The sequence below is a fragment of the Drosophila obscura genome, unplaced genomic scaffold (genome assembly GCF_018151105.1).
Source record: "Drosophila obscura isolate BZ-5 IFL unplaced genomic scaffold, ASM1815110v1 contig_39, whole genome shotgun sequence".
Classification (NCBI taxonomy): domain Eukaryota; kingdom Metazoa; phylum Arthropoda; class Insecta; order Diptera; family Drosophilidae; genus Drosophila; species Drosophila obscura.
Window position 1 is genome coordinate 60,801 of NW_024542827.1, and position 72,089 is coordinate 132,889.

Consider the following 72,089-nt stretch of genomic DNA (forward strand, 5'->3'; position numbering starts at 1 on the left):
AAATTAAAAAAATATATTTTGCTGTATGAGTTGGATAATTGGTGAAATCTATTGCATATATATTGATAACATTCATATCGTCATTAATCAGTTATTGGCAGTAAAAAACCTGCACAAGTTTTTGCGAACTAGTTAACTAAATATATCAACCTCATCTGAACCTCTTGATTTTCACCAATCGTTAATTTTTCAACAGTTACTAAAAAAAAAAAAAGTTCCTTATTATCAATATCAACTAGTTTCTATATATGTATAAAACAAAAGAATAACATTCCCAGACTTAAAGAATAATTACATTATTCTTCTTAAAATGGGAGGTGTAGTATAAGCAGTCACTCATAAGAACTACCAAATAGATCAACAAAACATTTTTATAAACATGAACGGCAAGCATAGACCGATCGTGCCAAAGTTAGCGTCGTCGCTTCGTCGGCGCTGCGCTGCCGCTATGTGTGCACATGCATACGTACATACGTATGCATATCTGTGCTTATCATAAGCCGAAGATGATGACTCGACGACGCTGATAGCAGATCGGCTCTGCTGCCGATATCATGTCAAACCTGAAGCACTGACCATTCCAATTAGCATAAAAAGGCCATGCCCTTCATGGACAAGAACAGAAGCTGCCTGGCCTTTCGGGCGGCCCTAGCCCTTAGTTACTAAGCTAAATATACTAATAAAAAATATTTCGAAGTTGCCTGGCCACACGGGCAACTCCGACTTAAACAACAAAATCACTTATATTACAATGGAGTCTTAGTGTGGTGGCAGGCTACAGAAAAGAAAACCTACAACAAGCTAATGGACAGTGCTGCCGATTCCGCTTTTTTCCCGTCAAATCTGGCTTTTTTTGATGAACAACTGCGGGAATAGTTTGGCAATTGCGGGAAGCGGGACTTCTGGATTTTTTAGAATATTATTTGGCTTTTTTCCGCTTTTTTTTTTGTTGCTATATGTTAGGTATTATGTTAAGAGCAATTTACGGTCACACCTAACATATAAGAGTAGAGTTTAAGGAGATGAGAAAGACATTCAATAAAAGAGACTTGAAATGAACGCATGTCTATTGAACTGCTAGTGTCAATACATTACACTATACTTGAATCAAAAAGTATGAGACTAGTCATATTTTTGTATCGATATTTGCAACTCCACCACTAGTTCTAAGAATATTATCATCTCTATACAATTCTACCATCCCTATGTGCGCGAAAGTGAATGTTAACGTATAACAATTTGTGAAATGCCTAAAGAATATAAGCAGAAGTGCCGCGATGCTTGGCTTAAAAGCGATGAATTTAAAGCTTGGGCAAGAAAGGACGATACTGATGAGCATAGGGTGTACTGCAGCTATTCCAAAATCACAATAATAGCCAAACTTAGTGATCTGCGGGCTCATGCGAAAACGAAGAAGCACACGAGTTCGACGACCGGCTTCACACAACAAAACAAAATAGATTTTGGAACTTTGCCTGTTAAAACTGTTGAGCAGGAAGTGTCTCTTTATTGCTCAACATGCATCCATGGCACAAGTTGATCATTTGGGCAACTTGTGCAACAAACATTTTGAAGTTGGAGCTGCAGGACGAGTTAAGCTGCATCGAACGAAATGCACCAGCATCATTAAGAATGTTCTGGCGCGTCATTTTTTCGAAGACTTGTGCAGCGATATTGGGGACTCCAAATTCAGTCTCTTACTCGACGAATCAACAGATATCAGCGTCACAAAACTACGAAGACTGGGAAAATGCTGTTTCGATTATGATGTGCCCAAAAATTATCTTCGCTTGATTGGTACGACCAAGTCGTACGATTGCGAGCCTGAAAACAATTACGCTGAGTTAGACGAATTAATGGCGGTCTTACAGTAAAAACCCTATAAAATACTACCGAAATAAAAAAATTGGTAACCCAAAAATTACGGTTTTTTTTTTGGCTTTTTTCTGTAATTTTTCAGCTTTTTTTGTGTCTTGTACAAGTCAGAAATGGCTTTTTTCCTGATGAAAAGTTGGCAGCACTGCTAATGGATAGAACTCAGCGGCAGGCACTGCTCTGCATTACTGGGGCGCTGAGGAAGTTGGGATCAGAATGAACACATAAACATATACACCGTGGCTCCAAGATGGAGGGAGGAGTAGGTGCGGGCATATACTATACAGACCCTTAAATAAGGCTGTCCTATAAGCTACCGGACCAATGCAGCATATTCCAGGCAGAAGTCTTTGCCATACGGAAAGCGGTGGAGGTTGCTCGATGTACGGAACGCCCACATAACGTGGTCAACCTGTTCGTGGACAGCCAGGCGGCGATAAGATCCATGCAGTCGTCAGCGGTCAGTTCCAAAAATGTCCTGGCAAGCAGGGAGGCATTAGAATTCCTAAGCACTACAAAATCAGTGCGGATATATTGGGTTCCCAGCCACCAGGGCATCGAAGGCAACGAGACAGCAGATGTGTTGGCTAAGGAAGGCGTCGGGCTGGTGAACGACAGGACTGAGAACGTGCCTGTCTCCCTCAGAACGCTTCAAAGCGATCTAGAGAGCCGAGCATACATACAGGCCAGTGGCAGGTGGAGGAGAACCACCAACTGCAAGATCGCGAAAACCATGTGCAAGGAGAGCAATGGTAAACTCAGCCACTACCTACTGCACCTACCACGGAAGGACTGTAGGATGCTAATGGGAATACTCACAGGTCATTGCCTGGCTGCAGCACATGCAGTCAAACTAGGCATCACCAACAGTGGCAAGTGCAGGAAATGTGATGAATCTGGGGCTATCGAAACCCTGGAACATCTAATCTGCCAATGCCCGGCCCTCTCAAGGGCCAGAAACAAATATCTTGGCAGCCCGGTACTGGCATCGCTAAAAGATGCATCCAAGAGGACGCCAGCGGAACTCCTTGCCAGCGGAACTCTCGGAATCCAAATCGATGATCTCTTCTTGCTCTGGATTTGGTGGCGTTTTTTTGTGAGCGGCGCTGCAGGATGCCCGCTAGGGGATTAGACTTCCGAATCCGAATTTTTCTTGTCGGAGCAAACCGGTACAGCATTATCAGTGAACGAGTGCACAGACAGTTTGGGTCCTGACATGCTGAACGACTGACGTGATTTCTCATCACTCTCGGAGTCCAAATCGATGATCTCTTCTTGGTCTGGATTTGGTGGCGTTGCCTGAGGCACCAAGAATGCTGTTCTATAGCGGGGGGTTTTCGTGATGACTCGTAGACAGAGCGGGGACGGATGCACATATGCTTCCTCTTTTATTGTGTATTTTGTTGTTAGATTCGGGGAACCAACTGAGGTTGAGCATATTTAGATAGTTACAGCTGCGGTCAAAATAATAGTAGTGCCAATATGACTTTTCATATATTCTCAATAAAAGGACTTACGAGCACATCCCAAAAAGTAGTTTAGTTTTTTGAGATACAACCTTAATTGCAAAACAAAAAGTCAGTGGCTCCTGCATTGGTAAACGTAAAACTTTTTCGTTTTTAAACGGCACGGCAACAATTTCCTCGCCGAAACAAAAAGTGATCGTTTTATACAACTAAACATATCTCAATTGCAAAAGGAAAAAAATATATGATTTATTGATGCATTGACATAAATCTTACACCATTATCTGGGATATTGAGCTTGTGACTTTTTATACCCGTACTCAAAAAAGAGTTAAGGGGTATATTAGATTTGTGGTAAAAGTGGATGTGTGTAACGCAGAGAAGGAAACTTTTCCGACCCCATAAAGTATATATATTCTTGATCAGCATCAATTGCCGAGTCGATAGAGCCATGTCTGTCTGTCCGTCTGTCCGTCTGTCTGTCTGTCCGTCTGTCCGTCTGTCCGTCTGTCTGTCTGTCCGTCTTGTTGAGCGCCGCCTCACAGAAGACTAGGAGCTAGGGCAACCAAATTTGGTTTCCACACTCATGTGATATCACACTGCTACAAGTGTATTTCAGAATTTCGCCCCGCCCCCTTCCGCCCCCACAAAGAACGAAAATCTGTGGCAGCCACAATTTTAAAGATACGATAAGACTAAAAACGCAGTATAGTAGAGAATGCCCATATCTACCAGATTGCCGAATCTGAATCAGATCGGATCATAATTATAGCCAGAATGAAGAAATTAATTTTCAGTTGCTTCCCCTCCCCCTCCTCCAACAAACGACAACGCAACTCATTTTCCTTCTCGCTCGCACACGCTGCCGCGTTCAGTGCGCGAGCAACCCCTAGCGGAGGAGATGTAGAATCTAAATGGTACATGTAGAATATACATGTTAGATGTATAATATAAATAGTATATGTAGATGTAGATAACAGATGTAGCAAAAAAATGTAAAATTTTTTTTTTTTTAAGTTCTAAATAATTATATGCTTAAAAATGTATATGCTGACTGAGTACGGGTATAAGTAGAGTCGCGTCCCCAGAAGCGACTCACACGTTCCTTCTCGTTTTCCTTCTCGCTCGCACACTCTGCCGCGTTCAGTGCGCGAGCAACCCCTAGCGGAGGAGATGTAGAATCTAAATGGAACATGTACATTGTACAATCTACATGTTAGATGTAGAATATACATTGTAGATGTAGATGTAGATATCAGATGTAGCAAAAAAATGTAAAAATGTAAAAATGTAAAATTTTTTTTTTTTTTCTAAAATTCTAAAAAATCATAAGATCAAAAATGTATATACTGACTGAGTACGGTTATAAGTAGAGTCGCGTCCCCAGAAGCGACTCGCACGTTCCTTCTCGTTTATAATTAAAAGTTAATTGTTTGGTTACGCAGCCAAATAGTGGACAAATGCATTGATTATAGCCAGTGGTGCAGCAGTAGAGTAAATCCTTATTATTGTTCGTGATTTGCACTGCCCACTGTACTAAATTGTCATTTACCTACAAACTCATGCACGCATTCATGCTCCCTCACGGCAGCAGCCTATGCAGCCGTTCTCTTTCGTTTCTTCATCCCGCGCCTTTCTTTCTTTCCTTTGCTTTGCTATCACTCTCTCGATCTGTTGCTCTCTCGCTCGCATTAGGGAACGGGCAATTCGGCCCGCCTGCCCTTTGAATTAGTCTTGATCTTGCAATCACTGCGCATCGTCTTGGAATCGAGCTATTCAATCCGACACCGTCTTGAACCGACCCCCGCGTCTTCAATCTGACCCCGTCTTGAATCCAGCTAACTATCCTTTCGACTCTGTATCGCTTATTTACTTCACCACAATAAACTGTGAATATATATATTGAACAATCATCGCCTTTTTAATAATATCGCAATACAACGCTACTGAAGAAGCTCAGTAGCTCAACAGTTAATTAAACCTCAAAAGTTGATCTGAAACAAAAAGAGAGAGACTTATCTCTACTGAAGGAGCTCAGTAGCTCAACAGTTAATTAAACCTCAAAAGTTGATCTGAAACAAAAAGAGAGAGATAAATCTCTCTTAAACATAACAGAGTCCTTTTTATATTAGCTGGCACTAGCGCGTGGGTATAGGTTAGGTTAGGTTGTCCCGGACGGCCCTCACGGGGCCACGCATAGGCCAATATGGCCCTTAGTTGTCCGGATTGGTGCGTATGAACCTTCTGAGTGTTTTACGCGGTTTCGAAATCCGTGAGGATGGAGGAGAATTTTGCAACGGCAAGGAGTTCCGCTGGAGTCCTATTGGATGCATCTTTCAGCGATGCCAGTACCGGGCTGCCAAGATATTTTTTTTTTTTGCCCTTGAGAGGGCCGGGCATTGGCAGATTAGATGTTCCAGGGTTTCGATAGAACCAGATTCATCACATTTCCTGCACTTGCCACTGTTGGTGATGCCTAGTTTGACTGCATGTGCTGCAGCCAGGCAATGACCTGTGAGTATTCCCATTAGCATCCTACAGTCCTTCCGTGGTAGGTGCAGTAGGTAGTGGCTGAGTTTACCATTGCTCTCCTTGCACATGGTTTTCGCGATCTTGCAGTTGGTGGTTCTCCTCCACCTGCCACTGGCCTGTATGTATGCTCGGCTCTCTAGATCGCTTTGAAGCGTTCTGAGGGAGACAGGCACGTTCTCAGTCCTGTCGTTCACCAGCCCGACGCCTTCCTTAGCCAACACATCTGCTGTCTCGTTGCCTTCGATGCCCTGGTGGCTGGGAACCCAATATATCCGCACTGATTTTGTAGTGCTTAGGAATTCTAATGCCTCCCTGCTTGCCAGGACATTTTTGGAACTGACCGCTGACGACTGCATGGATCTTATCGCCGCCTGGCTGTCCACGAACAGGTTGACCACGTTATGTGGGCGTTCCGTACATCGAGCAACCTCCACCGCTTTCCGTATGGCAAAGACTTCTGCCTGGAATATGCTGCATTGGTCCGGTAGCTTATAGGACAGCCTTATTTAAGGGTCTGTACAGTATATGCCCGCACCTACTCCTCCCTCCATCTTGGAGCCATCCGTGTATATGTTTATGTGTTCATTCCGATAGTCGGCGCCATCGATAGTCGACGATAGTACTTTCACAACCATCGATAGTGGACGATAGTGCCATCGATAGTCGACGATAGTGGAAGGGCCCACAATAATATACATATTTGGTTTGTAGTAGTAGTTCTTTCTTTCTTTCTTTTTTCTACATATTTGGAATGTATTTAAAGTTTTAAGTTTGTTTAAATTTTAAATATGAAAATCCATACATATTTGGTTAGTATTAAAGTTTGCTTAAATTATAAACAAGAAAATCCATATAATATATTAATTTTTTATTATCCAAAAGTTTTGGTTTAAGAATAAAAGTATGTTCACGTTTTCTTCTTTGAGCCTGGTTCGCCTCTCTGAAACAATTTGGCCCGCCTTGCTAAATACTCTTTCGGACTCAACGGATGTTGCGGGGATGCACAAGTATTTTAAGAATAGCCTTTTAAGCAAGGGAAAATCCGTTTGGTTGACCTGAAATATAATTTAATATAAATACATATATATTTTTTGAGTATTGATAATTCGTTATTTTAGTTTACCATAATCCATAAAAGAGGATGCATTTCTTGGGCGGCTATATCTCTTTTAAAATATTGTCTTTTAATAATAATTGCATCTGTTCGTGCGTTTGTTTGTTTTTTTATGGACTCTAATAAAGTATTTTGCATTTTTTTCCTTGCAAAGTTTGTAGTTGTGGTAGAAGATTTTCAAGTTTGCGGTAGAGTCCATATGCCATCGGTATTATAAGCGAAATCGTCACATATTTTCCACCAGAAATTGTTTCGCTTGCTTGTTGGAAAAAGGACAATATTTTTTCTAAATCTTTTAATATATTAATTTCTTCAGCAGTAAATGGTAGCGGTGCTTTTGTAGTTGATAATACAACTGTAGAAATGGCATCATTTATTGCTAATATACGCTGGATCATAAGGTAGAAACTGTTCCACCTTGTTGGTACTTCTTGTAACAAAGTATAAGAGAATTCAGCTTGAGCCATTTTAAATTTTTCACTCGATATGGTGCTGTGCTTAAAAAACCTTACTATGGTCTTGCACCTTGACAACAAAGCTTTTACTAAATCGTCGTTGTCGAATTATAAACCATCATGAACCACCAGATTCAGAGTATGAGCAAAGCATGCAAGATTTTGAATTTTTAATATTTCACATGCTTTCAGCATTGAGCTGGCATTATCCGTAACAATGTAAACTGTTTTTTCGAGGACATTCCAATGATTTAAAACATCTTGCAAAGTGTTTGCAATATTTTGCGCCGAATGGTTTGTTGTGTCTAATAATTTTCTTGTGGCCAATGATTCTGTTTTCAAATTATAATTATAAACAAAGTGACATGTGACGGTCAAAAAACTATCGTTGGCCCTCGATGTCCACAAGTCACATGTGACTGATATATCCGAAATATCTTCTAGTATCGTTATTGTTTCTTTGAACATATTAAGCATCAGCACATCTCTTAAATGTGTTTTGCTTGGGAGCTTATATCTGGGATCCAATACCTGACTGTAGTTAACAATGCCTTCATTTTCCACTATATTATAAGGCTGTACATCCTTTGCAATCATTTCCGTTAAAGCCCTGTCAATGTCGTTCTTTCGTTTTGAATTAGTGTCGTACAAAAAACAGCTCTTTTAAAGTAAGAAGCTACAGAATCCATATTTGATCTACAACTGCTGTCGGTATCCTTCGAAGTAGCTGCAGCTGGAGTGCTGGAGTCTGAGACATGAACCAAGCCAGGATGAAATCTTTTTAGATGATCGTTCAAATTGGACGTATTTCCGCTGGTTTTATACTCCTTTCCGCAGTTAATGCAATTTGCAAATTTTTTGTCTTCAGAAAAATATTTCCAGACTTGTAAGATTTTATTTTTCTTCTTATGTGTTTGCCTCTCGGTCGGCAAATCTTTCTCCGAGTCCGTGCTGCTGCTATCCCATGCCTGCATTTCAGCGCTGGACACACTGAGTGTGAGGGAGCTCCGACGTTTACCTTAAATTCGACACAAAGTCAAAACAACGTATAACTACTTTAAAAGTAAGCATTATACCTCTTTGAAGAAAGCGGTCCATTTCTCTGTATTGTATCACTGATTTTAATTATAAATGTTTTCACAGAGACAACGCGAATTTTTTTTTTTTTTGGTGATGTGAAATAAATACTATCGAAAGTGGTTGGCTACTGATTGAGCGTAGAAGCGTGCGAAGTTCCACAGATGATTTCCCAAAGAAATAAAGACGAGAAATCGAGTTCCAGTTTCTTCACAATATATAGGTTTATTCGTAGGGTTTAGGTAGTCGCGTGCAAAAAACCGGCCGTTTTGCTTAGGGTGGAAAAGCGAATTAATGTAGATCGGTGGCACCCAAGCTGCCGAGGGCTTTTGGCGGGGAGAGCGGGAGCGTGAGCGTGGGCGGGAGCGCAAGCGTGGTGAGTATGCTCTTAAGTACGAGGGCGAGAGCGAGGGCGACCGCTTGTGTAGCTGGAACGCTAACAGCGATGTGTGGCTGGAATGCCCACAGAGCGGTTGCCCCGCCAGCGCCGTCCTCACTCTGAACATTCTCCACCCCCTCGCAGGAGTGCAAAGATTTTACGTCTGCGTGCACGCACCAGACACGATCCATCCAAACACCGTGCTTTGAGCCACGGGAAGGCCGTCTGCGCGGGCGAGGAACCCAGGTTGGATGACCCTTGGATACAAATCTGCACCCAAGACGAGCGAGATGGTCGTCGGCTTGTGGAACTGCTCGTTGGCCAACTTCAAGTCGTCGAAGCGAGCACGGACGGTGTCGCTCAGTGGACGGATCGGCGTACGGACGCGCAGGCGGTGCTCGATTTTGAAGACGGCCTCCACTTTGAACTCTCCTGTCTTCGCCCGGATCATGGCGGTGCACACCTTCTCATCCCCGATGCAAGTAGTGGGCAATTTCAGCTCCCTAGCCACCTCGGCTTCGATGCAACTGACCGGCGTGCAGGGGTCGATCAGCGCACTCATCACCTTAGTGCCTGCGAGGACCACCATCGCCGTCGGGGAGGACGTTGATGCTCTGGTGCTGGAGCAAGGAGTTTGCTGTCAAGACTGGATTTCCGACGACAGGGCGGCTGACCGGAAGACGAGGGCGTGGTTCGGCGCGGGAAGACGGAGGTGACGCCGACGGTGCAGAAGAGGAGCCAGCAGGGCGCCGAGTCCCGGGCAGGTGGAGCAGCGTGTGGTGGTTGCGGGAGCACACCTTGCAGAGGTCTCCACTGAGGCAGCCCTTGCCCGAGTGCTCATGAGCCAGGCAGTTAGAGCAGTATTTATGCAGGAGGACGGCTCGGAGTCTCTTCTCGACGCTCAAACGGATGAATTTCCGGCAGTTCCTCAGTGGGTGTACTCCTGGACACACTCGACATTGGAAGGAGGTCTTCCCTCGTGCCCGTGTGCGATCCGACCTGCGGCTGGATCGGGACCGTGAGGACGTTTGAGGGGCCATATCTGCAGTCTGGAAAAACTAGGATGAAGGAAAGAAGTCAACGAAGCATTAGTAAGGAGCTGGCACGGGTTGGCAGACGGATACAGATACGGGTACGGATACGGATGATTGAGCTGGATTTAAGCATAACAAAAAGACGGAGGCTTATGAATCGGAGCCTACGCGAGAGTAGGTGGAAAGGACCTCCGATTCCATAGGCAGCAGAACCACCTTCGTGATCGGTCTCTTGATAAGGCCGCGGGCCGTGAGCAGGCTCACCACACGGACCTTATCATCGGCTCCAGGATACGCGTTCTGCACACGGCCGAGACGCCATTCCTGAGCGGGGATGTTCTCCTCCTTGATCACCACGAGGTCTCCAATCTCCAATTTGTTACGCTTGTGCAACTCTCGCAGGTACTCTGTCTTCCAGCGCGAACAGAATTGCTGGTTGAGAGCCTTGAGATGTTGCCAGTGGTTTAGGATGGAGGAGGCGCTCGCTTGTATTTCTGGCTCTGCCACGGATAATAGCGGACCACCAATCAGGAAATGGCCTGGACTCAAAGCCAACGGATCCGTTGGATCCTCAGACATAGGAGAGATTGGTCGCGAGTTAAGACATGCCTCAATTTTGAAAGTAAGTTCGCGAACTCCTCTAATGTGTATTTGGACGTACACATCGACCGTTGGAACAGATCCTTGAAGCTCTTCACACCTGCTTCCCACAAGCCCACCATATGTGGGGGCTCCGGGAGGGATAAACCGCCATGATAGCCCCTGCTGGCTGTACACCGCAGAAGTCCGAGTGCGAATGGCTTCGAGAAGATCCACAGCCAGAGAGCGGGACGCGCCGACAAAATTCCTGCCGTTGTCGGATTGAATTCATGAGGACAACCTCGTCTCGCGACGAAACGAGCGAAGGCGGCTGGGAAGGTGTCGGTGAATAAATCGGACGTGGCCTCTAAGTGGATGGCCTTCGTGGCAAAGCAGACGAACACGCACACATACTCCTCTGAGATGCGACACACGTGCCCTGTGAAACTTTTAACTTCGAAGGGGCCGGCGAAGTCGACTCCGGTGTATGTGAACGGCCTGGAGAATGTGACTCGTGAGGCAGGAAGGTCGCCCATTAGCTGGGTTTGAAGTCGCTTACGATGGAGGACGCAAACCTTACAAGAATGGATCACTGCCCTCACTACGCGACGTAGTCGAAGGATCCAGTATGTTGCCCGGATAAGGCGGATCGAACCAGCAGGCGAACCAGGAGACATGCGGGTGGCAACAGGATTGGATGCCGTTCGTTGTAGGACATGGACGCCGAGGCTTGGACTCGGCCACATGCCCGCATGACTCCGTTCTGGTCAAGGAACGGATTAAAATTTAGAAGAGAACTCGTAGTCGGGAGTGGCTGCTTGTTTACCAGGCACTGATGCTCCCCCGCATAATGGAAGCGTTGGGTTGTTAGGGTGACTGCTTGGAGAGCGGCAGCGACCTCCTTCAGCTCCTTGGAGACATGGGTCGTCTGCCCTTTAACTTGCTGGGTGAACCGCCGAACGTAGCGATCACGCGCAGAGCGCGCCCGAGTTCGCAGAAACGGCTGATGATATCGGAGGTGCTGCTGGTGGCATGGTGCCAGTGGCATAGCTAGGTAGGAAAGGGCCCCGGTGCAAAAAAAAAAAATTGGGGCCCAACCTAAAGTGAGATACTTTATCATTAAGAGGGTTTTGTGTGAGCTTTATTGATTAATAATTTTGGTATTAGGTCATGAGGTAAATCGAATTCTTTATTTGAAAATTTATGTGTTCAAAAAACTTTATTGTACATATAACAAAATTATAATCTTTATTTTGCCTTATTTCGGAAAATTACAATGCTCGACAAAATTTAACTTTTTATTTACGATTCGAACAAAAAGAGTAAAGGGGTATATTAGATTTGTGGTAAAAGTGGATGTGTGTAACGCAGAGATGGAAAACGTTTCCGACCCCATAAAGTATATATATTCTTCATCAGCATCAATAGCCGATTCTATGTCTGTCTGTCTCTTGATGAACGCCTAGATGAAATAAAAACTTCAGTAATTCTCTGCACGAAAAGGAGAGCAGTTGCTGAAACCCAGCCTATTGGACCCATGCTATTGGAACTGATAAATCATAAGCTCACAAATATATATACCGACTGAATACTGGTATAAAAGTAAAGTCGCGTCCAAAGAAGCGTTCCTTCTCGTTTTTTTAAATTTATTTTGTTTTGTTTATAGGTGCATATTGTTTAATGAAGAAAAGGCTCATCTGAAATTGGTTGACAAACCCTCCGAAAATTATATTTTACCATTTGGAACGTTGCTCCAGCCGTTTCTCCATAGAATTTTATGAAGAATACTTTAAACGACGCTTAATTATACAAGTCGAATTCATGCTTGCATTTCAAACAAAAGTGAGGAGTTAGAGATATTTTGGTGATTTTCTGGTCAGAGTATGGGTCCATAGCTTGGGGGCCCCTTAAGCTCAAGGGCCCCGGTGCGCCGGTCTTGCAAGTACGTAGCTAAGCCACTACATGGTGCACATTGACGACTCGCTTCTCCAGGTCAGTCTCAAGGACTGAGTCCCGCGGACAAGGCCACTCCGATTGTGGGCCACGCAACCAAGCAGGGCCATGCCACCACAAATCACTTCCGACCAGGTCAGTGGGTCCTTGCCCTCGACTGGCCAGGCCGGATTATCCTCGGATCGGACGTGGCTCCATCGCTCGCTGGGCCAACATCGAGTGATTTTGGCTATTAGATTTCCCACGAAAGTGGTCCAATCTCATGCAGGTCTGTTCAGCCAGGCCAATACAATCGTGGAATCGGTCCAGAAGGGCACAAGGCTGGTGTCTAGTGGCAGTTGAGGAAGGATGGCCTCGGAAAGCTCTGTCAGAAGGACGGCTCCGCACAGTTCGAGTCGAGTCAAGGAAACCGTGTTCACGGGGCCACGCGGGTTTTGGCTGTGAGAAGGGCACAGACAATGCCCTGCGGTCGCTCAACTCGGATGTAAATCGCTGCCCCATAGGCACGTTGAGACGCGTCGCAGAAGCCATGTATCTGCACCTTGGTCATCGGACAAACGTGCAACCACCGCGAAATGCGGATATCCTGGATGGCCGGAAAACTCTTCAGGAACGTCTCCCAGGTTTGCGATAGATCGCTAGGGAGGACGTCATCCCACCCTAACTCTCTTAGCCAAATTTCCTGCATGAAAATTTTGGCTTGGATGACAAAGGGGGCAAGCCATCCCGCTGGATCGAACAGCTGCGCAATCTGCGATAGCACTTTGCGCTTCGTACAGGACTCCCGTTGAAGTACTTCGGGAGGAGCAAAGAAGAATTCATCGGCACTGGCTTGCCATCGGATCCCCAATGTCTTAGCGATGCTACTTTCTTCAAGCTCTAGGAAGTCAGCTCGAAGTAGGTGGTCGACCGGAATATCGCGCAGTACGCCCTTGTCGTTCGCTGTCCACTTTCGGAGTGGAAACCCCGCGGAGTCGAGTGCTTTGCGTAACTCTGAAATGGCGGTGATTGCCTGCGACTGAGTGGAGCACCAGCCAGCACGTCGTCCACGTACATGTAGCTCTCCAGGATGTCGCTTGCCATTGGCAACTGTGGGCGCACCTCTTGTGCGAGTTGCTTAATGACGCGAAGGGCGAGGTACGGTGCGCAATTGACTCCGAAGGTGACAGTAGCAAGTTCGTAGTCACACACGTCCCCATTACGGTCGCGAAAGAGTATTCGCTGATATGGCGTGTGTTGGGAAGACACTTGGATCTGGCGGTACATCTTGCTGATGTCGGCATTGAAGACATAGCGGAAGACTCGCCACCTCAGGATTTGCATGGTCAAGTCAGACGGAAGGACTGGCCCCGAATGCAATGTGTCGTTGAGGCTTTTCCCGTTGGAAGACGGGCTGGAGGCGTTGAAGACCACACGCAGTTTGGTTGTGGTGCTGTCGGGTTTAAACACGGCGTGATGCGGAAGGTAGTAATGGCCGGAGTCATGACTGGGTGTAACCGCTTTCATGTGGCCTAGCTCTAAATATTCCTGGATAACGGCGTCGTACTGCTCTTTGAGCGGCAAATTCCGCTGCAGACGCTGCTCGTTTTTAAGGAACTGGGCCTGTGCCGCGCACCTGGAGTGTTCTAGATCGACATTTTCTGGACACTTGAAAGGGAGAGTAACAATATACCTCCCATCGGGGGCTCGTTTAGTGGTCTTGCGGAAGTTTTCCTCGCACACAGAATCTGACTCACTCGTCGGTTTCCCGGAAGGTCCTCCACCTCCCAGAATTTGGTGGGAAGCTTCTCGAGTCGGACGTCCGAATCTAACGAGAGCTTCGTGGTGAAGGCGGAAACCGTCCGAGTCGAGTCAGCTGATACCGGACCGGATAGGACCCATCCGAAGATGGTCTCTTGTCCCAGCAGCGAGCCACAAATGTCAGACCGGAAGCCGCTCAACAGGATAGAAGGAAGGATGTCAGCGCCTAAAAGCACATCAATCTGCGAGCTTCGGTGGAAGGAGGGGTCTGCCAGCGGGAGGTTTGGAAGCTCGTCCAAGAAGTGCTGCGGTATCGTATATGAGGGAAGGTTACCTGCTAGTTGAGGCAGAACATATGCCATGGTTTAAACCTGCGACTTGAGCCTGGATGGCTTCGAACGATGGCTTAATAATGTTAAAGAGACGTTCAGTGATGAACGCCGCCTCGGAGCCTGAGTCAATCAGAGCGTGGGCACGGAAATTGGTCCCCAGGTGACAAATATTAATGAGTGCCGTGCACAGAAGAACGGTACTTGTGCTGGAGGCGAAATAGCTCTGTACGTTGGGCTGAGGATCGGATGAGCTGGGGGCTTGGGCGGAAGTCGAAGCCGCTACGTTGGATGAAGGAGGGGCACGATGCAGAAGCGTGTGATGCCTGGCCCCACAAGTGGAACAATTGTGGCTGCTGGAGCAGTCGCGAAGCAGATGACCTCTTGCGAAGCAATTTAGGAACAGCTGCTTTTTCTTAATGCAGCTGGAACGTGCATCAGCGGACATGTTGAGAAAGCGGGGACAAACTCGGATCGGGTGATTCTCTTTGGAACAGAGGTCCCACGTTCGCTTCTTCGAACTCACTTGGGTATTGAAAGAGTGAACCTTGTTTGGCGTCGGACTGCCTTGCGAACGGAATGGATTGGAGTGGTTTCGAGAGGTGGGTGGATTTTGGACGCCTTTGGAGGGTGGCGGATTCGTAGCCCCTCGTGAGGTGGAAGGAAGACGCTCTCAATAGCCTCGAGCGTCAGATAGCGCTGAGTGAGGAAGGAGTCGATTTCCTTCCAGGGCGGCACCTCTTTTTTGTCCGTTACGGACGCTTTCCACAACGCCCGGCTCAACTTCGGCAATTTGGAAGCGCAAATGGTGACAAGCAGACTATCCCAGTTGTCCGTGCAGACGTTGGAGACCGCTAGCGCATTTAGAACTCCTTGCATCGTACTTTGAAGATCCTTCAAGGCTCGAATGCATTCGGATGTTACGCGGGCAAAAAAAGGAGGATGTTGATTTGGTTGGTCACCAGAAGCCGATTATTTTCGTATCGGCTGCGGAGAGCCAACCATGCGGATTCGAAACCGTCATTATCGGATCGCCCCCGGGTCTTCTCGGTGAGGTAATACAGCCTCTCTACCGGAGACAATCTAGGATTGTTGATCACGACCGCAGTGAACAGATCCCGGAATGTGGGCCAGCGGACGTAGTCCCTTTGAATGCCTCAATATTGACGGGAGGCAGTCGACAGCCGCCCTGTTGGACTGGCTGTGAAGGAGGAAGAACTGTGGATGTGGCCAGTTGGGCATTGAGGTCACTGAGGCACTGCTCGAAAATCCCCATAGCATTCGCCGTATGTGTCACGGATGTCCGCTTTGGATTTCTGGCTCCTCGTCAGTCATCACCGCGGAGCAGTCCTTATATTCGGCCTCGACGTCCGTCCACATGCTGAGGATTTGGCCTCGACGAACCTCGGAACAAAGAGGCGGATGGGGCGGCGGTGATGCGCTCTGCCAGGTGCGACAGTCGGCCAATAGCGGCGACCAATTTGGTCCGAGCGACTGAGGTGGCGGATTGAGCCATTGTGATGCAGTGGCGAGAGCTGACGGGGCTGCTGACGAAGGAGCCCTTCGGATCTTGTTTGGTCACAGCTGGAACCTTAAGAGTGACAGGAGACGGGAACAGAACCGATTTGGTCCTTGCCGCAGGGCTGCTACTGGCTGCTCTTGGAGTGAGGGGTGCCTTGATTCTCTGAGTCGGCGTAAGGTGGGCGAAAGAAGTCACCTTACAATGCTTGCTATCTGCTGTAAAATCTTCTATGCTGCGTTTTATCTATTTCTTTTTGGGCATAAATTCGTACAAAAAGCTCACCTTTATGGCAACATACAAAATAGAGTTAGGTTCCGTTATAATTTCAAAAAAGCTCATGCGCCTCTTAATGCAGAACGAAATAATTGAGCTTACATTAGTAGTCAATGACATCTTAAAAGTGCATCAGAGCTCCAAATTCATTGTTTATTTTTGCGTTTTAGCTTAAAACCAAATTTAAAGTGAGTTTATTGTTATAATGTGGTGTTTCATGTTCAAAACTAGTTTATTTTCAATAGAATGTCTCAAAGCCGATATCTTTCAAATGAAGAGCGTACAAAAATGTTATGCTATCGTGAAATTGGGATGCCACTACCATTACTTCAAGAGCGTGACAAAGAGCGCCGTATTAAAAGCATAGCGGTTAAAGAAAACCACAGCGCAGCCCAAATTTGCCACGAACTGGCTCTCCCAATATCAAAGCGTCGAGTGCAACAAAATTTGAGGGCAGATCTAAACGTTTCATACGAAAAAAAACTAGTCAAATGTCAGCTACTTCCTCGATATAAACTGCCCGCATTGAATTTGCACAAGATCACAAATTTTGGGACTTGGAGTGGCAAAATATTATATTCAGTGATGAAAAAAAATTCAATTTAGATGGTCCAGATGGATACCAATACTATTATAGGGATGTTAGGGCTCCAAAGCAGGTGAAAATTTCTAGAAATTTTCAAGGAGGGTCACTAAAGAGTCCAATATGTTTCGTTACCCACAAAATGAACTCGGAGAAATATGTTCAACTATTGGACGAAGTTCTTGTTGATTTTGAGGAAGCGCATTATGGAGATTTCAGGATTTTTCAACAGGATAATGCCGCGATCCACGTGTCAAAGTACACAAAAACATATTTTGAAGACCGAAAAATTCCGCTTTTTAAAAGGCCAGCAAAAAGCCTTGATCTCAACCCTATTGAAAACCTTTGGGGCATACTTTCTGCCAAAGTTTACATACACGGAAGACAATTTACCACAGTACGAGAGTTGAAAGAGGCAATAGTAAAAGAGTGGGCGAAATTGGATATACCTTACTCCAAAAATTGATCCTTTCAATGCCAGAAACCATTACAAAGGTTTTAAATAGCAAAGGAGGCCACATTTAGGCAATTGAATACCCTTTAAGAATTTTAAATATAAGTAAATTTAAGAAAATACCATTCTAATTAAATTATAAGTTCACTTATTTCGTTCCGGAAAATATTCACTTAATTAATTAAAAATATTTCAAATGTATACAAAACTTTCTTTGGCCTTTTTTGACTTGTTATTTTGTTGACTTTAGTATAAAATTAAAGAAATTTAAAAATTTGGAAATTTGAAAATTGTATAAGGGTTTTTATGTTTGTAAGGTGACTTCTTTTCGCGCACCTTAGTTCCGGAGGCGGACGAGGTACGTAGCCGGTTGGAAGAGGTCACAGGCAAAAGCTGGTTGCCGTCCTTGTGACCTGTTGGCATATTCCGAACTCACAAACGCACAGAAAATCGGATTTGGAAGTCTTGGAGGGACAGAAGACTGATCTGAGTGGAATTCCAACAGAAAGACGCCAGGAAACAAATATAACCCACTTATGGAAGGCTGTCAGGAAAAAGGCCTCGAGCTTGTTGGAAAACAATAGTCGGGTCGACTCGGATTGTTTGAGATCACGGTGAAGTGAAATTTCTCAAACAATGAGTGACTTATATTGCGCTGAGCCGAGGAGAGGACCGGTTACACTGATTTTGGCAATATTTTGCAAATATTGTTAGTGCGGGCTCCTCCGTTTACCTTCTTTGACGCAGTCGTGATCAGAACTGGGTTATTTGCGAATGGACGGCGGACGGAATGGCATTTATATCCTCGATAGTTGATTGGAATGGGCGATAGTTTGCTCTTTATGTCGTTTTGGATCGATAAAGTGCAGATAAGCCTAGTCGCCGTAAGCGTTACCGGAAGCTACAGTCAAGAATATGACTGCGGAGTGGGCGCTGGAGAACTATCGGGAGAAATACCGAAGAAAACAGAAAAAATGGAAAACGGATGACGAAACGGTTTAAATTAGAAATCGTGGATCGTTCAATTTATTTGTTGTAGTGTCGGTGTGTTTGTTTGGAAATTGTCTTTTTATTTTTTATTTTTGGTCGAACGCAAGACTCGGTTACGATACCGATATTTTTTGGATTGCGCCACCTCTAATGCACGGAACAAAAAACAACAACAAAAGACCGAAACACCAATTTGCCAATTGGCAGTGGAAATTGCCAAATAATTACTATAAGTGCGCCGTGCCTCGGTCGCGAGTAATTTATTCGGAAAGTGGACGATGTTGGAGTTGGGGTAGCGATCATGAAAAGTGGCTGGAGTGCACGAATTGTACAAAATCGCGAATTTTATATTAAAATTGGCACTTGCGCGGAGTATGTATGTAGTGTATGGAGTGTATGTAGTGTATGTGTATGTATACCACCACTAGGGCCCTATGCTTAACCTATGTAAAAAAAACTGCGTCTTCGCCAATACGCAAAGAAGCATGACGCAGTCCCAATGTCAACAGCCTATAAAACACTTAATTTTAATTGCAGTTGCACTCGGAATGTGCCAGTGTATATTTTTATTGAGGTGGGTCGTGCATGGAATGCAGTTGTAGAGACACGGATGGAGATGTGTGTGTATGTACGCAAGCCGCTCTCACGGGCTGGAATGTGCGTACATACATATGTTCGGAATGCACTTGGTTTGAATTAATTTTTATTTGGTTAATATGTCCGCAAATCATGGACAGACACAAGAAATCGAAAGAAATTACCGTAGCACTGGTAGTTGGAGGTGAATGACGGGAGAACGGCCGGAATCGCCGATAATATGGCGGTGTCCAAAAAGGAAGAGACACGGATAACGGATGGCACAGAATGAAGAAAAAAGTACATATATAAGAATATATATATATATGTACTTATATCGCGGAACTCGGACTTTTCGGAATTATGGAACACAAATCGCGAATGGAAGGGATTTGTGGCACACGAAAATCGTACTTATCTTGGGATCCTGGTGGTGAAGGCGATGCCGTGCTCGAAGGCTGGATGTGGTTGGGGAAGGCAACGTAAATCCGGCTCGAAGGACCAATGATTGAGCGTAGAGGCGTGCGAAGTTCCACAGATGATTTCCCAAAGAAATAAAGACGAGAAAGCGAGTTCCAGTTTCTTCACAATATATAGGTTTATTCGTAGGGTTTAGGTAGTCGCGTGCAAAAGCCGGCCGTTTTGCTTAGGGTGGAAAAGCGAATTAATGTAGATCGGTGGCACTCAAGCTGCCGAGGGCTGTCGGCGGGGAGAGCGGGAGCGTGGGCGGGAGCGCAAGCGCAAGCGTGGTGAGTATGCGCGCGAGAGCGCGTCGCCGGGGGGAAAAATGCTCTTAAGTACGAGGGCGAGAGCGAGGGCGACCGCTTGTGTAGCTGGAACGCTAACAGCGATGTGTGGCTGGAATGCCCACAGAGTGGTTGCCCCGCCAGCGCCATCCTCACTCTGAACAGCTACCATCGATGGCGCTTCGATAGTGACCTATCATCGATAATGCCGATAGTGCTATCGATAGTTCTCCACCTCTAATTCTGATCCCAACTTTCTTTCCAGTTGTCGGGTCCCATGTGTAATACATGGTCCCACAAGTTGGTAGTGTTTCCACCTGTCTTAAGCATTTTTCCGCAGTAAATGCATACTGCTTTATTATTATCGGCCGTTTTCTTGAAATGCTGCCACACGTCCGAAGTCTCGCGCTTCCTCTTCGTAGCAGGAGCCGGAGACTCGCAATTTTCCTTAGTTGTTCCTAACATTTGCAAAAGGTATGAGTGTCTCAAAGTTGTCATGTGTATTACTTCTATGAATACTTACGGTTTAGGAAGTTTTCCATTGCCACACATCCACCGACGTTGCCTACACCACCAATTGAATATCTGAAAACATCTAAATACAGTAAATAGTTCAATTTATAAATATATTTTACACATACCTTCTGCGTTTCCTTTACTTTAGTGATGCTGAAAAAACATCGATGGTTGCCACAAAACATCGATGTTTCCAAAAAATTTAAAAACATCGATGCATCGATGTTTCTCCACCTCTAATGTGTATCGCTGTTTTGACGTCCAGGCAAGTTCGGGGGATCATGTAGTCAGATATACTGATCATGTCTCGGCCTATTGAACTGTGCCCGAAACCTTGCAGCGACATATTGCCTGATGCGACTAGGCGTTGTGCTGCCTTACCTGCAGTCAGTTGAGCGTGGATGTCCAGGGGGTTGATTCCGAGTATTGTTTCGAATGCTTTTGTTGGGGTTGACCTCAGCGCCCCAGTGATGCAGAGCAGTGCCTGCCGCTGAGTTCTATCCATTAGCTTGTTGTAGGTTTTCTTTTCTGTAGCCTGCCACCACACTAAGACTCCATTGTAATATAAGTGATTTTGTTGTTTAAGTCGGAGTTGCCCGTGTGGCCAGGCAACTTCGAAATATTTTTTATTAGTATATTTAGCTTAGTAACTAAGGGCTAGGGCTGCCCGAAAGGCCAGGCAGCTTCTGTTCTTGTCCATGAAGGGCATGGCCTTTTTATGCTAATTGGAATGGTCAGTGCTTCAGGTTTGACATGATATCGGCAACAGAGCCGATCTGCTATCAGCGTCGTCGCGTCATCATCTTCGGCTTATGATAAGCACAGATATGCATACGTATTTTTATACCCGTACTCAAAAAAGAGTTAAGGGGTATATTAGATTTGTGGTAAAAGTGGATGTGTGTAACGCAGAGAAGGAAACGTTTCCGACCCCATAAAGTATATATATTCTTGATCAGCATCAATAGCCGAGTCGATATAGCTATGTCTGTCTGTCCGTCTGTCTGTCTGTCTGTCTGTCCTTCTGTCTGTCTGTCCGTCTTCTTGAGCGCCTAGATCTCAGAGACTATAAGAGCTAGGGCAACCAAATTTGGTTTCCAGACTCATGTGATATCACACTGCTACAAGTGTATTTCAAAATTTCGGCCCCGCCCCCTTCCGCCCACACAAAGGACGAAAATCTGTGGCAGGCACATTTTTAAAGATACGATAAAACTAAACGCAGTATCGTAGAGAATGACCATATCTACCAGACTGCCGAATCTGAATCAGATCGGATCATAATTATAGCCAGAATGAAGAAATTAATTTTCAGTTGCTTCCCCTGCCCCCTCCTTCCAACGACAACGCAACTCATTTTCCTTCTCGCTCGCACACTCTGCCGCGTTCAGTGCGCGAGCAACCCTAGGGAGGAGATGTAGAATATGAATGGAACACGTACAATCTATATGTTAGATGTAGAATAGACATTGTATATGTAGATGTAGATAACAGATGTAGCAAAAAAATGAAAAATGTAAAATTTTTTTTGTTTTTTTAGTTCTAAAACAACAAGATGCGTAACGACCATACTGCTGAAAAGCACACGAAATTTTTAGCGTGGATTTTCGATGTGGATTTTCGATTTGTCTATGTGTGCGTTGTCTTGTCCGTGTTTGAGCGCTTGGTTGTGTGAGTGCATTTTTTCGTATGTTCTGTCGCAACAAAGGAATCAACCTGACATATTGACGACTTTATTTCTCCTAAGCCCGTGGCGCAGCGTACTAAGTGGCTGACTGCAAAGCGAAATTAAACGAGTTTAAGCCTCACTCAGTGCAAGTTTATTTATTTTTATCTTTTTGTTTTGTTTTTTTTTTTCTTTAACCAACTCTATCTAAAAATTAACTAATTTTCCCAAAATATACAAAAATTAATATACGCTAAAATATGACGCTAAAAATCATTTCAACAATGCCTTCCAAATCTACTTTGTTGAATATCTTTTAAAACGGAGTAGGGCAGGGCTGGATCAAGCCTCAACGGGGCCCTAGGCAACCATCAATTTGGGGGCCCCTCCTTTTTTTCCCGCCCCTGCTTTTTATACCCGTACTCAAAAAGAGTTAAGGGGTATATTAGATTTGTGGTAAAAATGGATGTGTGTAACGCAGAGAAGGAAACGTTTCCGACCCCATAAACTATATATATTCTTGATCAGCATCAATAGCCGAGTCGATAGAGCCATGTCTGTCTGTCCGTCTGTCCGTCTGACCGTCTGTCCGTCTGTCTGTCTTGTTGAGCGCCTAGATCTCAGAGACTATAAGAGCTAGGGCAACCAAATTTGGTTTCCAGACTCATGTGATATCCCACTGCTACAAGTGTATTTCAAAATTTCGCCCCGCCCCCTTCCGCCCACACAAAGGACGAAAATATGTGGCAGGCACATTTTTAAAGATACTATAAAACTAAAAACGCATTATCGTAGAGAATGTCCATATCTACCAGACTGCCAAATTTGAATCAGATCGGATCATAATTATAGCCAGAATGAACAAATTTTCAGTGGCTTCCTCAGCCCCCTCCTGACAACGGCCAAGCAACTCATTTTCCTTCTCGCTCGCACACTCTGCCGCGTTCAGTGCGCGAGCAACCCCTAGCGGAGGAGATGTAGAATCCAAATGGAACATGTACAATCTACATGTTAGATGTAGAATATACATTGTATATGTAGATGTAGATATCAGATGTAGCAAAAAAATGTAAAATGTAAAATTTTTTTTTTTATTCTAAAATTCTTAAAAATTCTACTGACTGAGTACGGGTATAAGTAGAGCCGCGTCTTTAGAAGCGACTCACACGTTCCTTCTCGTTTTTTTTTTTTCCCATGGATACGCCATGGGGGATGGAAATCTTCCTGAAGATACCAATGGCCCGTGCCATTGGCATGCACGATTCCTTGCTCGAGTCAAGACATACGTACTAAAACCACCCCCACACAACAACACACCTCTCCCCCCGCGGGATCACCGTTAGGTATTGCTTCGCGGGGAGGGGGGCCTATTCTAGGCCGCTACATGACGCTCTTTTTCGCATCGTCTCAGGTCATCCTGGATGCGCTTAATGAGACGGTACACGTACATATAGTTTTCGTCCGATTCTGTTATGAAGTTTACCAGTGACTCCGGTGGGGGAACACCTCCCGTCCATGGTGCGTATCTACTACAGCTGTAGAGTACATGCTCCGGGTCTTCTACTGCTGTTGGGCACGTAGGGCAGTAGGGGCTCGTGTCGTGCTTAAATTTATACAGGTAGCCACGATAGCCACCGTGACCTGTGAAGAACTGGGTTATGTGGTAGTCCACCATGCTTCCGCTACTGTCGGCATTGACATTGCCGAACAATCTGTGCGTCCATCTCCCTTTGCTGCTCTGGTTCCACCGTTCTTGCCATGTTTCGATGGAGCGTTGTCTCTCAGTATTCGGGCCCGTATTCAGTATAGGGCCGCCCACGCTCTCCTGTTCCGATCGCCTTGTATATATAGCCTGCATCTCTCTTGCCAGTATGTCCACTGGTAGCATTCCCGCCAGTACGAGTGCTGCATCCTCGGACACAGTCCTAAAGCCGGATATCACCCTCAGGGCTGCTAGCCTGTATGGTGCAGCCAACTTCCTCCTCAGGCTCTTGTTGTCGACCACAGCTGCCGCCCACACTGGCGCTGCGTAGAGCAAGATGGAGGACACCACGCTTGCCATAAGCCTTCGGCGTCCTGGCTTGGGGCCACCTACGTTCGGCAGTATGCGAGAGAGGGCTCCCTGCATCCTCGCTGCTTTTTGACCGGCATACTCCACGTGCAAGCGGAAATTTAGACGGTTGTCCAACATCACGCCCAGGTACTTGATCGAGTCTTGCGACTTTATCAGGTCAGCTCCTACCCTCACTGTAGCATACTCAAGCTTCTTCCTGCTCGTGATCAGGATCGCTTCTGTCTTATGGCTGGCCAAGTCTAGACCAGCTTCTCGCATCCAACTGGCAATTGCTTCGATTGCTGTGTTTGCTGCGGACTCGATTCCCTTGATCTCCTTGGCTACAACGACTAGGGCTAGGTCGTCTGCAAAGCCAATTAGCTGGCATCCTGCTGGTAACTGCAGTCTTAGTACACTGTCGTACATTAGGTTCCACAGGAGTGGTCCAAGAACCGATCCTTGCGGAACTCCTGCCGTGACCTCGTATGTTGTCTCTCCTTGATCCGTCTCGTAGCATAGCATTCTGTCTGAGAGGTAGCTGGAGATTATTCTCAGAAGGTACCCTGGCACTCCGATCCGGCGTAGTGCGGACTTGATCTTTGCCCAACTAGCCGAGTTAAAGGCGTTTCTTATGTCGAGCGTCACTACAGCGCAGTACTCCTTGGTGCCCCACCTCCATCTTTTCCCCTCTATGGCTTTCGCTGCGATGTTGACCACCGCCATAATGGCGTCCACTGTCGAGCGAGACTTCCGGAAGCCGTATTGTGCCTCGGATAGAGCTTCTGTCTCCTCTACGAAAGCTAAGAGCCTGTTGTAAAGAACTCTCTCCAGCAGCTTCCCCACTGTGTCCAGAAGGCATATTGGCCGGTACCCAGAAGGTTCGTCTGGTGACTTGTTTCCTTTAGGCAGCAGGATGAGACGTTGCCGCTTCCACCGTTTCGGGAAATGTCCCTCACCCAGACAGCTGTTGAACGCGTCGGCAAAGAGTTCCGGTTGGGTGGCCACTGCGAGCTTTAGGGCCCTGTTGGGAATTCCATCTGGCCCCGGCGCTTTCCTGTCCCCGACCCTCCTGGAAGCTTCGGTGACCTCCCTTGTGGACACTGGATCATAGGGAGTCTCTTCATGAACTTGGCTTGTTCCTTCCCTCTGTGGGTGCCTGGGAAACAATGCTGTCACTATGACTCGCAGCAACTCTGGGCATGTGGGTGTTGGTGTGCTTACTCCTCTGATCCTCTTGGTGACTACCTTATATGCAGTGCCCCATGGATCTACGTCAGCTTCGTCGCAGATGCGGCGGAAGTTGTCCCTCTTGCTACTTTTGATGGCCACTTTCAGCTCCTGCTTCGCCATGCGGAATTCTGCTTGCCTATTTTCGAAGTCCTGTCGGCCTCTCGCTCGTTGGGCGCGCCGTCTCCTTCTGAGGCAGGCGCTCCTGAGTTCGGCAATCTCCTGAGTCCACCAGTAGCAGGGTGTTCCCCGTAGGGACGGCTTCCTCTTTGGCATGGAAACGTTGCATGCGTCGACGACCCGCTGCGTCAGATCCCTTGCTGCGTCCTCCTCTGAGTTGCCAGCTGGACTCCACTCGCATTGCCTTATGGAATCCGAAAAGGATGCGACGTCCAGAAGGCTGTCCTTCCATTTTGGCCCTGTTGATTTCTGTTTCCTGAGTCCTCTGTTGGGTCGTCCGAGCTCGAAGTGGATCGCCTGATGGTCGCTGAATGTAAACTCATCTCCCACTCTCCAGGTGAAATGCCTACAGAGAGAGCTGCTTAGGAAGGTCAGGTCTATTATTGAAGACCGTCCCGCCCTGCAGAACGTCATCCTAGCACCGTCGTTTGCCAGGCCGGCATCCAGAGACGAGAACTGCTCCAACAGACAGTACCCTCTTGTATTGGTCTCTCTACTGCCCCATTCTACGGCCCAAGCATTGAAGTCCCCTGCTATCACGAAGGGTGCCCTTCCACGGGCGTCTTCCGCAATGTTCTCCAGCATGGCCTGGAACCGTGGAAGCTCCCAGCTCGGCGGTGCGTAGCAGCTGTAGAAGGTTACGCCGTTGAGTCTGGCTCGCACGAAGCCCTCCCTGGACACGTCGGTATCCAGGGGCGGGGTCCGAACGCCCCAGATCGCGGCCTTCCTACACCTGCTTTGTATCCATCCACTGCCTGGTACGGGTTTGTAAGGTTCGCATACCAGGACCACGTCTGGTCTCCTCTCCTTGGTGTCCTGGCTCAGGAGTGCCTGGGCCGCCTCACAGTGGTTGAGGTTTAGCTGTGTGCACCTCATGCTAGCCGTTTTGCAAGCGCCTTCCTAAAGAGAGGACACCTGCCACTGCCTGCGACATGTCTCCAGTCTTCATTATTGCCCTTGCAGAGCATGCACTGGGGGTCCTGGTCGCAATCCTTTGCGAGGTGGTCCTCCTTACCGCATTTCCGGCACATCTTAGAGCGGTCTGTCTCGCTTCTGCACTGCCTGGCCATGTGTCCAAACTCCATGCATCTGAAGCATTTGATGACATTCACTCGCTCTCTGAGCCTGCATCTGACCCAGCCTACCTTAAGCGCTCCTGTTTTGAGGGCTCTGCGGGCGTCCTCTGTCGGGAGTCGGATAGTCGCTATCTGCGTCTGTCCGTACCCCTTCCTGAGGCTTATGTCTTCCAATGCCACATTCGACAACTGGACTTGGGACATGATGGCCTCCCGTATCTCCTCTCTGGTGGTTACCTCATCCAGGTCGCTGCACTCGACGCTGACTCGCTGCTGAATCGTGCGGACCCCTGCTACCTCTCCTAGTGATTCGCCGACCAAGTTCTGGAAGGACGAGGTTTCCTCTCCAGACTTGTTTAGCTGGAGGAGTAGTTCACCCTTCTGGGTACGCCGAATTTTTGCCACTGCCTCGCCTAGCCCCTGTAGCTTCTCATCCATCTTGAGCTTACGCAGAATATCTGCGTAGCTACTCGGGTCTTTCGCCTCTATGATAATGGCATCCGGGCGTGCCCTCTCGGTCAGCACCCGAGTAGGCTTAGGCTTTCGTGGCCTCGCCTTTCTCATCACCTTTTTCCACTCCGTGTTTGGTGGAGGTGCCGTTGGAGTCTCGTTGTTGGCTGTCTCGGGTGTCATCGTGCCCAATCCGACAAGGCAGGTTGCCGTCTGGGTAACAGCTCCTTTGCTTCTCTTATTGCCTGGAGTGTTGGCGTTAGTCTGTTTCCTCTTTGGCTCCACCGCTGTCCGGAACAACGGCGACGTTTGGGAGGACTGGTGTGTGCGTATGACCGCCTTCGCCTTGTCGTCGTGGAGCTGGATAGCCACGAGCTCGTAGATCGCTCGGATGCTCTCTATAGAATCCCTCATTGGCTGGTGGATTGAACGCCTCTTTCCGTCCTCCAGCATTTCCACTAGGTTGGCGATCTCCTTGCCAAGGTCGCGTAGCGCCATGCTGCTCTGGTCCTTGTGAGGTCGCTCCGTTTGAGTCCTTTCCTGGACTCCTCTACCTGCTGTAACCGCCGGTCTCACCTCCGCCGGTGATCTCGCCAGTCTTGCACTCGTAGCGAATGCCTTCTCCGCCTCCGTTTCGGTTTGTGTTTGTGGTGTTGCAAATTTATCCATTCTTTTGGGTCCCAACTCCCGGGTCGTTGTTCCTCTTCGTTTGTGCAGTCGCGTTTCTGATCCCATGGTTGTCTTTGCAAGCAGTGAGGCCATGCTAGGGTTGACTCTTGCCTTCACGGGGTCAAGAGTTCAGAGCCGGATCCGCGCTAGTCGGGAGCCATGCTCAACCGAGCCTGCACCGCCAACTTAATGGCGACGAAGAAGGAAGCGTGTCCAGGAGAATTGCTCGTTTTTAACGGGACGGGGGCGGCATCAGCATTAGCCCAGAAGCCATTTCGGCAGGATATCACTCCGCTTACTGAGGTTCCAGAATACTGACGCCGTCAGCCCAAGACGTCGATCCATGTAGTTGTCCAGTGTCCAATCCCCAGGGTCTTACTGGTCTCGACCCTGGTCGCCTTCTCGTGTCTGCAGACTCGGCACGGGTGTGTCGCGTCTGCCCGGGGATACCTGGCACCATGCCGGAGGTCACGAGTTGCATTTACTGCTTCAGAAAGGAATCGACCTGACCGCTACCAAGTTAGCGGTAGTCAGAGTCTTTCCGCCTGCTAGAGGCACCTTTCCTTGCAGAGAAATCCCCTTGCCATATCTGTCGGTAGTTTGCAACAGGATATGACTGTCCCGCGTCGTCGAGTTCTATGGGAGTGTCCAGTATCCTAATCAAGGCTGTACTGGTCTCGGCCTTGATGCCGTTTTTGTCGCCTCTTGCGCCCAGCAGCGGCTCGCTGTGGCTGTGACTAAAAGTAGGCTCCGTACCTTGTCACAATCTGGCGCCATCTGTTGGTGTGGCACCCAAACCTCCGTATGCAGATCGTCGCCGTAGCATGCTAGCGCCATCTGTGGGCACCTAACCTGCATGTTATACATGTAGATCTAGGCGTACGCCCTCTGCCGTAGCTCTACGGTAGCTCTTTGGTCCGCTTTCCAGCACTAGTCGTCCGCTGCGGCTAGATCAGCTGGCATGACTAGTACTATTTCTGAGCAGAACCAGACGGCACGGTTAAAAACAGTGATGACAATTAGACAACAACAAAGCTTAGCTGCAAAAAAGTGACAGAGGACACAGAGAGAGAGCAAGTAAAGGAGGATAATCTCACCCCTCCCCTCTGGCCATCTTCCTGCGCTCCGCCTTTTTCGCCGTCTTGGGGTTGACGAGGTGCGCCGTCCATGATCCAGGGGCTCACTCGGTATGTACCGGTCCCGCGTGTTGTTTATTTTTTAAAAGTTTGCGCTCTTTCCCTGCAGGTATCTCGGCAAATTTGCCGTCCACACGGGAGCACCAGGAAAACGCGTCCGCACTGTTTGACTGTAACTCACTGTATGCAGTGTATGTATGTACGTATGTATGTGCACACATAGCGGCAGCGCAGCGCCGACGAAGCGACGACGCTAACTTTGGCACGATCGGTCTATGCTTGCCGTTCATGTTTATAAAAATGTTTTGTTGATCTATTTGGTAGTTCTTATGAGTGACTGCTTATACTACATTATCTAAAACATTATTGCATTGATCTTCAAAAGTGTGAAGTTTATTGCACACGACTCTCATTTTCCCAATCAATTATTTTCCCTTTTTAATCATTTGAAAATACGGGTCCATATTATAATACACAATTAGATCCCAAGATGAGGCGACTATTTCAACGTCTCCCATAGGGTCCAAATACATTGAATTGGAACTGTTCATTTTTTCAATCGACCACTTCCCTTGTCTTCTGCCAGCTATGTCTGCATTTGATACTTGGCAAAATAACATAAGCATTAACATTATTGCCATGAGTCCTAGCTTGATGTTTTATAGTCACTACTAGTACTTTATCGTCTTTACCTTTATGTATTTCTTCTATTTTTCCCAAAGGCCATCTAGCTGGGTGACAGTTTTCATCTTTTATTAACACAATCTGCTCTTTTTTAATATTCTGCATTCTTATTTTCCAATAATTCCTTTGTTGCAGAGTGTGTAAATAATCTTACTTCCATTTAATCCATAATTCTCTTTTCATTTTCTGAATTAATTTCCATCTATCCAGATTCCCAATTCTTTCCTCTGTAATCGTTTCAATGGGGCCAAATATTGGCCTTCCAATAATAAAATGACCTGGTGTTAATATATCCAAGTCTTTAATATCATTTGAAGCTGTATACAACGGCCGTGAATTCAGCACAGCTTCAATTTTACATAGTAGGGTTGCCATTTCCTCATAGGTTAAATTATTGTCCCCAATCACTCTTTTTAAGTGATATTTTACTGATTTTACCCCAGCTTCCCAAATACCTCCAAAGTGAGGTCCTGCCTGGGGGATAAAGTGCCACTCGATCTGTTCTCTTTCTAATATTGGAACTACTTTAATATTGTCCTTAAGGGCTTTCTGGTATTCTTCATCCCAATCTTTGTCTGATAGCCAAAGTGTTCGCATAAATAATTTACCAACAATTGTGACTGGAGACAGCCAGCCTAAGGGGTCATACATCTTTTCTAATATAGATACAACTGTTCTCTTGTTAACTTTCTATATTAGTTTTTAATGGAAGTTGAACCTAAACTCGTCTTTAACTGGCTCCCATTGAAGCCCTAATGTTTTGACGGATTCATTCTCCTCAATACTTAATACCTTATTCTGTTCGATATCTATAACGGCTTCTATAATTTCTGGGACATTTGTTATCCACTTTTTTAAAGTTAAATCCAACATTTTCAAACTTCCGGGTAACTTCATCTACATGCCTTTTAGCATCCAATACGGAATCGGCACCTGTCATCAGGTCGTCCATATAAAATCATTCTTTATGATTTCACATATTTGTACATTTTTGCAGTTATCTGCTATCGCAACCAACACCCTAGTAGCTAAGTAGGGTGCTGAAGCTGTACCGTACGTAACGGTTGTTAGCTTATACTCCTTCACTTTGTCGTTTGGAGTATCTCGCCAAATTTTATGCACATACTGTTGATCTTCTTCATCAACATTAATTTGCCGGTACATTTTTTCAATGTCCGCCGATACTACAAAAGGCCACTTACGCCATTTAACCATAATATCGAAGATATCTTTTTGGACTCTTGGTCCGACCCACATGATATCATTTAAACGCTTATTATTTGTAGTTTTTGCTGACGCATCAAAAACCACTCTGAGTTTTGTCGTTAGACTGGAATCTTTTATGACTCCTTGAAGGGTTAAATAATATTTCCCCTCTTTTTTGGACTCTACCATGTGTCCTTAATTTTTATATTCGTGCATGAATTTTTGATAATTTTCTTTTCATTTTATATTTTTGCTTAGTTTTCTTTCTAAGCTGTAAAATCGCGCAATGGCTTGTGCCTTTGAATCACCTAGATCCATTTCTTTTTTAAAAGGTATTTTAACCACATACCTTCCATTTGTAGCGTGCAGGTATGGGATAGATCTCTTTTACCCAAACTAGTACAAGGAGATTTCGTGTGCACCTCTAGCTATGCTCTGACTTAGCTCGCCGGATAGTCGGGGTTCGTTCTACTCTCTCGTGCTTTTATACTGACACACACTTGCACAATGTTTAGGTTCACATTTAAAAAAAGAAATAAAATAGAATCGAAATCAACACAGGTTAACTGGACTGAATGACTGGTAATTCTACTATGTATTCGTGGTATATGTTGAGGATACGAATATCAACTACTCTATTCAAATTGTGAGAAACTCAGGTGTCATCGAGTATCTCCCTCTCTTCTCTACCCTCCCAACCTATACCGGTAAATCATACCGTATAGACCCTACGAGAAACCTATTCAGTTTTCATCCTACCACCTGTCAGAGGATGTACATACGTCTAAATTCAGAACATATTAGAATTTTGTTTCAAAATTATATATGTTTCCATGGTTTCCTAATTTTATAATTCAAAATCTTCAAGTTGTCTTACTTATAATAACAATTCATTTGTTTTTGGTATTTGACCAAATTAATTAATACCTATTGGTATAAGAAGTTAAGACAGAGTATAAAATATAGGTAAGGGTATAAAAATACAAATTATAGGTAGATAATAGAATTAAAGGTGAAGGAGTACGAATATTATATGGCTATGGAATTATTAAGAATATCAAGAAAATAAGGGGGTAACACGAAGATTACGTTTCGTCTCAGTGCATATACATGTTTACGTTTACGATCTCACGCATTATTTCTGGTTTTGGTTTTTGGTAACACTTAATCCTTCCGCGATCGTTGAGCTCAATGATGACGTAGGTGCAGGTTTCTGAGGAAAATACATAATTTAATACCAGTATATGCACACGAACGCACAGACGCGTTGTAATCTCAAATAATAATGTAAAGGTCTCATACCCATTCGCCTCCAAAACTATCACGCTTCCTTGATAATAAAAATAAATATATATGTATATAGGTATAGCTGAAACGGAATAGGCTTTAAACTAGCATGTCGACTTTTGATCAAAGAAAACGCTTATATTAACGAAGTATAACGACGACCATCTGCAACGTTGTTGCCCGTAACTCCTCCAGTGACAGGTCAGACAAAATTGGGCCCACGGCGCCTCTCCATACACTCCCCCAGTAGTACGGCTAGCCCGAATTCTCGTGAGATTCAGCTGTCGCCGCTAGATCAGCGGACGGTGTTAATGAAGCTGGTCGAAAGTTCCGAGGCGCCCCTTTAGCGCTGGATTGCCAAAGGGTGGCGCGGCTCACAAAGGCTAACGCAGGCGGGTGTTCTCGGTGATCGGTGTCTCAAAAACGGAGTGGACTGTACCCCTTGTCGTTTGGATTCAGTGCGGCAGCACACCTCTTGCAGAGCCCCCCGTATACCCGTTTGTATGCCACTTAGGCTGATACGTACGGTACGGGCTCCCGACCGCTTTCCTATAACACATAATTCAAATAAATTACACCGGACACTTTTCTAACTAACTGCTGACCTACCTGAGGTGGTTTTTCTTTTCACAAGCACACAAGCACAGATTATAATCAAACTCAAATTTATGGTCTAGTAAGAAGCTTTTTTGCCACGAGGTATTATGTAAGTGGTTATATATATATATATATATATATGTAGATATACTGTTGGCCACAATCACGTCTGGTTTTATCAATAGTTTATTTGCGAATAACTCTAGCAGAACTCTCCCAAGTTCACTTAGGCTGTACTAAACTTAAAGCTCGGAGATCGGATGATATTTGAAGCTTTAACTGTAAAATCGTATGATCTTTCACGGACTTGAGGGAATTTTCGGTCACGCTTACGTCTATGCTCTCCCTACATAACTCTCTTATCAAGGTAAACGCAACGACTCTCGCTTAACTGTGTGCCCAGTGCAGCGACTCTCTTTTGAAAGCTGGATGTAAAGCTTACAGCTTACGATCCACTTCCGGAGTTAGTTATGGATCTGCACTTTTGAGCGTTACCGAAACCGAATTCTTTTTACCAGTGATGTTCCGTGCTATCTAGCTACTTTTGGCCCCTACACATTCTCATCTCTCCTAGTGGTTTCCAAGAAATGCTTCTCTTAAATCTCTTCTTCCACGTCGTTATCTTCGGTTTCCATTTCCCAGAAACGTTCTAAATCGACAACTTCAATTGTTGTCGCCACGATCAATTTGTCACCTTTTGACTTGGTGCAACCGGATATGATCCAACCGAACTCTGTATTTTGACCAAGTAGTCCATCTATTTTAACTACTCCGTCTTTTACAATATGGTAACGCTTTCATAAGTTTTGGGAGAATAATAGCTTCAATATTAAGCGGTTTTCTATGATATTTTACCGACAAAGTAACTTTATATTTTGAGGTGCAAGAGTCTGTCGACTACACGCCACTTACTTCGGTGTTTACTCTTTTTCGCGTCAGGTTTAAAATTTTCGATGCTTCTTCGGAAATTATAGTACATTGCGACCCACAATCAATAAGAGCTCTAAGGTTTTCATAGCCACCATTCACCGCTCTTACTTTTATAAGTGCGGTGGCTAAAAACGCTTGTTTTTTTGTCAAACAAGTCTTAACAGTTTCCTTTTTCTCATAAGGAAGATGGAGCATCGTATGATGTTAAGGTTTTTTACAAATTCCACATAATATTTCTGAAGAACATTTTTTATACTTATCATGCCTACAGCACCTTTTGCATAGGCGCTCTTTTTGTATAAATTGGCTTCTTTCTGTCTCCGTCATTCTCTTAAACTTATAGGAGTACAATATGGAGTGGCTTGCTGATTTGCATAACACACAATTTTCCTTATTGCTGCTATGTTGCACTACTTTTTTTAATGGTTTTTTTCTCTTCATCCTGGGAAGAATATAGAGAATTGTACCATTGCTCTAAGAATTCCATAACATCTGGTAATGTTTGAATTTCTTTAGAACGTTTAATATAAGTTTCATATAACTGCAAGATATTTCTACTAAACTTTCTCAAAATCACATCAACTTCCTCTGTCAAATGTGACTATAATTTAATAAGATGGATAGACTCATTAATAGAGTCAGAAAACATCTTAATTTGTTTTGCAGAATCGTTATCTAGCATTGGTAGATCTAGTATACGATTTAGCTGATCCGAAAATATTTTTCTTTTATTTTCGTACCGCTTGTTCAATAAATCCCAAGCGGCATTCTAATTTTCTGCAGGACCTGTTAATAGGTGGGCCACCATTGTCCTTGTTTCACCTTTTAGCGCGAGTTTTAAATAACACTAGTCAACACTAGAATTAGGCTATGGCCCAAAATTTAAATTCTTATAGATTTCGGGGTTTAACATTTTTTAACGAATTATGGTTTTTTTTATGATGTAGTTTTTTTTTAAAGAATTTTTTAAAGTCAAAATTTTGGGAAAAATACCGCAAAAAAATGATGAAATTTGAATTTGAAAGCTAAATATCTTCCAGGCGTTAAGCTTTAGATACAAAAATTCTGGGTACGATTTAAAGTTGCATTGGACACTTTTCAGAACTGCAAAGTTCTATGCAACCAGATGTAAGATACTTAAGTTATGTGAAAAAAAACATTAATTTCAGATAAAATTATTTTTGAGTTGTTTTGGTCAAACTGCTCCAAATTGACCGTGGCCAAGAATTTTTTTTTCGACTTTTCCGAGTTTTTAAAAACAAAACTTAAAAAAAAAATACCGAAAAAATGATAAAATTTGAATTTGAAAGCTTAATATCTTCCAGGCGTTAAGCTGCAGATACAAAGTGTCTGGGTACGATTTATAGCTGCATTTGTCAGCTTTAAAGAACTACACAGTTCTTTACAACCAGATATAAGCTACTTAAGTTATGTGAGAAATAGAAGCACTACCTCTGAAACAAAAAAAATCCCAGATTTTAAAAATTCTTTAAAAAAAACTTACACCATAAAAAATATAATAAAGTACTACAAAAAATTTCGAATCTCGAAATCTATCAGAAAAAGTCATTTTGGCTCACAGCCTAAATCAAAAGTTCAATTTTGTCGAGTAGTGTAATTAAACTTCAAAAATGTTTTCATATCATCTCTGTTATGGATTATGTCACAGTACAACTGTAAAAATCCGTCCCATTCTTTTTCTTCTCCAGAGAATGTGGGTACCTTTGCTTTTGGTAGAGCGGGAAAATCATCGTCTTCCCTTTTATTTGCTGTCCCATTACTAATGTTACTGTTTGCATTACTTATGGCCTGCACCCTATCGTCTAAGGTGTCTAATATACCCTGAATTTCGAATTCTAACTCGACGATCTGCTCGTCAAAGCTGGGATTTGTAGCATAAGTCTTATAGTAATCCTCAACCTTCTGATTTAGTCTATTCGAGAGGAATTCTATGGTACTTTTCCTGCGCTGGCATTCAAGCAAGCCAGCCTGATCTACTCTCCTAGTAGTTTCTTCTATACAAGCTTTCAGCTGGTCTATATATTTGTCGAATTCCTCAACAATTTTTTCAAGACTATCGCTTATTCTTGCCTCTGTATCTCTCTTCAAAGTTCCAGTACCTACTGGTCCTAACTATGCCATTTCTACTTTCCTTTTTGATAAGGCTCCAGTAGATTTTAATAGATCATACCTATTCTGTATGTCCTGAATGTTATTTAAAAATTTTTCAAATTGATTTTTCGTAAAGTAGTCATGATCGACTACACCATAGGTTACTAAAGTAGCATGATTAGCTGTAACCTCATTTTTTAGCTCTCCTAGCCTTTGGATTACGTCACTGGTCAAATGACCAGCCTCAATCCTTCTTATCTCAGCTACTATCGCTGACTGTGCCTCTAACAACTGAATAATTTTTTCCGACAACATCTTGTACTTAATTAAGTTAAAGTAGTTTTAAAAATAAAATACGAGTACATCTGAACTTAGCTGATGAATCTTCTTCTGCTGTTGCTGTTACTGCTGCCGCTGCCGTCTTTTGTAGTTGCTAATGTCGCTGCTATAGTTTCCGCTGCAGTAGTTATTGAAGCTGTTGTTGATGCAATAGTCAATACTGCTTGTTGGCACTGGCGTCGTTATTTTTTTTGTCGTGGTTTTATTTTTTAAACACACAAAAAAAATTTATTTTTTTTTATTTTTGGCGACTACAATATAAATTATATTGTAAGAATTCAAAAATACTGCCTGTATAGCACGTATTTTATCGAATTTATTTGAAACTCTGTTTCATTAATTTTTAATTTTTTATACTCGGTTTCTTACTACAAGAGGTAAACTCGAGTTTATTGTTTCGCAACTTTTGGAGCTACAGTGGTACCAGACAGTGGTGCTGCAGTCTTTAAGGAGCTGGTTTAACTCCGTGCTCTTACCACAGGGGGGAAACAACGGAGAGTCTCGAAGGACCAAAATGTTAAGGACCTTAAAGAAAAGTCTAGACATTTGCGAGCTGAGTTGTAAATTCAAACTAAATTTTATTCTTAAAATCAGAGCCTTATATCAGTTTACAAACAATGTATGTGGTACAAATGTGCCCTTTCTTTCAAACGGTCGTAAATTATCGACTTAATGTACTACTACATTTAAATTTAGAAATATATAGATTGTGTACAGAATCTTTTCTTAATGTACTCGTACATCGACATGTTCATGTTTGAACACCAGGCATAATGCATTTTTTTGTTTTATATGCAGGGAATTGGCATATGTCGGAGAATAATTAATTTAAGGGAATATATATTTGAATTGCTTAATTAGCGCGCGTATAGTGTGACCAGTATAGTGTGTTTGATCGCTGCATAGACGATGTGTGAGCGAGATCCAGTTCATGTGTACAGGATCGAGTGTGGTTATGTATGCGTTGCTTGGAGTGAGTTAGTGTGAAAGAAGCAACAAAGAAGGGCTGCAGAAACTAGCTACGCTCCTTCATCTATTCCAATGGCAGAGAATAATCCTCTAATAACTGGGGACAACAATTGTTTCCCCGATATCTGAAGGGGGATGTTAAGAAGTTGAAAGAGGCTATGTTAAGCAGTTGAAAGGGACTGTATGTTCGGAAGTTGAAAGAGACTGTATGGTCGAAAATTGAAAGAGACTGAATGCTAAGAAGTTGAAAAATACTGAATGTTAAGAACTTGAAAGAGGCTTTGTAAAACAGTTGTGTCGCGGGACGGATTAGCTATAGTAATCGATAGTATTCGCATCTAGTATTTGTCAGGAACTTAGGTAGAATAAGGGAGTCAGGCCATGCTTCCCGCTTAGGTTTTATTCCGATAGGCGTGATCAAGAGAAGTAGGAGGAAAGACTGCTGTATGTAGCGATAAACGGTTGAGGTTTGAACTAAGCAATGTATATACTCCTACAGAATAAAACGCTCGTTATACACACACCCGCTGGTATTTGGGTTTTGGTGTCGATATACAGTGTTGAAGGCAACTCCTACGCGGTTATCGTCGGTCGGCGTCACTTCTTTTATTCGCATGCTTCTTGGGATCGGACACTAGCATGTCGACCACACAATCGCCCGGCGAAGCCCTCGAATTGGAAAGAGTGGGGCTCCGCAGCTACGACGATCACAACCGCAACAGCAGGTAAACTCCGATCGGCATTAGTGAGTACGGCTGGTGGATCCGAAGCAGCTGGCCAGTGATTACAAGGAGAGTGGGACACAAGGAAGGAATCCGAGTGGTGCTGTACAGCCTGATGGATCAGGCCAGTGCACAAATCCCACCAACGTCCAAGTTGCTGCACTGATGCAGAGGATCGCCATCTTGGAAAAGGAGCTGGAAAAGGCAAAGGGCAAGTGAAGGGAAAGAGGCAGCCGTAAGGAAAACTGTTGGAAACGGATTTAGCGGTTCTGGCGCGAGCGGTGCGGCGAATACACCGCCATGTTTGAGTGAGTTAGAACTCCAATTGAGTGGAAATTTGCCGCCACAATTGAGTGGAAAGTTCGCAATAGGGCGACAAGTCACACTGACCACAAACTGTACAACGCGAGCTACTCCACGCCATGTTGTGTTACGGCCACGGTGCTGCCAGAACAAAGTTACGCGAGAGTCAATTAAATCGCTGCTCATACACCCGAGCAACGTTGCAGCAGTAATGGAGCAGCTAAAATTCCGATATGGACGTTCGGAGCAACTGATACGTAGCCAGCTGATGAGCGTGCGAGATGTGCAAGCAATTCAGGAGCACAATCTAAGCAAGTTTGTGCCATTTGCTACACGAGTCAGCAATCTCGCAGCGTTTCTACGGTCAACCACGGACGGAGTCCAGCACTTGGGTAATCCTATCCTGATGAAGGAGTTGATCGCCAAGTTGCCCCTGAGCAAAAGGTTGGACATAGGCATGCTGTAGCAATAGGATCGTACCCAACGGGTGTGCATTTGAGCGAGTGGCTGAATGATCTCGCTAAACTGGTGTGCACGATCACGGATGTCGGGAGCAAGGATCCCAAATGACGGGTACTGCATGCAAGCACAAGTCGCATGGATCAGCAGCGGCACAACGACCGCACCAAGTGCTGCCCAATATGTGATGGGCAGCACACGATCAAGGACTGCAAGGATTTCATCCATGCTTCTCCAACATCCCGAGTTGAGTTGGTGAGGGAGCATCGGATCTGTTTCTCGTGCCTGGGAAGTAGACATATGGTCAGGTTATGCAAAAGGGACACTAAATGCAATGTCTACGGATGCCAGACCTGATATCAGATCCTGAAAGCATTTACATATATTTACAATGTAATGTTAATAAATATCCTAAAAGAATCTTTTTTAGCATGATCATGTAAGTAACAGATCCTATAAGAATTTATTTCTTAATAGGAATGTTAATGGTGGACACTAAAAACATTTTTTTCCAAATGAGCATTTAGATCAGATCCTATACACACACCTATAAAGAATCCTTGCTAAGCAGCATATCCGATAGCAGGCAACACTAGCGCCACTTAGTGAGAATTTACTCGAATACCGAGATCCTAAACCACTTTCTACTGCGTAGCGCCACCTTGTGAGAATTTACTCAAAAACAAGGATCAATCCTGTGCCCCTGGGAAATCCTGTTCCCCAGGGGAATTTATACGCTCTCTTTCTCTCTCTGTTTATGCGATTGATTCCCTGCAGCGATTCAAACAACCCTCAAGCAGGTGCTTCATCCCTTTCAAATGAATCTGTTGCACTATTTTTTGAGATAGTTTATCTCTTTGTAATGGTTTTTTTCTGTAAAAGGTCCGACTAGGACCTTGACTCTTCGTTTTTACTTTCCCTATAGTTGCATGCCAATGCCTATATAATAGCTACTCACAGCTACAAGCCTTCTCATAAACTAGTGGATTCTGAACGAAGATGGATGACCTAGAAATAATTTTATAAGCTAGCAACCTGAGATAACCATAGATCTGGACTCCCAACCCGACTCCGTGGACCTTTCGCTGATATTCGGAATTAAAACGCAAGAATATATAGCGCAACGGAACGTCTTAAGTGATATTGTATGGGATGATGATCTCGATGACCTAATGGCTGCTGCTCCGATTGACGAAATGTATTCATTCATCTTCCCGGATGATGACAGTATATTCGATTTGGTCGATGATCATGACGACGGGGAGAGAAAACGATTCGAGGAACTGCTTCGCGACGAAGATGATGCAGAATTAATAGCTGCTGTAGAAAGAGCCGAGACGTAATTTCAACAATATTCTTATTTATGTTTAATACAAATAATTTATGTATTTTTCTACAAATTATATGTAATAAATACAATATAAATTTTAAACAATATTTATTTTCAATGGTTAGTTTTTACTTTGATTGGTGAAATTTCACTCCACCAAGAGACTCATAGGATTCACTTACAACCGGGTTTTTCTAAGGGAGGATTACACAAAAAGAATAAGTAGATTTCAGGTAGAATGCAGGTACTATTGAATGTATTTATTGGTTGAATTTCACATCATATTATTACATAGGGAGGTTTTGAAACAGGTTTGGATCCAATAACAGAACCTTTTTCATTCAACGGTCAAGTGACTCTTAGATAAATAGAGTCTCATGGAGGCACAAATCCCTTAGTCCTCTTCTAATAGTGAAAGTGGTTACAACTAAAAAAAACTTAATAATCAAAAACTAAAATGGCATCTAAAATTGTGTGTGATCAGTGCTCATTGGTATGCTCATTATGAGGAATGCTCGGATCGTGGAAATGCTTTTGAGGTACTGATGACCAAAGGGTCAAGCAACTATCAAGAAGCAGCAACGTCAGGCGCATCAAAACGTCCTAGATTGGAGACTTCTCTGGAAAAACAAATATAACCAATACAACTTGCGGCGAAAGTTACCCGCCGTCTAGGGAAATGCGTCATATATTGTCAGAAAAACATAAGAATGCAACAGCAGCGCAACTCGAGGATAATGAAAATGTTATTGTAATTTCAACAGAGTCGCGATTTCCTTTAAAATCATATCGTGTTCGCTCTGATAAAAGTGACCGGCTCGATTTAAAAGAATTTTATAATGATTGCAAAGCGGACTTGACCAAATTAGTGCGTTACTGTATGAGTGAGTACGGATCGGTGAAGTTCAATCTAAAAGTATATGGACTGTTTGTCAAACAAACAGATGATGAAACCTTAACGGAAACGATGAAGCATTTCGTGATATCATATAAGCCTATATATGCAAATGAGGAGATTGATGAACATCTGAATGATGCCCTGGACTTTTTAATCACTCTAAGTGGTGAATTCCAGGAGAAGGATTCAGGTTGGGCAATAAAAAAATTTGAATATTTTGAACTGACAATAATTAAATTGGAACATATCGCTGTAAATAGATTTATACCAGCTCCCAATAAAATAAAATCTCGAAATGCATTAATAAACGTTAAAAATGAAGATGATTATTGCTTCAAGTGGTCAATTTTAGCATCATTGGCATATAGACGGCACTTGAGCACTACATTCGCAACAGCAAACCAAAAAAAAAAGCACGAGATATCTTAACAAACCCTTCATACTATCGAATGATAGATATCAGGCAAGACATAATTTGCTATGAAGGAGTGAGACTAGATTTTTCTGGGATTGAGTTTCCAATCACAAACAAAGGAATAAAGAGATTCGAGTTATCCATGCTAATTTTAGCATAAATGTGTATGAAATCGATGACAATGGAAAAAACGTTTTAGGACCAACAGTGAGGACTAAAGCAATTCGAGGACAGCACATCAACCTATTAGGGATTAATGGTGACTCTTTGCAAATGATGTATTATGCCTATATAACGTGCATGAAAAAAGTATGCTATTCTCAACATAATAAATCCCATTGCTCGGCATATTTTTGTGAAAATTGTTTACAATTTTATACTACCACAAATACCACCCATGACAATAAAGAGTCCGGAAAAGTTGCTTCCCAATATCCTACCCCAAATACCAAAACGGTTTTTAAAGGTTTCATCAAAAAACTATTCTCCCCTGTGGTCATTTATGCTGATATCGAGGCTGTATTGGAAAGTTTTCATAGGAATCGGAATGATCCCTTAAAATCATCTACCACTATGGCTCAGAAGCATACGGCATGTGCAGTGTCATTTTGTGCTGTACATAAATATAATCATCATTTAAATGAGATGTGGACATATGAAGGTAAATATTATCACAATCTAAAGGTAGTAAAACTGTTAAAACAATAAGATTTACGCTATTTCAGGACCAGATTGTATCGACAAATTTTGACAAATGCTTCGATTGAAAACCATTGGACTTTATGAGAAGTACTGGAAATCCGTTAAAAAAACAATCTACGAGTTCAAAATTTGGGATGAGGACTATCAGAAACATGGAGAGTGCTATGCCTGTGAAGAGCCCATTTCGACTGACGACCGGGAGAAGTTTTTTAACCAATTTACAGGCCAGTATATAGATCCTGTTCATAAGGTTTAAACTAAGCGATCCTTTTTTTCCGGTAGTCTTTCATAACTTGTCTCGTTATGATATTCATTTATTTGTAACAACAATAAAAGATGAACTTAAACCCATACCGTGTAACAAAGAGTTATACATTGCGCTAACTCAAATTGTTGAGATTGATTTTTCAAATCATCAGCATTATAAAATAAGATATATAGATTCAAATAGATTTTTAAATTCGAGCTTAGAAAAACTTGCTAGTTATATGGATCAATCAAATTTTAAAATATAAAAAAACAAGTATCAAGGGGAAAAATTTGATATGTTAAGGCGAAAAGGAGTATTTCCATACGAATATTTAGATAGCTTTAACAAATTTGACGATCCCCAACTACCTTCGAGAGAATTTTTTTTAACTCACTGAGTGATGAGGAGAGTAGTTTAGAAGATTATAACTTTGCTCAGAAGGTTTGGAGAACATTTAATTGCAGCAGTATTCGAGATTATTTAAAATTATACTTAGAAAGCGATGTTTTAATTCTTGCTGATGTGTTTGAAAACTTAAGGAGTATTTGCTCACAAATATATAAGTTAGACCCAATAAATTATGTTACTGCTCCATCTGTTTCGTGGGATGCAATGCTCAAATATACAAAGATAGAATTGGAGCTAGCTAGTGACCCTATTGAGCTGGTGGAAGGTGATGAGCTTCTGCGGGGCACGCGCTTGTACCGGTATTATTATCAGTCGGGAGAGGGGGTGGGTTTAGGGAAGGATCCGCTGCTCTATCCGCTCGTCTAGATACGTAAAGTTATTAAAATTCGCGTGCGATGAACAAGTCGGTTTATGAAACACTAAAGAAAAGGTACAGACAGAACATAGACTAAACTCCTAGCATCCAGACTTTTATCCTGTGGCGCAAGATGGAAACGCGGCCACGAATGCCCTCCCTTCCATGATCGCTATAATCCAATAAAGTTATACGGCGATCCCTAAAAAGTCTATGCCGCAATACCTATGCCTACGTTCCCTACACGACGCATGACCCCCTCAAGTTAGGCACACTCAGCAGGAGTTCATATTAAAGCTTATAGTTAAATTTATTCAACATCGCAACATCCAAAACTATCGATTTTAAACTAATTATTGAAACAACTTATGTTGATCTTTCAATGGCGATACCCAAATATAAAAGGAAAATAATATAAAGTAGGAAAGAAAATTATAAAAATATATCAAGAAAAAGGTAAATGTATGTATGTATATAATAGATGAAATATAACATTAAATTAAGATAAGAATATTGAATATAGAATATAAATGAATTTGATTAAATATAATAATGAAATGCATATATAAGAAGGTCTTAAACCAAAAAAAGAAGGAAAACAAAAAAGAATTTTTTTGTTGGCTAGTGTAGTTTTCGTTTTAGTTTCTCCATGTAAGAAATTGCATGGAATGCATGGAATGCATGGCATGCACAAGTTACGTTAGCAGCAAAAGCAACAAAAGCTCTGGCACTTGTGCATAAACTTTTATGCGCAGGTCGGTTCGTCTAGCGGGAAGAACGCACCAAAAGGGAACAAAAAAAATTGATCTTTCATCACTCACAGTTTGGTATGCATGTATGTATGCTTACAGTACTCCCTCGCTGAAAGGCCTTTCGCTGGGGTTTTGAAGAAGCTGTGGAATATAATAATTATGGTTCCCTGTTGGTTTTGGCCGACTGCATGTTATAGTTTAAATTTTTTCTCTTTTTTGTTTTTTTTTCTTTTTAACAAACTGCTGTTTCTTTCTTTCTTTTTGACTAATGTAACATAATTAAATAAGGGGGAATTACAGGTCGTTAAATCAAATAATAGAATAAAATTTAAGTTTAATTAAATAATAAGAATAAGAAGGATAAGAATAAGAATAAGAAGAAGAATACAGACAAGAGGCTATTATAAGAACCTTTGTTCTCGGCCACATTGGACCTACCGATCTTTCCGGGATTTCCGTGGATAATTATCACTTTCTTCTGTCCGTATATTGATCGTGGATGGGGTGCTCGCCAGTCCAAAAATGTTGGAATGGCTCTAGGCCAGGTGAAATTTAAATTCACTGAAATCACTGCACGGCGTTCGTTTTAAATTTTTTTACACACTTGGTTTGTCGAAAATTGGCTCACTATAGAACGGGTCACGAACCGATCCGAATTTTGGATATACGAAAAGAAGAATTTTTCTGGGGATCGAGCCTTTTAAATGCGATAGGAAGAGCTAAACTATGTTATAAAAAGCTTCTTTTGACAACTGTCATTAAACGAAAGCTTCGCCCACTCAGCTGGTTTGAAAGCTAAGCTTTGCTTTGCCTGAAATTATGCAGCGTGATTCTGCCAGCATAATTTATCCATTCACTGAGCTTAATTATTTTTGTTCAGCTGCAACTACCAGCGCCACTACAACGCGGAGGGTTAACTCAATGCACACAACGGATAGCTACGTCAAATAATAAATATTTAAATGAAATATTCAATCTTTCAACGCTCTAAGTATATCTGCTTGCAGGGTTTAGGATACATCTTAGAAGTAGATCTGAAATATCCTGATTCTATACACAATAAACATAATAGTTTACTATTCTGCCTCGAAAATAAGATTCTCCCAGGCGGAAAACAAACAAAATTGATAGCGGATTTATCTGATAAAAAGAATTGTATAATACATTTGAAGCAGTTGCAGTTATGTATAGAACAAGATATGATTTTAGAAAAAAATATCGCGAGTATTATCTTTCAAGCAATCCTGCTGGCTTAAAACCTATATTGATCTAAATACATCCCATGGAAAAGTAGCTAAGAATGAGTTTGAGATAAACTTTTATAAATTAATGGTTAATGCTGTCTACGGTAAAACGATGGAGAATGTAGAAAAGCGTCGTGAGGTCACCTTAATTAAACATTATAATTCAAGACAGAATTCCGCAGGGTTTAGACAACGCATACTTAGCTAGACATAATTTTCACAGTGTTGAAATCTTTGGTGAAAATTTAGCTGCCACTGAGTCCACTAAATCAAAAATTGTTTATGATAAACCCATATACATTGGATTTTGTGTACTAGAACTTTCAAAATGGTTAATGTATGACTATTTCTACAATTTTCATTCTCTAAAATGCCCATCATCAAAAATTCTCTACATGGATACAGATTCATTTATTATATCATCAAAAGAAGATTTTTATGGGTTAATGAAAGACAATCCTAGTCGCTTTGATACCTCAAATTATCAAGAGTCTAACATTTTCGGGATAAATCGTGCCAATAACAAAGAACTAGGTTTAATGAAAGACGAAAATGCGGGTCGTATAATGACCCCATTTGCAGGGTTAAAAGCGAAAGCATACTCTTATTTAGTTGCCAAAGATGATAGCACTGACCAAAACGTCAAAAAGGTTAAAGGAAAAAAAAAACCTCGGTAGTTAAACGATTACACTAGTCAACACGATTTTTCCTCAAGGAACAAAACGAACTTTTTCTTAAAGATTTGGGGCTTAGAAATGGTTTGATGATTTTTTTTTTTTCTATGGCAGAACTTTTTTTTTAAGAATTTTTGAAAACTGGTATTTTTTTTTAAGCTTTTTTCAGAGGTAGCGCTTGTTTTTTTCACATAGCTCTAGTATCTTACGTCTGGTTGTAAAGAACTTTGCTATTTGTTTTTTGCTATTGATAACACTACTCGACAAAATCGAACTTTTTTTTTCCTCAAGGATCCAAACCGACTTTTTCTGATAGATATGAGGATTTAAAATTTGTTAAAGAATTATGGTTTTTTTTCTATGGCAGAACTTTTTTTTGAAGAATTTTTGAAGTCTGGTATTTTTTTTTAAAGCTTTTTTCAGAGGTAGCGCTTGTTTTTTTCACATAGCTCTAGTATCTTACGTCTGGTTGTAAAGAACTTTGCTATTTTGAAAAGATAATTAAAACAGCTAGAAGTTAAGCCCAAACACTTTGTGATTACAGCTTACCGTCTGGGAAATATAAAGCATTGAAATGCAAAAATAATGATGTTTGTGCGGTATTTTTTACGAAATTTTGACTTTAAAAACTGGGAAAAGTCGGGAACAAAGCAAACGAACAAGGGTTGTACATTTGGTACCTGATCGCGTTCCTTTGTTCCCAATGGGCAGTTGGGCTCGCCGCCTTCAAAAAGGTATTTTTTGTTCATTTTTTCCATATTTTAGGTTTGGTTAACGAATTTTAGCTCCAAAGTCTCTCCATAGATTTTAATGAGCGATATGAACGACGCCAAATTAACGCACCTATACACAAAAAAATAGAGGACACAAGATATAATTTTTTTTCGACTTTTACCGAGTTTTTAAAGTCAAAATTTCGTAAAAAATACCGCACAAAAATCATCATTTTTGCATTTCAATGCTTTATATTTCAGAGACGGTAAGCTGTAATCACAAAGTGTTTGGGCTTAACTTCTAGCTGTTTTAATTATCTTTTCAAAATAGCAAAGTTCTTTACAACCAGACGTTAGATACTAGAGCTATGTGAAAAAAACAAGCGCTACCTCTGAAAAAAGCTTAAAAAAAAAATACCAGTTTTCAAAAATTCTTAAAAAAAAAGGTTCTGCCATAGAAAAAAAAAAAATATCATCAAACCATTTCTAAGCCCCAAATCTTTAAGAAAAAGTTCGTTTTGTTCCTTGAGGAAAAATTGTGTTGACTAGTGTTATTAGCGTAACCCCTATACTGATTATTTTGTCGGTTTTGAATATTTAGTGATTCATCTACCTCCATAGGTTCGGGGGCCTGATTTTGTTGCCTGTTAGATAAGAAATGTGGTTGTCCCCATGAATTATTATTCTTTTGGAAATGATTCGGTTGCTTTTGTTGGAATCTCAAAGTGTTATGATTATGAACCGAATTTTTTGTACTACTAAATTGTTGTGCAAATAAAGCCCTTCTATTGTTTGACTGGAATTCTTGTACCTTGGCTAGGGCATTTGGTAAATCTGGTGGATTTAACGAAAACAGTATGTCCGATATGTTGCCGTTAAGGCCTGTGATAAAAATGCGCAAGGCATTCGCTCCAATCTTGTGGCTATTTTCCTTGGTTACGTCACTGTCCTTTCCGTATATCATTATGGTCTTATTAATTAACAAGGTCATCTTTTGGTTGACCTCGTTATAATAATCTATCATTGATAGATTCCCTTGTCTAAGAACACTTAGTTCCTGTTCGATTATGTAGATGGGTCTCTTGTCGCTGTAAACAAAGTCAAGTCTAGCCAGTATTGCGTCCAAATTCAATACAGTTTGTCAAGGCTTCATGAGCCGCTGATGTGATTTTGTTTCTTAATATGGTCAATGCAATATAATATTGCTTGCCACCTTTCTTGTATAATTTCATTGCTGTCTCCGTTGCTTCTCTCCATCCAACATATTGGGTGAGGTCCCCATTGAATGCTGGTACAGATTCTATTACTTTTAAGGTTGTATCATCTTTAATTGTGTCGTCAATTGTCTGTGCTTGATAATCTATCACCTGTTCGGTTGTTGCCTCTAGCTGTTGTTTTAGGGCACCTAACTGCTCGTTTACCTGGGTTTTTTTAATTGCTATCAATTGCTTGACAAGATCTGCCGTGAGATCGTTTGGTTCTATGTTAGGCATGGTTAACTTTGCGAATTCTGATATCAATTGATCCACTGTGGTTTATTTTACTCTATTACAAAAGTTTCTCTTAATAAAAAATAATCTATCTCTTATTCCTATTCACTGATTATATCTTGTAAATTAATAATTATATTATTTTATCTAGTCTAACTGCTCTCCTGATGGGGTCGTCCTTCTAATATTGATAGGGTCTTCCTTCTAATAATGTTAGGGTCGTCTGCTGTCGATTTTAGGGTCTTCCTTCTATTATCGATAGGGTCTTCCTTATGTTGTTGTTCTTGTTTTATTTATTTATTTTTTATTTTTTGTGTAGAGTTTTGTTGGAAGCGTGGGTCCTCTCTACAGCTTTATTCATTTATTTGCTTTATTTATTTAGTTTGTTGGTTTTGTATTTTACGCGCCGTTAAGTCCCGGTCAATATTCACCTCACTTTTATTTGTTATTTGTCTTTTACCGCGTGGAGAACTTTTTCTCTTCTCCGCAGGGTTTTTATGAAGAGGTTGTTTAGGACAGCAGCGCGGTTAACAGCGCTCTGTTAGCTCGCGCGCTCTCCCATGCCCTTCGCTCTCGCGCGGCGTGGACGCGATCCACTCGGCGCTCCATCACGGGCGCTAGCCGTAGGCCGAGCGGGAGAGAACAGTCTCTCGACACCTACGCGCCTATCTACAACCGTCTTCAGACCTCAGCTTTGTGCACGCCAAATACACGCCAATTATAGTTGACGCCCCCGCCTTTTTATTTATTGGGAATCCGAACTGTGGGAACGACCAACATCCACCCTCCTACAAAACATTGGTCCTTCGAGCCGGATCTTCGCCTTCCCTATAAGGAGGAGTCCAACCTGCAAGCATCGGTGGATTACATCGCTACGTTCCGAAGATAAGTACGATTTCGTCTTCCCAAATCGCTTCCTAGTGCGTTTTTTTATTTATTCCCCACCAAGTCCGAGTTCCGCGATATATGTATATATATTCTTATATACATATCTGTGCATACAGTGCTATCCTTCTCTGTGCTTCCTTCTCTTTCGCCAACGCCATATTATCGGCGATTCCGGCCGTTCTCCGTTCCGTCGCCTCCAACTACCAGGGCTACGGTAGTTCTTCCATTTCGTTTTGTCTGGGCATGATTTGTGAAAAATTAAATATATTCGACAAAATCCAACTGCACCCCAATTCACTAAAACATATGTGCATTCCAATTCGCAAGAGCGGCTCCGCATCTCCAAAATTACATACAAATATATATATGTCGGAGATGTATAATGAAGATGTATGAAAACTGATGAAAATGTAAACAGAAATGTATAGAGTTAAGAAACTATGTCAATAAAGGAGAACAGAAACTACGCAGTAATTAATCCGTTGTTCCTTCTATTCACATTGTTGCTGAGAGCGAGGTTTGAGAACGAGAGAGAGAGTCGTCTCAGCCGAGTGTGGCGCGGTTGCGTGTACGATGCCTCTGAGAGAGAGGAGGATCAAAAGGGAATTGCTAAAGAGAGCAATTGGATGATGCAATACGGTGTTATGTATTGCGTAAGCGAAAAGAAGAAAACGAGAAGAGGAGTTTTCAGTTTGGTCACAGAATTGAAGGAGAGAACACATAGCCGCGACTCACTGCGCTCAAGTGCTACAATGCAGGAGGAAGAGCACCCAGATTTCCTGCCCCCGACATATATACATCCATAAATACATACACATACATACATACATCCAAGTGCTAACAGAATAAAAACCCACCCCAACAATTATTAAGTGTTTTTATTCCGACATCTATATAGTAACATATCCATAATGCCCTACACCTACATACGCATTAAGTATACGTTAAGCACTTGACATATTCATAACCACACCCACACCCATACACGTTATGCATATGCCCAGCACTCACCCTTACACCCATGTATTCGCATCTATATGAAATAAGATAAACATATAAGAAGATACCCCAACACCTGAATAAACAACGCATGATTCGTCCATACCGAAATCAACAGGAAGTCCCATGCAACCCAAAACTCTGGAATGCAATAGAACGTCGCTGACCAATACGTTATCAGCTCGTTCCCACACTCCACACTATGACTAATTCAGAATCAGTCCCACACTCCAATAGAAGGGAGAACTCTTGTAAACAAGTGAGTTCTCAAGATGAAAGCTGACACCAATCACCAGCTGCGGCCGCCTGTTTCATCCAAGCCGACGCATCTCCCAAGCCTCCCACACATAGACCAACGCATCGCTTATCAGCCGCTCTCACCAAAGCAACGCCTCTCACAACCGAAGCTTCGCCTCTCTCAGCCGAAGCCATCATCACTCAATCACGAAGACGAAATATCAGCCGAAGCCGAAAGCTTAAGGAGATAAGCTTTAAGCTTCCCAACAGAGGTCTCGAGATCAATAACTCGAGAACAAGAAGACAGTTCCGTTTGAGACTTTCTAACATTGAGTTGGGGAATTCATTATCATATCCTATGTTCTATTTTATAAGTTCGGTTAAATAAAATATCTTTTTAAAAACCTACTTGTGAACTCGGGAATTCTTATTATATACACATATTATTTCCATAGTTGGCTGCCATAGATCGATCTATATCTATATCGATGGAGCCATATTACCAACTATATATGTACATAAAAATAACATAACGCACATCCAAAAATACCACACTCCGTACCCTGCAGTTCTGGCTGTCACGGCATGAAAGTGTCATAGGAAAAATTGGTCGGGCTCGACGTCGACAAAGGCAGCGACGTCGACGTCAGCATGAAATTCTGACCAGCTTCAACTGCTACAGATCGAAGCTGACTCGTAAGAAAGAAAAGCAGATATCCATAGATTTCCCTCTCTCTCATATTTTTAGTTTTCTCTACCTGCATTCGACCCTAACTCTTCTACTCTCGCTCATTTCGTCTCCTTCTCACCGTTCTATTTTGTCAGAGTCAATGCAATTTGTTAGTGGAAAAAAATAACCGAAATTTTTTTTTTACCTACCGAATTTGTATACTCTTTAAATGTTTAAAATTTTGAGCGCAATGATATGTTTGGAAATAAAAAAAATTAGTTTAATTGGTATTTGTTTGGTAACCTTGTAAAAATTACATTCTCATTATGGTCTATTATTTAATCATAGTAAAAATAAAATTTGTTTATATAGATTTTATTGTTACCATGTTTAAATAAAAAACTTTTATAAAAATGTCTGTTTTGTGTTTTAAAAAGTGTTTTTAATTGTTTACGAAAGTCAGGTAAGTGCATTTAGTGAATACAGTGCGCGTCATTAGTTATAATAAAGTGTTACATGGGTTTAGCAAGACCAAATATGTCTAGAACATTCTAGCCATACGATGCCGTTAACCGAGTGCATCGCAGCGGGAGTTTGTTTACCCATGTGAAACCCATGTACATATGTATGTATGTAACTTCAAATAATTATAAAACATAAATAATTGAATGAAATATTGTGTGGCATTTGTGAAGTTGACTTATGTGTATATAAAAATCCATTAAACTCGGTTAAAGTTAAACAATTTGTGACGAAAATGTTGTTGTTTGTGTTACATACAGCTGTGTGCAAAGAAATAGCAGTTTGCAATTAACATTTCCTACATTACGACAATTAAAATGTACAATGTACAAACAAAATAATTTTTGAAAAAAAAAACAATATTTTGTGTGTTTGAATGAACACTTAAACAAGCATATTTCGTCACAAATTTATTTTTACCAAGATAAGGTTGTTTTATATGTACATTTTCCACTACCATTTGCAGTAACATTTTTTACTTTTCCATAAAATTCGAGTTCTTTTGATTTAAAATCAGGTTTAACACTCATACAAATATATACAGTGATAGGAAAATTAATAGATAAAATATTATTTTTTTTTTTCGTGTTTTTCAAAAGTTTGTTTGGTTAATAATTTTTTTTTTAGTTTAATAATTTGTATTGAAATTTACTTAGAAGTCAAATATTATGGAAAAGTGGAAATTATTGCAAACTCAATGTTTAATGTTTTAATATACTTTATACTTAATATATTATTTATTAATGATCAATAAATTTTTTAACTTACAGGTCTCAATAAATAAATATTCATTTTTTTATTAATTTAGATAGGCAAAATGGTTGGTTCTCGTCAAATTCCTAGATTAGTGAAAAGGGAAAAGGATCAACTAGCTGAAAGGCTAAGAGCAGTCGAAGAAAGACCGATTGACTCACAGGTGTTAGATAATTTTAATCAGGAAGATATCGTAGTAGAGCAGGCAAATACAGAAGTAGATCAGGAATATATAGAAGGCATGGAGGTAGAAGCAGATAATGAAGATTTAACTTCAAAATTAAAAAAGTGGTTTGTCAAGCACAAGCCCAAGCGTAGTTGTGTTTTGGAATTGATTAAAATTTTGAATTCGGAAGGCTTACGTGTAAAGCCTTTTTATAAATTTAATTGCAGTAAAAAGCCAGATGTTATGCAAATAGGAGGTGGTTCATATTTGCATATCGGCCTATTAAAGCAATTAAAACGAGAAGGAACGTGTGAGTCGTTTCTGGCGACACGACTCTACTTATACCCGTACTCAGTCAGTATATACCGCTTATGATTTTTTAGAATTTTAGAAAAAAAAAAAATTTTACATTTTACATTTTTTTACTACATCTGCTATCTACATCTACATATACAATGTCTATTCTACATCTAACATGTAGATTGTACGTGTTCCATTTAGATTCTACATCTCCTCCGCTAGGGGTTGCTCGCGCACTGAACGCGGCAGAGTGTGCGAGCGAGAAGGAAAATGAGTTGCGTTGTTTTTGTCGGGAGGGGCACGGGGAAGCAACAGAAAATTAATTTCTTCATTTTGGCTATAATTATGATCCAATCTGATTTAGATTCGGCAGTCTGGTAGATATGGTCATTCTCTACGATACTGCGTTTTTAGTTTTATCGTATCTTTAAAATTGTGCCTGTCACAGATTTTCGTCCTTTGTGGGGGCGGAAGGGGGCGGGGCGAAATTTTGAAATTCACTTGTAGCAGTGTGATATCACATGAGTCTGGAAACCAAATTTGGTTGCCCTAGCTCTTATAGTCTCTGAGATCCAGGCGTCAAACAAGACGGACAGACGGACAGACGGACAGACAGACATGGCTCTATCGACTCGGCTATTGATGCTGATCAAGAATATATATACTTTATGGGGTCGGAAACGTTTCCTTCTCTGCGTTACACACATCCACTTTTACCACAAATCTAATATACCCCTTAACTCTTTTTTGAGTACGGGTATAAAAAAAAAATTTTACATATAACATTTTTTTGCTACATCTGCTATCTACATCTACAATGTCTATTCTACATCTAACATGTAGATTGTACATGTTCCATTTGGATTCTACATCTCCTCCGCTAGGGGTTGCTCGCGCACTGAACGCGGCAGAATATGCGAGCGAGAAAGAAAATGAGATGCGTTGTCCGAGGCGGAAGGGGGAGGGGAAGGGGAAGCAACTGAAATTAATTTCTTCATTCTGGCTATAATTATGATCCGATCTGATTCAGATTCGGCAATCTGGTAGATATGGGCATTTTCTACGATACTGCGTTTTTAGTTTTATCGTATCTTTAAAACTGTGCCTGCCACAGATTTTCGTCCTTTGTGTGGGCGGAAGGGGGCGGGGCGAAATTTTGAAATACACTTGTAGCAGTGTGATATCACATGAGTCTGGAAACCAAATTTGGTTTCTCTAGCTCTTATAGTCTCTGAGATCCAGGCGCTCATCAAGACGGACGGACGGACAGACGGACAGACGGACATGGCTATATAGACTCGGCTATTCATGCTGATCAAGAATATATATACTTTATGGGGTCGGAAACGTTTCCTTCTCTGCGTTGCACACATCCACTTTTACCACAAATCTAATATACCCCTTAACTCTTTTTTGAGTACGGGGATAAAAACTATCTGTTGTTGCAAAACTACCCGACGTACTGAGCATTGACATTAATGTTGACGGTCTTCCCTTATTTAAAAGCTCTCGTTCGCAATTGTGGCCCATTTTAGTTAGATTAAATAATATAAATAAATGTCCGGTCTTACCAATAGGTATTTTTGCTGGTCACAATAAGCCTTTCAATTCAACCGAATATTTGTCCAAATTCTCTAGTGAGTTATCCGATCTTATGAAATATGGATTTACCATTTTAAATAAAAAAATTAACATTGAACTTCGAGCGGTGGTTTGCGATGCTCCTGCAAGGGCATTTGTTACAGGTACACCTGGACATACATCCAGTCACGGCTGTACCAAGTGCTTACAGGTAGCACATAAAGTGGATTCGACCTTAACTTACAGCACTCGTTGTGCAGAGTTAATAACAGCTGAAGCTTTTTTAAACCGAAAGTACCCAAGTCAACATAACAATGATTACTTTAGGGTTCAGTCCGCTTTTGAAAAACTTGGCGTTCGTATGATAACCCAAGTTCCTTTAGATTGCATGCATCTTATTGAGCTAGGTGTAATGCGTAAGTTTTTAGAAAGAATTTACCATAATAAAGTAATAAATAAAATTTCTAAACAAAATAAACTAAATATTTCTGAAATATTAGCGTCAATGCGAGGTTGTATACCTAGGGAATTTGCACGAAAGCCGAGGACATTGCTAGAGCTTCCTCACTGGAAAAGCACCGAGTTTAGGCAATTTTTATTGTACACTGGAATTGTAGCTTTTAAAGATACAATCCATGAGGAGCAGTATTATGTATTTTTGTTATTACACTGTGCATATAGGACTGCTCTGCTCGCAAAAACAACGGGAAAATAATGTTGAGATTGCTCAACAAATGTTAAATCTTTTTGTTAAAAATTTTCCTATTATTTTTGGCGAAAACAGTGTGTCCTACAATGTTCACGGCCTACTCCATGTAAGAGAGACTGTAAAACCCGATTTCAGGATCTTCTTACGCGTTTGAGAATTACTTACAGACCCTTAAGAAAGTTGTCCGAAAGCCTACGCATATCCTAGAACAAATTTATAGGAAAACAGTCGAAGAAAGTTATGTAGCTCCAGAAAGGGAAGAAGTTAAATTAGTAGGCAGGGTTCTAAAAATTAACGACTGTACCCTTAGCGATAGGGAACCAGATAATTTTTGTTTTGTCAGAGACGAGATACCAATCCAAATAGAGTCATTTGAAAAGGAACTAGGAGCGATTTATATAATAGGTAGGGAGTTAAAAGATATAGGAAGTTTTTTTAATGAACCTTTAAGGTCGACTAGCCTAGGTATATATTTAGTTAGTCTAGAAGCGCCTTGTTCCATTCAAAGGTTTTTAGTAGGAGACTTTAAGAGAAAAGCAGTAGCCATGCCTTATAAGGGAAAAATAGTTTTAGCTCCTTGCCTGCATTTTTCATAGGATTAATAGGTTTGATTAATTAATTTATTGTTTTTATATGGAGGTGTCTAGTCCGTAGGCGTAATTTCATTGCGAATCGGGCATATTTATTGCAACGGGGCTTTAAATATCTTTCGAAGATTCACCTGCCATGGTTCGAACACAAAAAAAAAAAAAAACGTTAGGACCTTAGCTAATAGTTAAATTTAGCTATACATACATACATATATGACCTTGTTTTATAATTTTTTATTTGATCTATTTAGTATGTCTCAGCCACCTTTCAAAATTAGGCGAATGGACGTCGGTGAGAATGGTAAGTCTACATACCCTTTAAACGATATCTGTATTAATAAAAGAAATGTTGTTACAGAAGAGCCATTACGTGATGAAAGAATCATTTCCGTGCTGAAAGGTATGTTTCCAATCCTACAGTGATAAACTAATGGAACAGTAAACATAGATACTTTGTATATTGAATAAAAAAAGACATATTTAATATTTTAATTAAATATAAAAAACAATATTAAATAGAAAACATATTAATATACATTATTTAATACACTTACCGCATTTACTCAATTTTATATTTAATTAAAATATTAAATATGTCTTTTTTTATTCAATATACAAAGTATCTATGTTTACTGTTCCATTATTTTATCAGTGTATATATAAACTGTCCATTTATCAAAATAATTCATTAATATATATTTTTTCATATTTCAGAAGAGATGCAGCTCCTCCGGGACCAGAACCGTCTATTGATGGAGAAAGTTTATGTTATGGCGGACAAACTCGCCGAAGTAGCCGCTCTCGTTAAAGTGCAGGTGAAGGGAGAGCAGGTGGTCCCAGGGGCAATAACGTTCCCAATAAAAACAGAGGAGGAGCTCGATATGTTTGAGGAGCTCATGACCCCTCAGCTAAAAGATGTTTACGTAAGTACGGAACAAGGAGGGAAGCTACATGCGCTATAAAAATTACAATATTACTTTATCTTAAACGACTTAAAGATATTTACATGATTTTGTATATATTTACAGATCAAACAAGTTTGGAAGCTGCTGGAGAAGGAGCCATTGTCGAGGTGCCTGAAAAGTGTGTTGGACGAGCAGGTTGTGAGAGGATACAACCTCGACGGGACTTGCGGAAAAAAAAGTCTGCGATCCAGAGCTGGGCTCTATTCGGTTTTAACAGATAAGACGAAATAAAAGTTAAGAATGTCTAACAATTCATTAATTCGTTTTAATAAAATGAAATAAAACGTATTTAAAATATAAAACTTATAATTTTTTTTAATTCCAGGAGCCTTGCGGATGCATAATCCGATCGAGTCGGCAGATAGCACCATAAGGAAGGCGATTTTAAATATAAAAAACAATATAATTAAGAAAAATTCAAGACAATCACTTTAGAATAAAATTTTTTGGTTGTATTTAAATGATGTTGTTTAAAGAGCTTGTACGTAGCTTTAGAATTTAAATTAACCGTGACATTTTTTAATATTCATGAGAAATGTCGCGTGTGATTTCATATAGGACATTTTCGGAAGTGTCTCAAGTGAAATCACTCGTGGCATGTCCCTAGTGAAATCACTCATGGCATGTCCCGGTGAAATCACTCGTGGCATGTCCCTAGTGAAATCACTCGTGGCATGTCCCTAGTGAAATCACTCGTGGCATGTCCCTAGTGAAATCACTCATGGCATGTCCCGGTGAAATCACTCGTGGCATGTCCCTAGTGAAATCACTCGTGGCATGTCCCTAGTGAAACCACTCATGGCATGTCCCGGTGAAATCACTCGTGGCATGTCCCTAGTGAAATCACTCGTGCCATGTCCCTAGTGAAATCACTCATGGCATGTCCCGGTGAAATCACTCGTGGCATGTCCCTAGTGAAATCACTCATGGCATGTCCCGGTGAAATCACTCGTGGCATGTCCCGAGTGAAATCACTCGTGGCATCCCTGCAGTTCCAAAAGTCACTTTTCACTCGTGATTCATTCGGTGAATCACTCATGGCATGTCCCGGTGAAATCACTCGTGGCATGTCCCTAGTGAAATCACTCGTGGCATGTCCCTAGTGAAACTCGTGGCATGTCCCTAGTGAAATCACTCGTGCCATGTCCCTAGTGAAATCACTCATGGCATGTCCCGGTGAAATCACTCGTGGCATGTCCCTAGTGAAATCACTCATGGCATGTCCCGGTGAAATCACTCGTGGCATGTCCCGAGTGAAATCACTCATGGCATGTCCCTAGTGAAATCACTCGTGGCATGTCCCTAGTGAAATCACTCATGGCATGTCCCGGTGAAATCACTCGTGGCATGTCCCTAGTGAAATCACTCGTGGCATGTCCCTAGTGAAATCACTCGTGCCATGTCCCTAGTGAAATCACTCATGGCATGTCCCGGTGAAATCACTCGTGGCATGTCCCTAGTGAAATCACTCGTGGCATGTCCCTAGTGAAATCACTCATGGCATGTCCCGGTGAAATCACTCGTGGCATGTCCCTAGTGAAATCACTCGTGCCATGTCCCTAGTGAAATCACTCGTGGCATGTCCCTAGTGAAATCACTCGTGCCATGTCCCTAGTGAAATCACTCATGGCATGTCCCGGTGAAATCACTCGTGGCATGTCCCCTAGTGAAATCACTCGTGGCATGTCCCTAGTGAAATCACTCATGGCATGTCCCGTGAAATCACTCGTGGCATGTCCCTAGTGAAATCACTGCATGTCCCTGCAGTGAAATCACTCGTGGCATGTCCCTAGTGAAATCACTCATGGCATGTCCCGGTGAAATCACTCGTGGCATGTCCCTAGTGAAATCACTCGTGGCATGTCCCTAGTGAAATCACTCGTGCCATGTCCCTAGTGAAATCACTCATGGCATGTCCCGGTGAAATCACTCGTGGCATGTCCCTAGTGAAATCACTCGTGGCATGTCCCTAGTGAAATCACTCATGGCATGTCCCGGTGAAATCACTCGTGGCATGTCCCTAGTGAAATCACTCGTGCCATGTCCCTAGTGAAATCACTCATGGCATGTCCCGGTGAAATCACTCGTGGCATGTCCCTAGTGAAATCACTCATGGCATGTCCCGGTGAAATCACTCGTGGCATGTCCCGAGTGAAATCACTCGTGGCATCCTGCAGTTCCAAAAGTCACTTTTCACTCGTGATTCATTCGGTGAATCACTCATGGCATGTCCTCTGCCACTGATGACTCACTGGTGAAACTCCAGATGAAATTTGTATGGACATGTCCGCTTTTGTCACTCGTGAAACTTCATATGAAATTGTCACTGAACTTTCTAGTGATTTCACCGGTGGCTTATACGTATAAGCCATGAGTGAAATCACTGGGACCTCAGTACCAGGCAACTAGTTCGGTACCGGTGCCGAACTAGCTACCATACGAAGCGGTTCATAAAATATTTTTTCGTTTAGTTTTGAAAAGCTGATGTTGCGACGGGCGCGCGGTTCTATTTAGGCTAGCCTTTGCCTCTGCTTTCGGCTTCGTCAATGACTCAACCCGCGTGGAGTCGAGCGACAGAATACACCAAGAAAATATTAAGTCTTACGACGGGAATAGGTCCAGGGCCGGACTAGCAGTTGCCTAGGACCTCCTAGGAAAAAAAAAATTTTGTTGAAAAAACAAAACTCCAAATAATGAATAAAAAATATAATAGCCACTGAGAAAAATACAAAATAAAGGAGGGCCCCAGATTGATGGTTGCCCAGGGCCCGGTTGAGGGTTGATCCGGCCCTGAATAGGTCGCTACATCACATCAGCCCTCAAAACAAAACGAAAAACCAATTCAAGCGGCAAACAATTGTAGAGCCCACACACAAGCACAGTATGTATGGATACATGGCACACACACGTTTACGTAAACTGAAATCTCGAACAAAGTCGGTTTCGGCAGCTAAAAATTATTCTATGCATACAATCATATATTTTGGAGTGTACACGTACACAACACATGCATGCTTGCTGCCTATCTCCAACTCCGTAACAAATTATCCTCCACCCAGGCACAGTGCATTTCCGCAGCGATTTCGCATTTTTTTTCGTGCCAATTGTCGAATTGTATGTCCGTGGGAAATTAGAGGTGACAAAATTTAAGAAAAACTATCGGTATCACAAACACCAAATTGAAGACAAGAAATAAATTCAAGCTGCCGAATTATCCAAAATACATAGTCCCACGTTTGGCTTTCTTGGCTCCGATCCTCGTGCTCGTGTATCCTATCGGCCCTACCACCTCCACGGTATAACAAGGGGAGCAAGAAATCGACCAATTCCGTCCACAATCCATCCGCACTAGATAAGGAAGATTAGTTGCCCACTGCAAGGGTCCGTCAAAAGGGTAAACGGAGGAAAGCCGCACTAACAATATTTTTTTTTTTCAAATATTGCCACAGCCAGTGTGACCGTTCCTCTCCTCGGCGTGTATCAATTTGATCCACTCATTGTTTGGGAACCTCGATCCAGAGCGGCCACAAATAATTCGAGTTGGTATTACAAATTGTTGTCCAACATCGCGCGAGGCCCTTTCCTTTCCATTCCTCCAGAACCCACTTTTTTGTGTGTTGAAAGGATTTAGTGCCTTCTCATGTGGTGCCCAGCCCAGCCTTAGTTTTTTTCTGTTCTTTCGCCAATCCGCGGATTCCGCATCCGACTTCGCATCCAACCTCTGCGTGTGTGAGTAGTATGCCAACGGGGGACAAGGACAGCAAAGGGCTCTTGGCTGCGACCTCTCCACGTCGGCTACGCACCTCTTCCGCTTCAGGAACTACCCCCACTCAAAAGATCAAGTCGCCAGTCACTCCCAGAGCAGCCAGTAGCAGCCCAGCTGCGAGGACCAAGTCGGTTCTCTTCCCGTCTCCCGTCACTCTCAAGGTGCCAGCTCGGATCCAAGGCGATCAAACCAGCTCCTTCGGTAATAGTCCCGTCAGCTCGAGACCTTCCATCACAATGGCTCAACCCGCCACCACTACTGCACGAGCAAAATTAGCCGCCGCCATTGGCCGGCTGTCTCATTTGGAAGCGCGCATCACTTCCGCTCCATCCGCATCTCTTTCCGAGGTTCGCTGAGGACAAATTCTGAGTATGTGGGCGGATGTCGAGGCGGAATATAAAGCTTGCTCCGCAGTGATGGTTGACGAGGACCCAAGGGTCCAAGAAGACATCCGAGAGAAGTACGGCGAGTGCTATGGGGTATTTGAGCAGTGCCTCGCCGACCTCAATGCTCAGCTGGCCCAAACAGCAGTCCATCCGTCTGCACCGCAAACCTACCAGGGCGGCTGCCGACTGCCTCCCTGCGACATCGAGGTCTTCGCAGGAGATTACGTCCGTTGGCCTACTTTTCGAGATTTATTTACTGCAATTTACATAAATAATTCTAGGCTGTCTCCGGTAGAGAGTTGTACCATCTCACCGCGAAGACAAGTGGCGATCCGAAGGCCATAGTCGAGAAGTCCCTGCTCACAAACGATGGTTTCGAGTCGGCATGGTCGGCCCTTCGAAACCATTATGAAAATAATCGGCTCCTGGTGACCAACCAGATAAATATTTTGCTCTTTTTGCCTCGCGTCGAGTCCGAGACCAGTCGAGCTTTAAAAGAGCTTCAAAGCACGATGCAAGGGGTCCTCACCGCCCTTGCTCACTCCAAGGTCTGCACCGACAACTGGGATAGCCTCCTCGTTAATATTTGTGCCTCCAAGTTGCCGAAGTTGACCCGGTCTTTGTGGGAAGCGTCCGTCACAGACAAGAAGGAGGTGCCTCCATGGACGGAAATCGACGCCTTCCTCACTCAGCGCTATTTGACGCGACCCGCGAGAGCGACCCGTCCACTTCCAAAGGAAATCCGACCCCACCATCGTCCAAAGGTTCCTTGAATCCGCAATCCTCCGGAAGCAACTCCAATCCGTTCCGGTCTCAAAGTAGTCCCGTGCCAAGGAAGTTTCACTCCTTCCAGACACAAGTGAGTCCGAAGAGAAGAACGTGTGATCTCTGTTCCAAAGAGAACCATCCGATCCGACTGTGTCCGCACTTCCTACAAATGACTGTGGATGCACGAGCCAGCTGCATTAAAAAAAGGCAGCTGTGCTTGAACTGTTTCGCTAGAGGTCATCAGCTCCGTGAATGCCAAAGCGCCCACAGTTGCTTCACTTGTGGAACCCGCCACCACACGCTCCTGCATCGGGGGACTCCAGCTCCCAGCGAGCTGACTTCCACAACAGCGGAGGATCCCGCTTCTTCCGTCGCTCCGCCCAACGTTCAGAACTATTTTGCTTCGGAAACAAGAGCGGTGCTTCTCGGTACGGCAATAATCAACATCTGCCACCGGGGGACAAATTTCCGTGCCCGCGCTCTGATCGAATAGGGCTCCGAGGCGACGTTCATTACGGAACGTCTCTTTAATATCATCCAGTTGCCATTCCGCCTTATTCAGGCCCAGGTTTCAGGCCTAAATCAGACTGTAGCAGCTCAATCCAAGAAGCTCTGTGATTTGTCCATTCGCTCCCTGATGACGCCGAGCGTACAGTTAATCTTTCTCCATCTTTCTCCACCCAAATTTCCCACGTCCGCGATGCTCCATTGGACACACTTCTCACAAAGTTTTGGGAGGTGGAGGATCTACCTATCAAGGTAGCAGGAGAGTCGGACTCCTATTGCGAAAGAAATTTTCTTCGAACCACGTCAAGAACGTCAAGTGGAAAGTACGTGGTAACACTGCCGTTTCGTGACCCCGATCATTGTGGATCAGGCCTGGGGCATTCAAGGTCCATTGCCCTAGCTCAGTTTCTCCGAAATGAGAATCGGCTAAAATTTCAAGAACAGTATAACTCTGTGATCCAGGAATACTTAGATCTCGATCATATGACAGAGGTTCCGTCCACTAACGAGTCCGCCAATTATTATCTTCCGCACCATGCGGTAATCAAGCCGGAGAGCACTACCACGAAAGTCCGCGTGGTATTCAACGCGTCCAGCCCTTCTGCGAACGGCACGAGCTTGAATGATCTTCTTCATGCTGGTCCGGTCCTCCAATCCGATTTAACCCTCCAAATCCTGAAGTGGCGCTATTTCCGATACGTCTTCAACGCCGACATTACAAAGATGTATCGCCAAATTTGGGTACATCCAACGTGCACGCCCTTCCAGCGAATATTATTTCGAAACCAGGAGGGTGAGATTCGGGATTATGAGCTGAAAACCGTGACCTTTGGTGTCAATTGCGCTCCGTTTCTAGCCATCCGGGTACTGCAACAGCTTGCCGACGACATCCAGTCGCGATTTCCAAAGGCAAGTCACATTGTACGGCATTTCATGTACGTCGACGACGTCCCAGCCGGGGCAGACTCCATCAAGGAGGCTCAGCTGGCTATCCACGAATTGCAGGCCGCCCTCAGCTCTGCAGGTTTTCCACTGCGCAAATGGACGTCCAACCAAAAGGAGATTTTGGACGAGCTTCCGAGTGACCACCTCCTGCACACCGATTTTCTGGAAATCGATGCCGAGAGCACGGCAAAGACCCTCGGAGTTCGCTGGAAGGCGGCGTCAGACGAGTTCTTCTTTGTTTCTCCCGTGTACACGCTTGAGTTATCCTACACCAAGCGAGATGTTCTTTGCCAAATTGCGAAGCTGTTTGACCCCGCGGGGTGGCTAGCCCCATTCATCGTCCGGTCCAAGATTTTTATGCAGGAGATCTGGTTGCAAGATTTGGGATGGGACGATGTAGGGACCACCTCACTAGTGGGGAAATTAACGAAGCGTAGCGAACTCTTATCCTAGAGGCTCAGCGCCGGGACTTCCCCCAAGAATCTCACTGCCTGAGTGGTAAACGTCCCGTGCCAAGTTCAAGCTCTATTTTGAATCTGAACCCCTTTCTAGACCGACAGGGGATCATGAGAGCCTGTGGCCGGTTCACAGCTTCACAAGATCTGAAGTATGATGAGCGCCATCCAATCATCCTGTCCTATAGTTTCCGCCTGTCTCGTCTGCTCGCTCACTTCACGCACAGGATCACTCTCCATGGCGGCAGTCAACTGATGACGCCTCTCATTCGCTGCAAATATTGGATCCCGAGAATCCGGAACCTGATGAAGGGCGTGGTGAACTCCTGCAAGGTCTGCATCATCCACAAGAAGAAGCTACAGACCCAACTGATGGGTAATCTCCCGACAGACCGAACTTCTTTCTCCAGACCGTTTACCCATACCGGTATTGACTATGCAGGTCCTTTCGACATAAGGAACTATACCGGGGAAAGCGTGCCTGATCACCAAGGGTTATGTGTGCGTATTTGTATGTTTTTCCACGAAGGCCATTCACTTGGAGGCTACTACCGACCTAACCACCGAGAAGTTTCTAGCAGCTTTCGCTCGCTTCGTCGCTAGACGAGGTTGTCCGCAGCGTATCCATTCCGACAATGGAAAAACTTTCGTGGGAGCAGCAACTGTACTTTCTCGGGACTTTCTAGAGGCGTTCCAGGATTCGGTGACTGAGGCATACAGCCATCAACGGGTTGCATGGCGTTCCATCCCGCCAGGAGCTCCACATATGGGGGGCCTGTGGGAAGCCGGCGTAGAGTTTTAAAACGCTCTTCTACAAAGCCACGTCCACCCGGAAATATACCTTTGAGGAGCTCTCGACGCTGCTCGCTAAGATTGAAGCATGCCTAAATTCCAGGCCACTCTCACCTATGTCCGAAAGTCCGACGGAGTTGCTGGCCCTCACTCCAGGGCACTTCCTTATCGGAGGACCGTTAATGGCGACCGCAGAGCCCGAAATTAAAGAGAACCTCCAGTCGATCATTAATCGGTGGCAGCATTTGAAGGCCCTCAACCAGCAGTTCTGCCAGAGGTGGAAGGATGAGTACCTCAAGGAACTCCACAAGCGCAACAAGTGGCAGACAGATATGCCCAATCTTCAGATCGGCGATATGGTTATCGTGAAAGAAGATAACCTGCCTTCTAACGACTGGCGACTCGGAAGAGTACAGTCCGTGTATCCCGGCGCCGATAACAGGGTTCGGGTGGTAGACATTCTTACTGAACGCGGTGTGCTCAAACGCCTGGTCGCAAAAGTCGTTCTCCTTCCGGGGGAACTCCCTCGTCCCGTAAAACAATAACGGAAGGCGTCCTGTGCCTAGCCCGTTTAATAATGCCTCTCCGTGTCTACTATTTCATCCAAGTTTCTTTTCGCCTCCAAAAAGCCCTCGTTTGTTCTTCCAACAGTACTTAGAGAAGTGCCTGTCACCTGTTCCTAGCACGTTACTAATGCTTTGTAGCGCTTGTAGTAGGGAAAATAGGTGGGTTGTGGTGGCGCCATCTAGTGCTCAAGTGGGTTAGCGAATATAGGGTCAAGGCGGAAAGTAAATGCGCTAACAGGTTCAAATGTCAACTCTCTCTTATGCCGTGGACCTGTTAGAGGACTTGGCGCCAGAACGCTAGCGTCCATCTCGTCAATTCCCTCTATAAAGTCGATCGAGCCGGTTGTGTAGTGGCCGCAATAAATTTGTGAAAATTTGCTCCCCGGTACTGATTATTAAGTTTCTATTTGTTACTGTGATTGTGCCGAGTTTGAAGAGGGTGAAGGTTGTGTCGACCACCGGAAAACCCAGATAGCGCTGAGTCCGTTTGGGGTAAGTTACCGAGAAGACAGGGGAAAGCAACGGGGAGAAAAGCAGTCAAGAAATCTTTTTTTCCTTAGTTTGGGGCTTAACAAAAAAAAACTCCACTAAAAACTGTGTTGAGTTGCGGGATGCAACCAGTCGAAGCCGGCAAGCAAGCAGCAGCAGCAGAAAACAGAATTAAAAGCGCATTTATTGGTTGTTGTTGGCTGCAACCAAAACGCGCTCGGCAGAGCGGAGAGGCGAGCGCAGAGATATCAAGTCGAGCTGGATTTAGTGTCGAACAGCCAGGCGTCGGCATATATACCGGCGGGTGCATCGAGGAGTGCATAAATACGTGGCTGTAGTGTATGATTCCCGTTCCCTTAACGTCCCCAACACCTCCCACCATCGGTAGAAGAGGAGGCCAGAATATAACCGCGGGAGCCAAGCTTAAATCGTTTCTGGACAGAAGTTTAAGAAAGCGGAAGAAAGAACAGTTTTTTCTAGTCTTCTTTTCACCCTAAAGAAGGAAGAGGAGGAAGGCAGGAGCGGAGAAATGAGAAGACAGTAGGATTAAGTGAAGTGTAGAAAGGGAGAAAAAAAATATATATAGTTTAATAATTGAGTTAAGTTAGGGTTAGTGAGTTTTGTGCAATTCCGTTAGTGCTGGCCCTCGTCTTCACCACCGATCCATGCTAATATGTTTCCCGGCCCAATACTTTGCAATTTTTCTCCACCCACAGCATTCTAGGTGTTCGTCGAGGAAAGCGCTTTCGTCGATGGAGCAACGAGCTGCATAAAAGGTATGAGTGGAAATTTGTTTCATTATTACTCAGGTCCGATTAAAAGCGGCAAACAATGCATAGGTCCGTTAATTGAGTCGAAGGTTTAGCATCGATCGGCGCGGAGAAAAGAACAGCAATAGAGACAGACGTTTCACTCGGAGTTGAGTGCTTTTTCCTCGTCTCCTTTTGGGTCTCTTTTTGGTTGCTGGCAATAGGGATAAAGCTCAAGCGGAGCGCAATTTGTTTTTGTATTGATCTTTTTTATTTATATTCAATCATTTATATTTATTTGCACTTTTATGTTCATTGTTTTATTTACGTTTATTTATATTTACCTGTATTTATATTCTTTTTTTTCTGATATGTCGTTGGGAATCCATAATCATTAGTTCGTAAATAAATTTTATAATGTGCTAGTAACAAATTTGTATTTGACATCGGCTAATCCCATGCCCTAGAAGAGTTGCCCTAAGGAAGGGGCCATTTGGATGTGGGCCAGGGGGCAGAATGGCCATCGGTAGGGTGGGCATGTTACGCCTCATCAACACCTGAGGTCGTAGTAGGAGAACCAGTAGGTGCAGCGGAGTAGTTCCATTCCCTTTAGTGTTGTTTGTTGGTCGGAAGTAAGTGGGATTCTCTATCCCGGTTTTCGCTTGTCCCTAGCACGCAACTTATTTAGAATATTATAGTGAAGAAAGGCCAATCATGGGAGGGGAGCAAGATCACCACCCCCCCTAGCCGACGAGCCTGAGCCGGAATATACAGCGTGCTCCTCTCTCTCCCATGCCCAACACCGCGCCTGAGAATAATGAGTTGGAATGCGATTCGTTACAGCTTCTCCGATTCTATTCCAAACCAGTTCATTTTGTATCCAGATCCTGATGGCTCCACAACCCCGTGTCAACCACACCTCATGGAGCAGACGCTCCCGAGTACAAGCTTCCTACCGCTGCCGAGTCTGCTCCGGAAGCCATCCACTACGGGACTGCCGTAGCTTTCTCAAGCTGAGCGTGGCGAAGAGGCTCCGAGCCGTGCTGGTAAACAAATACTGCCGGAACTGCCTGGCTCATCAGCACTCTGGCAAGGATTGCCGAAGTGGTGGCCGGTGCAAGGTGTGCCACAAGGACCATGACACGCTGCTCCACATGCGACCGTCCCAGCGCCCAGCCCGCTCGGAATCGCCAGCTCCGGTGTCCCGAGCCGATCGCCGCCCCCGTTCTCCGGAAAGACGCCCCAAGACGTGGCCCTCCCGGCGGCCAGCCCGCTCAAAGTCGTCGGCCGCGACTCCAGGTCCGTCTCCAGCGCCGGTGTCCCGAGCCGATCGCCGCCAACGGGTTCCCGCAAGACGCCCAAAGACGTGGCCCTCTCAGCGTCCAGCCCGCTCGGAGTCGTCAGCCGTGACTCCAGGTCCGTCTCCAGCTCCAGTGTCCCGAGCCGATCGCCGACCCATCGTGGGTCATCCGGCTCCATCGGTCGATACGCTGTTCCAGCACCGAAGCACCAACTGCCTCCCGACAGCCCGAGTGGTCTTGGACACGGGAACAAAAACCCACGAGACAACGGCGCTCATCGACCCATGCACGCCTGTGAGCTGCATTGACGCTTCCTTGACCGCCGACTTAAAGTTGCCCAGCACGCGCATCGGAGCGGAGAAGGTTGCCACAGCTATTATCCGCGCTAGGACCGGCGATGTCCAATTGGACGTGGTCCTCAAACTGGCGCCCCGCTTACGCGTCCGCACGCCGCTGCGACCCTTGAGCGAGGCGACTCGGGTCAGGTTCAACGACATCAGCCTTGCCAATGAGCAATTCCATCGCCCGGCCACCGTCTCTCTAGTATTGGGAGCGGATGTCTACCAGAAGGTGATCCAGCCCGGGTTCCTTGCTCGAGGAGACGGCCTTCCAGTGGCCCAAAGCACTGTTTTCGGATGGATTGGAGGAGGTGATGTTGCTGTCCTGCAAGGGGGGGAGGATGTTTAGGGCAGCAGCGCGGTTAACAGCGCTCTGTTAGCTCGCGCGCTCTCCCATGCCCTTCGCTCTCGCGCGGCGTGGACGCGATCCACTCGGCGCTCCATCACGGGCGCTAGCCGTAGGCCGAGCGGGAGAGAACAGTCTCTCGACACCTACGCGCCTATCTACAACCGTCTTCAGCCCTCAGCTTTGTGCACGCCAATTATAGTTGACGCCCCCGCCTTTTTATTTATTGGGAATCCGAACTGTGGGAACGACCAACATCCACCCTCCTACAAAACACAGGTGTGGTGCTGTTAAACTTTTGGCACTTTTTATGTCACCTGCCCCACGTTGGGCGCCAATTAAATTATCGCGGGAAAAAGTTGAGTTTTAAAAAAAACTTTATTTAACAAAAGGATTAAGTTCAAAGGCTTTTACATTCAACCGGCTTAAACGCAACTTAATTTTTAACTAGAACTGTCCAGTTCTGATGTTAGAAACCAACTGCTCTAAGTCTAATAATTTCCTTATCATGAAACCTCCTTGAGTCCTCTTCGGGGAGCTTCCATAAACATTTCGGGTTCGATCGGATTCGATCGGCTTGGATTAGATCATCCAGTTGAGGAATTGTGAAATTCCAAATAGCAGTGTTTGCAGAAATCAGCCACAGCTGCAATGCAAATGGATTTCTAATTGAAATCGAACAAGCTGCAACGCAAATGGATTTCTAATTGAAATCGAAGATTGTTTATAATAAGGCTGGGGTGGCCTGGCTTCCAACTTAAATGATATGAACAATTGTTTATAATAAGGCTGGGGTGGCCTGACTTCCAATTAGGAAAACCGAAGATTGTTTACAGCACACTATGGGAAGCCAAAGATTGTTTATGACCTACTATGGGAAGCCAAAGATTGTTTATAAATTGAACAATATTCTTATGAGAACGGGTACGTTAACTAACATGTGTGTAAATAGACAGCCGCGCATATTCTCAATTGAGAGAGAACTTGCCTGAGTGGGCAGAGAACTCTCAAGTGGAAACAGAGAGATAGAGAGAAAGACTCAAAGACATATTTTTTCATTCCTTCCACAGGAATTTTTAGAGTCAAAACATTTGCGTGTCACCCCTCCCATACATAAATAAACGGCTGATTTTAACAGCTGCATGTAAAGGCTAAAGCGGGCCATCCACGATAGAATTTGTTCGGAAAACATGTTGGGTTCGAATCGTTGGTGGTGTTTAGCGTTCGGGTCGTAATTTCGAGTTCGATGTTGTGTTCGAAGAGAATAGAAATTATTCTATCTTCGTTGTGTTCGTGCCAACATGTTCGTCAATGGATGGCAATTTTGGCACGAACATCATTTGTAAACATTTTTGCTTGAGTGAACACCTTCAATTAAAATGTCAAAACAATTTTTGCAAGAATTTATACATTGCCTGCATTCCCTTTTTTCTTTTTTTTCTCCAAACATATATGTATTGCCATTAAGGCAATTACTGTCTCGGTGTCCTCTGACATGTTTACTCGTTGATAAGTTAAAGAAAATGATGTTTGCGAGAAATGTTCGCACTCGTTGGTGGGCAAATGAAATTCATAATATACAACATGTTTTCCAACAAATTCCATCGTGGATGGCCTGCTTAAATGAAAGATCGGCAATATCTTAAATATATATTTTAATACTAACATAAATATGTAAATATACATGTAGGTGTAGTCATACGTGCATATGCATATAAATTTATGAAATTGCCAACAAATTGTTTACCAATTGCTTGGGTGGAAGGAGACGATGCTCTATCTCTCTCTCTCCCTCTCGTTGGTCGCGCTGTTGGCAAAAGGGCCTGATTGCGGAAGGGGAAAGAGAGAGATAGAGACAGAGACAGAGCCAGCCGCTCGTGTTTTAGATTTCGCTTTTGTTTTAACGGACAATTCTCATTATTTTCATAGGGATGTTTAGATGACAACCTGCATTCGCTGGTCCCCCTCCCCACCCTAAAATATAACGGCTGATTTAAAGAGCAGCATGTATGTAGGACAGCGATGCCCAAAGTCAGCTTACGGCTGGGCACTCACCAATACTCCCAAACAAAAACACAAATACCAATAAGGGAACAGTGCAAACTCGAAGAAAGGACAACAACAAAATCATAAGAAAAGTCGGGTAACACCAATCAGAGAAGAGACAAAACCGGTTTTTGCTGGACGGATCGCATACACACAAAGTTCTTTGCATGTGTTGGGCTTTCGGTATGCTCCCTGTAGTACTGGCGGTGGCGATTGACCCTGTCGAACTACCTACTTCGCTGGTCCGTACATGGGTACCCACCGAAGTAACCCTATGGTAGGCGAACGCCGAACCACTCAAAGAGTAGAAAATAATTTTACTCTGTATACCTTACAACCCACCGCGTACCACCCAGCGAACTAGTTCGATGGGCTGCAACGTCTCACCAGTAGACGAAAAAAACGAAACAAAAGAAGAAAGAAAAGAAGCCAAAAATGAAAGCGCTGCGTCTACGGAGCAGAACGCTGCTACGTTTTCGTTTTTTGGCATTGTATTGCTGGAATGTTCTATTGCTTTCGGCTGTACTTGTTGAGACGCGCTTGTGAGTTCCAGTGAAAAAAAAGTGAACATTAATCAATTAAATTATTTAAACATAGGAGGTGGCGCTAACCCATATCAGACGTGGAGGCCAAATAAATCTTTCAACTAATCACGGTTGAAAGTAACTTAATATAAAAAAAAAAAAACTTATTTAAACATAGGTAAACATAGCAATCGGCATTTACGTAGACTTAGGAAGGAAACTAATTGCAAATCGGAGAAATTGAAAATGAAATGGAAGTGATAAAGACGGAAAGTGGGAATAAAATGAACTTAAGTGAGGATTTAAAGTATTGGTTTTTGAAGCATAGGCCAACGAGAAAATGCGCTGTAAACCTAGTTCGAGTATTAAAAAGAAATAAGTTGGAAGTTGCGCCATTTTATAAGTACACTTGGGAAAAAAAAAGCTGATATAGTTCAAATTGACGGTGGCCTTTACTTACATATTGGCTTAAAAAATCAACTGACTAAACTGGATTCATTAAATTTACAAAAAAATTTGTATTTTTATGTTAACATAGATGGTCTTCCGCTTTATAAAAGCTCCAATGCACAACTTTGGCCTATCCTCATTCGGTTAGCTAATGTGAAAAATGCACCCATTCTGCCAATTGGAATTTTTCTTGGGAAATCAAAACCCACCTGCTGTGACGAATTTTTAAGCAAATTTACTTCTGAGTTAGAGGAATTAATGCAAAACGGACTCGAGATAGGCAAAAAACAACTTAAAATAAGTGTAAGGGCTATTGTGTGTGATGCCAGGGCTTTTGTCAGTGGTACTCCTGGACATACATCTTCACATGGATGTTCAAAGTGTACCCAAGTAGGAAGAAAGATAAATGGCACATTAACATATCAAATTGAATGCGGAGATTTAATAACAGACGACGATTTCAAAATCAGAAAGTACCCTACACATCATTCCCAAAAATACTTGGCAAAGCAGTCCGCATTTGAAAAATTAAACATCAGAATGGTTACCCAAATTCCCTTGGACTGTATGCATTTAATTGATTTGGGAGTCATGCGAAAATTTCTTGTAAGGTTAGTGACCAATAAAATTGGTAATAAAATTGCAAAACCCAACTTATTAAATATATCAGAAAAACTTATTTCCTTACGTAAAAATATACCCAGAGAGTTTGCAAGGAAGCCCAGAGCTTTAAATGAACTATTAAAGTGGAAAGCTACAGAATTTCGACAATTCTTACTATACACAGGAATTTTTGTTTTAAAAAATGAACTCACTGAAGAACAATATTATGTTTTCCTTCTTTTACATTGTGCATTACATTTTACATAGGCTGCTGTGCTACCCAAAGCTACGAGAATCAAATATAGACACCTCCCAGCACATTTTAAATGATTTTGTAGAAAATTTTCCCCTTATTTTTGGTGAGAGTACTGTATCGTACAATATTCACAGTTTATTGCATGTAAAAGAAACTATCAAACAAGTGGGAGATCCAGTAGAGGGCTCCTCATACGCTTTCGAAAACTATTTACAGCTGTTGAAGAGATACGTCAGAAAGCCATCAAGTATATTGGAACAAATATATAGAAAAATAGACGAAAAAAGTTTCACGATTTCCTCACTTGACTCACTTTCCTCAAATGAAAAAAAGTAATACTATTTAAGGGATGCGTCTTAACAGAAAAGACACCTAACAACTACTGCTATATAGAAGGAAGTATACCTGTAGTTATTCTATCAATTTCAGACGATTTTGATAGATCCATTATAGGACGACGACTGACAAATTTAAGGAGCTATTATACTGAGCCCATGCTTTCATCCAGCCTAGGAATCTATTTATCGGACACAGAACCTTCTTCTACGGAAGAAATATTTTCATTAAGACAAATTGAATACAAGGCTATCGTTATTCCATATTTAAGTGATCTTATAGTAATGCCAATGCTACATCACGTAAAAAATTAAGTTGCTTTGTTTTATCCTATAAACATTGAACTCTAAAACTTTACTACAATTTAAAAAGGAGGTTTTTAGTCCGTAGGCACGCAAAGCCCTCGTGCTAAGCGTGAATCGGACATGCCCCACACGACGGCGAGAGAGGCATCTTTTGAAGATTTTCCTACCTTGTTTCGTAAAAAAAACAAAAATGTAGAGAGTTCTCTCTGATTCCTTATTAAATTTTAGCAGAAAAAAAATTGAAAATATGTCGGAAAGTCCTGAGCGGTAAGTGTTAAAATATACTTACAAA

The 72,089-nt window shown here is 43.2% G+C and overlaps 1 protein-coding gene and 2 long non-coding RNA genes across 4 annotated transcripts in view; 1 reads left to right on the plus strand and 2 right to left on the minus strand.

The window, feature by feature from the left end:
- Nucleotides 1-12,879: 12,879 nt before the first annotated feature.
- LOC121404732 lies at nucleotides 12,880-14,981 on the minus strand. The gene is made up of 5 exons (XM_041594886.1): nucleotides 14,915-14,981; nucleotides 14,583-14,815; nucleotides 14,201-14,509; nucleotides 13,415-14,111; nucleotides 12,880-13,343 (listed from the first exon to the last, which is right to left on the minus strand). The coding sequence occupies exons 1-5, from the start codon at nucleotides 14,979-14,981 to the stop codon at nucleotides 12,880-12,882; spliced, it is 1,770 nt and encodes a 589-aa protein (XP_041450820.1).
- A 4,987-nt stretch (nucleotides 14,982-19,968) lies between these two features.
- LOC121404735 lies at nucleotides 19,969-20,369 on the minus strand. The gene is made up of 3 exons (XR_005968170.1): nucleotides 20,319-20,369; nucleotides 20,201-20,262; nucleotides 19,969-20,135 (listed from the first exon to the last, which is right to left on the minus strand). It is a non-coding gene; the product is annotated as an uncharacterized LOC121404735 (long non-coding RNA).
- A 51,635-nt stretch (nucleotides 20,370-72,004) lies between these two features.
- LOC111081294 overlaps nucleotides 72,005-72,089 on the plus strand; it is a 734-nt gene continuing 649 nt past the window's right edge. For both annotated transcript variants that reach the window (XR_005968168.1, XR_005968169.1), the window contains exon 1: nucleotides 72,005-72,064. This is a non-coding gene — a long non-coding RNA (uncharacterized LOC111081294). The remainder of the gene's footprint in view (nucleotides 72,065-72,089) is intronic.

What these genes read in the sequence shown, in the direction of transcription:
- LOC121404732 (XM_041594886.1), bottom strand. Translation starts at nt 14,981, where the DNA reads ATGTCCGCTGATGCACGTTCCAGCTGCATTAAGAAAAAGCAGCTGTTC. An exon ending in CCTAAATTGCTTCGCAAGAG is followed by an intron (nt 14,816 to 14,914) that starts GTCATCTGCTTC and finishes CATCCAACGTAG; the next exon opens with CGGCTTCGACTTCCGCCCAA. An exon ending in ACCTTCCGGGAAACCGACGA is followed by an intron (nt 14,112 to 14,200) that starts GTGAGTCAGATT and finishes CTCCCTTTCAAG; the next exon opens with TGTCCAGAAAATGTCGATCT.